Source organism: Lathamus discolor, chromosome 1 (genome assembly GCF_037157495.1).
Source record: "Lathamus discolor isolate bLatDis1 chromosome 1, bLatDis1.hap1, whole genome shotgun sequence".
In the NCBI taxonomy this organism is placed as follows: domain Eukaryota; kingdom Metazoa; phylum Chordata; class Aves; order Psittaciformes; family Psittacidae; genus Lathamus; species Lathamus discolor.
The window spans coordinates 92,682,793-92,754,881 of NC_088884.1; the positions used below are offsets into that span (position 1 = coordinate 92,682,793).

The window sequence follows — 72,089 nt, forward strand, 5'->3', positions numbered from 1 at the left end:
CTTTGCAGCCTGCACCATGCTCAAGGTGACTTTCACAGATACATTATATGCATAAATATTACACTAACCACCATGAGTCAAGATATTCATAACACATTTCTTAGGCAAAGCAGCAGCACAGGGCAATGCATTACACAAGTTACTAACATCGAAAGAGAGTCTTGGGGCTCTTACCTACAGTGAGAGTGCTTAGCTGGGGTGCACTCCTGACAGGGAGCATCACTCAGCTTCTCACAGAAGAGGGCTTAGGTTCTTGCTTCAGAAATTGGAATGTCTTTCTTCACAAAATACATCAGCGATAGACTTTCTCTATGTTCTTGTGGCATGACTCCAGTATTTGAACAGAAAGGCTTGATGCTGTTCACAGTGAGGCCAGTTGATATTCTGCTACTGGATTCAGAGAAGATAGAGTGCTGTTTGTTGTACTTTTCTCTAAAGAGTAAATAAAACCAATTTTTTTAAATGAAACACGTTTTTCACAAGTACTAGGGTGTGCTATTAGACACTCAGACACAGATCACTCCCTGTGTAAGTTAAGGTACCTGGCAGGGTCTACAGCTACTGCTGCTCTGTAGTTCTGTCTCCTGCTGTGCTCTCCAAAACTCTCAGCCGAAGTTTGCGCATGACTCAGTGCCCTTCCAGACTGCGCAGGCTTTGCAGTGTATGTCAGGCTGGGGATTTTAACTGTTCCTCTTGTTCCAGCTTTCTTGGGTCTTCCTGCTTGTCAGTTCTGTGTAGTGACAAGTGATCACCTAGTAACTGAAAAAAAAAAAAAATAAAAAAAATTTACTCTGTTGCTAAATGCAGCTTGACTCCACTCAGTGACCCTGTTAGAAAAGCTCAGTCTCTGAAAGTACGCTCCACAGTAACCTTGTAGACAACTGTAGCAAATATAAGCAGCTTTGAACTCTGAAGTCATCATAATCCACTGTCATAATTATGTGAAATGAATAAATGAAACTGAATTAAGTGATGGTCTTTGACCAGATGCCAAAGAAAACTTGCTGCACAAAGTTAGTGAAAGTATTCAAAAGTGAGCCAATCAGTTCTCCCTCCTCAACAAATTAATCAATTAAAATATTCCACAATCTTTATCTTTCCCAGAAAGTCCTTGATTTCTCATTTTCATCCACAATTTCCCCCTCTTCTTTTCTACCTTACATAGCTTGGATTCAAATTCTCTCCAGAAAATGTGAATGAACTAGTAACAGCTATTTGTTTCTTCTAGCACTGACTATCATGTCCCTTGGAAGTCTTCTTGATTTCTGCCCCACCCTGCACACAGTATGACCAACAGCTGCAGGATCACTTACAGGCCTTCCAAGGAGCGACCTTCATCTGTCCTCAACAACCAGTACCACACTCAACTGCTATAGTTCCACCACCTAGGTTTGAAAGACAGCATATCTGGAGACACACGAGAGCCCTCAGCTTTCCTTTTTGTCATTCCAAAGTACTTCTGCCATTCCCATAAGCAAAACTCAATCCCTACAGCAAATACGTATAAATGCATAACACACAAAGAAAATTCTGTCAGTATACTATTTTATGCCTCTTAGTAGTTGTTAACAGCTAGAAACAAAGAGGAGGAAACAAATACTGTTGGAATGCAAGAGACCATCAGGCCATGAGGAAAGAATTGCTGTATTTTGTCTATTTTAAGTGAAAAATAAATAAATTGTAAGAGGGCCTGTGTACATGGTGAACACAAATGCCTGCTGACCTGTCAAGAGAAGAAAAGGGTGCTTACACAGCAGGACACATCTTACCTTGTTTGTATGCATGGCCAAGGAGCAGAGGAATAATTCACCAAGGATGATATGCAGGATTCGTCACACTTGATGTCTTTTCTATTGTAAATACCAAAGATGCATCAATCTGGACTGCTTTTCACTCTTTATTTCCCAAGAAAGCACTTTCAAAAAAGAAGATGAAGCAACCGTGAAAAACATGCCACTTGTTTCTGTGAGAGAACACCCACCACTCACAGGTACAGCAAATGTCTGTGCTCTCATTCAGTGCTATACTGAGCCTGTATTTCTCCCAGTTTATAACACTGCATGTAATGCTAGACTAAAGAAACATCTTTCCCACTCCCCTCCCAGAAACAAATACCAGCTGGCATACATAGAAAAATACATAGCGATACCTCATGCTTCCCACTATCTAAATGACACATCTGTCTTTTAAAAACTAGAGCCTCACCATCCCCAAAACCTTGCAGCTAGACATGCTCTTATACTTTTAAACACAGCAAAACTACCTGCATTTTCTTCTGACAGGTGATCATGGCCATTACTGTTGAAAATTATTTTCTAATTTTCCAGATTTTATGTCTACAAGATTGTACTGGCGAAAGAGGGGTTATCTCTTTCTTAGCCTACCTTTCTGCATTGAGCACAAGGCTGCCTCACCTTTACAGCTAAGCTATTGGACTTGCAAATGTCATTGCTACTGCCTTATTGGTAGAGCTGGTGTTTTGGAACAAAAGCAGTTTAGGATTGCCTTTAATTAAAATGCAATAAAGTGTCTCAGATTTTGTAATAAGAAAGTTCTGTCACTCAGTTATGTACCTAAAATTTTTACATCAATGTCATATTTAGAAAATGCCATGAAAAAAGTGACTCTCCAGTTTTGCCAAGCATGTAGTTAGAAGCAATCACCATTTTGCATTTGAGAAACTCACAGGTTCTCTGCTGCTTTCCACCACTGTTTTGTTAAATGTCATTCCACTAGCTGTCAAGCACTTTGCTTTTTTCAAAAATGATGCAAATTATTAAGGAGCCTTAACAAGATCTTCAGGATAGGATCTTCTGTCAGTCTTCTGGTTTTTTTTAAATATCAGAAGCTGTTGTAATTCACTGCATTTTTAACGGAAGTGCTTGTTTTCTCAGCTATACTTGGAAAAATTCTAAACTTCCCTCAATCCCAGGGTAAAATGTGTTAAAAGTGTCTCAGCACCACATATTACAAATGTTTAGAACATAAGAAGGTGAGAGTGAGATTTGTTGAAAAACATTTATGAACTTGAAATTTGAAGCACAGCCGTATAACTAGAAACTCACAAATTTAGGAAAACATACCTGAATTTTCCAGTTAGCTTCCAAGTAATTAAATATCACTAAAATCAAATTCAAAGTTTCTGGTGCTAATCATCCCTAACCTAGGGAAAGTTTGCCAGCTGGACCAACCTTCAAGAAACTGCGAGCACAAGGGCAATATCTTTCCTTGTAATTCTGTTTGATTTTAATTAAAGACATTTCTCAGGTCACATCTTAAAGGAAGAAAAGGGCAGGAACACAGATAACGTCACAGCACAGGAAGGGCCAGTTTAACCACTGCTGTGTGGGCAGAGCTATGCTCCAGATGGCTGCTGCACTGACAGCATTTCTGAAGAAACTGCACTTAGTCTCCCTTGGAAGAAAGTTCTCCTAAACTATGTAATTAAACTATTAAAGGAAAGAATGCAGAACATCTAAAAGAATCATTTTCAGAAACTGCTTCTGTCTTTGCAACTCATACAATGTATTAATGAGCATATATGTATTAATGTATTTTTTGCTGCAAATCAGCAACACCTGGGTATAACCCATATAAGTCTGCAACTACCTTCCTATGAAGAACATTCAGCATATTAAGGGTACTTCTACACCTAATAAACTCCAGTAGTGTAATTATGCTCCTGATCTAGTAAGCATCCAAAAGCATAGTTAGGAAAACTGGTGAATATATACTCAAGGCCAGAAGAACCTGCAAAAACCCCTCAGCATTTGGATTGTATTGCAAAATGAATCACAGTAAAAATTATTTTCCTTCAAAGAAAGTAAATTATAAGTGATAGTGTAGAAGTATATTGTGCTCTGGCATGTACTTCCTTGCCCTATTAATATGCATGTATCACTAGAAGAACAGAACTCACAATCCTTGGAAATTTATATAAGGAAAATATTGATTTCACTAAAAATAGTAATGACAAACTACACCTATATTATTTTATTAATTGTTTTTTAATGTCCAACAGAATGTAGGTCTGAAACTGCAAGATTGCTGGATTGCTATCTCCCTTAATTACTTTTTAGTAGATTAAAAAACATAATTTTGCTATAGATATCATTATAGGTACAGGGAAGGCATTTGATTTATAATGTTTCTAAATAAATGGCCCTGTGATGAATTATCACTTCAGAAGATCAGTAGATTATTGGATTATGGGCTTTCTTTCCTGTTTATTCATTTTAAAGCTATGATTCCAAGAAAATCCTTGTCAACGTTGCTGATTTTAAAAGAAAGTTGACATGTGGCAATACAGAAAATCATGGTTATCTCTTTGTCAGCAGGGGTAAAAAGGCAATATATGGCTCAGACCCCACAGAAACCTTGTGAGGAAGCAATGTCTCTCATTACAAGGTTTCAACTCCCAATGGGTAGGTATATGAGGGCAGTCCCTAATCCCGGACAATAGGATGTATTTAGGGCAAGGGAGGAATAGTATTTTAAAACAAGGGTGATGCAAGGAAATGAGTAATAAGAGGTGATGCATGTTGTTAACATTAATTTTCAAAAAACCATTAAAGATCTTGAATGTATGTGCAGGAACGTATGGGCATGGTTTTATGTGCATAGGTCTGAGTAGGCACATTTTGAGGAGAAATAAGTGGAAAGGACTTCAACCAGCTTGAGAAATTTTTCTTTAGAAAACTCATCCAGTACTGAAGTTTCTGTATGTTCAAAAAAAAAAAAAAAAAAAAAAAAGATATTTCAAAGCTTTCTGAAGCAGGCATTCCTGTATTTGTGTGCAGAAGTATGTGCTAACACAGATGGAGATGTTATCTTCAACTTTGCCGGAAAAATTATTTTAAACAAATCTAGAACTTTGTTATTTAAAACCATTCTATTAAAAGGCTGATAAATCAAAAGACTGATTGCCACTTTTCAAGCTGGCAGTATTCTTTTGAAATGATTTTTTAATATCTATAATGGTATGTTTTCCTATGGATTAATAAAACCATAACTAAGGGAAACCATCACTATCAATATGAGTCTGGGCATCAGACAGCTAATTAATAGCAGCTCGCTCTTCTCTCGAATACAGGTTTTTTTAAAGATCTCCATAATTGAATGTCATGCAGAATATTATGCAAAACATCATGCTTTTTTACAAAATCAGCAGGAGCTGAGTGCCATTGGAAAGGATGTGACAGTACAGGGTTTGAGAAGCTATAATGCTTACCCATTGAAAGTCTACAAATGCAAATCACAGCAGGACTGAAAAGGAAGCCTTGGGGAATCCGAGAATAACTGAAGCCCAGCTGGACTGAAAAATCCTCTGGATCAACAAATTCAATGTGCCAGGAAAAAAAAAAAAAAAAAAATTAGACTGGAAAAAACTGAAGCCTTGCAAGCAGATTGGCAAACACAGTAGCAAAGATTATGTTCAGTGATGAAAACGAAAATAAAAATGTGTATATTGTGATGAGAATGGAGACCTGAATCAACATTCATCTGATTGCCTTCTCACAAATTAAAACTAGGAAACTGGAATCTTCAAAAATACATGTTAACAAAATTTCAGTCTCCTGTTGTCCATTTACAAGTAAGCTTTCTATGTGTCTTCTTAATGAAAATGTGTAATAACCACTTACCAATCAGTTTCCAATTAAAATACTATTTCCAAAAATGATCCTGCTACCTGAATTTCCACGTGAGGCCTTAGCATAAGACCATAAGTTCTTTAGCCATCTATCAGATATTTTACTGTCAGGTCTAGGGGTGTGCTAAGCAGATGGCTGTTGATGCTGTTTGAATTCAGGCTGCTGGTTGCCACCCAATCCAAGGTGGAGACTGGAATGAACATTTCCATACAGAGCACACTTAAAATTAACCCACAAGATGTCACTGTTGCTCCAGAGAAATTTATCAGCTGGGGGATTTTTCTGGGCATAAAATGAGACTGGGAGCCACGGGTTGACTCCCGCAGGGTTGCTCAGAAAAGGTCTGAGTATTTTCACCATCCTGTAGCTCCATTGTGTCAACCTGCTCTGGGCCTTTACCTCACTTCGAGGTCAGTTTGTGGTAACCAGCAGGCACCATCAGGGAACCTCCACGGAAGGCAATGGGAAAGCATCCCCACCCACATCTATAAGGACATTAGGCCTTTGGAGACATTGTGCAGGTGAGGCGCTTGTTTGTTTGGGGCCAAGATGGTCTTATGGTGCGGTCATGGGAATACGAGGTGCTCCAGAGCCCCAGTATTACCTGGACCATGCCCCCTACTTGAGGGCACACAGCCAAAGCCTTGACCCTAGTCACAACAGCAGGAGGTTTGACTACTGCTCCTCACTTTCCTGAACCCTATATCACCCCCATCTTTAAAGAAAACAAACAGCACGGAGAAACTGCAGGACTACTCACCTGAAGACCAGTGGTTTCTCCTTCCATTTCTTCCCTGCTTCCTATCCTGCTGCCTCATCTCTTATAAAACTCCATGTTGGACAGAATAAAGCCAATAATATTGCTCCAGCTGCAAAGCTGTGAAGTTAAGGCAGCTGGCCCCTGTGGCTTTCAGACCCCACTTTCAGCTGCCTCAGTGAACCAGGAAGCCAGGCTAACAGGAAACACAAGTCTGCTGCTGACACACAATAACCAAAACAGTAGTAACAAAAAAAAAAAATATTTTTTTTTTCAATTAAATATGGACAGCAGAAACCTTCCGGAACAGTATAATTTCAGAGCATGAATGGCTTTATTCAAACCTACATATACCAAATTATTGAAAAAAAAAAAGAAAAAAAAAGAGTTTAGAGCATTTACCCTGTATGGAAAGACATCTACTGCAAATATTCCAACATTTGTAGGGGCAAGGATTCAGATTAAGACAAAGCACATTCTTAGCATACCATACTGTTAGGCTTCCCTAAACAGTTATCTGTGGGTTAACTGCCAGTTTATTTTTCCCAAGCTGTAAATGAGGTTTCTCTAACACAAGATAAGCAGCTCATCTGTGTGTTTGGTGGCAAATTTCTCTGCACCACTACTGCAGGTAGGTGTCCCAGCTACCTCCATCAGTGCTGCATATGTGGACTGAAAGGAAAGATCAACTATGTTCTTGTCCTGTGTTCAGCTTAACAGTTATTTTCCTCCTTAGTAGCTGGTGCAGTGCTTTGTTTTGCCTTTAGTCTGAGAACAATGCTGATAACACACCAGTGTTTTTAGTTGTTGCTAAGTAATGCTTAGTCTGATTAAGGACTTTTCAGTCTCTCATGCTCTGCCAGAGAGAAGGGGCACAAGAATCTGGGAGGAAGCAGAGACAGGGCACCTGGCACAAACTGGCCAAAGGGGTATTCCATACCACAGCACATCATACCCAGTTTATAAACTGGGGAGACTTACCAGAAAGCTCAGATTGCTTCTCGGGTGGGGCTGGGTAGTGGTTGGTGGGTTGTGAGCAATTGTATTCTGCATCACTTACGTTTATTGTTTTCTTTTCCTTTTGCCCTTTCAGTTTTATATTCTCTCCCCTTGTTATTTCCCTTATTGTTATTATTATTTCTGGTAGTAGTAGTAGTTTTGAATTGTACCTTAGCTACTGGACAGTTCTTATCTCAACCTGTGGGATTTACGTTCATTCAATTCTCCTCCCCATCCCTCTGGGAGAAGGAGAATGGAAGGCGGGGATTGAGCGAGTGGCTGCGTGATCCTGAGTTACCAGATGGGCTTAAACAACAGTTCCTCAGAAGTACCAAGTTACCCTTCAGGTGAGGAAGATATTCTCAAAAGCAAGAATAGTTCATTTTCTTCTTAATCCCATCTCAGCAAATGAAACTACAGGTGCACTGATTTCCAGCATTCACCCTTCACTCGCCTTTAAGATAATGGGTTGGCTGGAAATAGAAATGCCAAGGTTTTGTGATGTCAAACACCCTCATAGGCCGGTTATACTATCTTTTGTTATGGAAATGATCCATTACTACTACACTGACAGGGATTTCTAAGAACTGGAAGTAAGACGAGCAGAAACCTGTTTTCTCTTATTAGGCACCTTGTAATGCTGGCTGCGTCTTTGCTGCAGCAGGATGAAGAATACGGCCTAAATATCTATACATTAGCAGGCCTCCATATAAAGGGGCATCACTATTGCCTGGCTGACAGTATCAGGTCTAGGTTTAATATGACTGAAAAGAAACCAAATTTCTAGCCTGTTGCTACCCCAGCTGGCATTTGTCTGGGTAAGATCTTCACAGAACTAATGCAAAGAGAATCACAAACTGCATAATAATCATTAGCTTTTAGTCCACGTGCTTCAGTGCCACTCCTGGGTTTGCTCCAAGTCAAAACTACCGAATAAATGGATGCCGCTATGTATACTAGAGCAGTTCTCAGTGTGCTCACTTAACATTAACTCTGTTTTCAGCTGAATGTATTAAAAAACTCTTTGGAACCTTCTCAGTGGTTTCAAAGGATACAGTGCCTGTACCCAGATATATGTGCATTACAGGGCATATGAGACTTCCACTAAATATATTATGTGATCTTTTCTGGGCTAAGGAGTCCCTGCAGCTTATTCACACAATGCCAATGAATAACCACTACATTGTGCAGGGAGCCATACAGCACAGATTATGAAGACCTCATTTACTTAGTGTAGACGTGACAATAAAGTTGTTCTGCTGACCATTGCCAAGCATCCCAGCCACACAACACGCCGGCTCGGGGCAAGATGGTGATTCTGTTTTCCTACAGCAGGTTACAGCCAACATTAATCATCCTCTGTGCCTGCGGAGGTGGCCTGAGGCTGCAAGGCTTGTGTCTGAGTCAGTACCTTGAGCATCTCTGCCATACTAAAGACAGGCAAGGGAAAGGAGGAGAAAGCTGCAAGTCAGGAACTGCAGGTGTGGACAGCACGCAGGTGCACAAATAGAGATGAAAGAGAGCTACTGCAGGAGTGATGTTTGAAGGGGAACAGTTTGTCTGAACAGATAGATGAGTGCTTGCACAATATTCATCTCCAGTTCCCTAAGCTGCTAATAGCTTTAGCCTCTCCCAGTGTTAGAAACAGAAGTACTGTTCAGAAAAAGGGACCATTTCCTTTTCTGAGCTAGAAAATACAGCCTATGTAGACTGGGAATACATTTTCTTCTGTGCAGTTACCTCTATGTTGTCCAACTGCTCACTGCAGAGTAGCCTCAGGGTGTGCAAAGCATGGCACTGAGCCTATCATCACCTTGGTCCTGGTACATGGCAATATACCTAACAAAAATTAATTTTACTTCAAAGACTATCTAACTTTTTGTTCTGTGTTTGTCAGCACTTCTTATAAACATTCCTAATTCTATATTACCACAGAAAATGTGGAAAAACTGGGTTACTCCATTTGAATATGTTAGGTTACCTTTTCTGTAGACAAAATACTCCCTAAATAGTGAGCTATCCTGGAAGATCAACCTGCTGTATTAAGAAACAAAAAAGCCACTCAACAGTTACCTCAAAGACACAGGCAATCTTATCTTCCACTTGTCTACAAGCAAGAATGACCCATGGATACTGCAGCATGACTTGCTTTTCTCTTGTTAATTTTCCAGGGGAGGTATTCACCCATCATGTTAGAGAATCATTGCACAGCATTTCAGAGTTCATTTTCCCCCAGGTGCTATCCACTGTGCTTGGTATTAATTCTGATGGTGAGACAAGAGGGGGCACAAAATTGCAAAATGGAATATATAAACCTTTAGAATCAGTTTTAAGTAATGTTAAGTTTGATGACTTTGTAACAGTAGCAGTGGAAAATTACTGAGGTGCATGATACACAGAAAAAAACCCAACAGAGTACAGCTAGAGAACATACTGAGAATTCTTGTATAAGATAAACCATTATAGCTGACGTAGTTTTAGGCCCTATAACCTTAGTACAAAATTAATATAAGAAAAACAGGCTAGAAGAACAGGACACAAGGATAAAGAGTATCTGGGAATGGCAGGTGTCTAGGATGGGCTGCAGTTAAACTAACTGATAAATAGAAGGACAGGAGGATTGTTATGTCTGTGGTGTTAACGAACCAATTGAGCTGGTATAAGCATCTACTGCGAGTGCTTCAAAGGCTGCCAGAAGTGATGAAGATTGTTGGAAGAAGTAAACGACCCTCAGAGACCACCACCGCAATTTTGTATGCATACTGGGAACTTTCTGGAAAATAATGGAATCCATACGTAGCCTCATGAATATGTATGAATGACCAGGTACTATATAAGGATGGCTTGTGTAGCAATACGGGGACACACATTAGGAGGAGCTGTTCCCTGTGTCACCCAGCGACGCAATAAAGAATACCTGCTTGTCAACTTGAAAACTTTGTTGGCAAGTTTGTTCCTGCAGCTTTCTCCGGATCAATGGTTAACATTTACTGAAAGGTATCGTAATAACCCTCCTAGTCATAAGGAAAGGAACTAATACCTTAGGTAAACAAAAATGGCTTTTCACTGTGGAAAATCAGCTACGCAATATATGAAACACTGATTTCTCCATAAGCTGACTGCTCCACATTAGCACTGACCCAGAGAGGGCTGCATGTGCATATCTGAAAGAGCACAAGCCATTATCTCCCTCACAAGTGGCTGAGATCTGACACAGGAAGACAGCACAAAGCAATCAGATGTCCATTCTGTGTAACCAGCTCCTTGTGTAATCCTCTAGATGTTAAACAGATCATAAATCTGAATAGAAATAGTTTTAGTATGTCCAACTTGGAGCAATACAGCTGAGTAACATCTCAGCATCTGGCTGTCCCTAGTCTCAGTGTCACTACTTTCATTCTATTGGTGGCAGTTAGGACAAATCAAACTTAATTCCAACGGTACAGGTTAAAAAAAGAAACAGACTACTGTTCAAAAGAAATCCATTCAGCTGAGATAGTAAAGGATTTGCTGATACCCCTTTTAAGGTTTATTACAATGTGATTTTTAAGTTGTTACTAATGACCTACAATGCCTTTGCATGAGTGTACATACTATTTATAGCACAGGCAGCATTTAATTGCAGGTATGAAATGGATAATTGATGAGTAAGTAAGCACTAAAGTATAAAGTCACCATTTATCCTGGATTAAGCATCATGAACTCACTGGGAACAGTACAGCAAGATGGGTCTTAAGTATATAAATCTCTTAGAATTTGGTTTAATGCACTTTTCTGGATTGAAAAACACACTACATTGTCATCTTGCCAATACTGACCAACATTTAAGTACCTGAAAAACAAGCTATATAAACCTAAGTAACTTTAACCTATTTACATACTTAACTAACTTACTTTCACAATGGACTGTGAAAGTGGGTTTGTTCTGTTGGCGACAGACAGCACAAGCCAAAATTCCTAATTTTCATGACACAGGGCAGAAAAAGCAATAGACTAGTGCTTATAAACAATAAATTACTGTGAAATGGGTAGCCTACTAGTGGCATCATACAACCAGTCCTGAAATTCCTATAGTTTTTTCCAATAGGTTTTGTCCAGCTTTGACTCTCTGAGAGGTGCAGAGGAAACACTTGATTTATGGCTTATGAAAATGTGTCTGGAGATTAACATAACAGGAGAATATTAAGCTCTTACAGTCTAATTTTAATTGACTTGCTAGCATTATTTTGACAGAAGTACAAACTAAAATTGGTATACAAGTCTTTTCACCATTAATAAAGCTTTACATTCTCCTCTAATACTCGTAACAAAATGAAGTAACTGAAAAGCAAACCAACGACGTCACATCAGCTGGCTGTTTCTGATTAACTGCTACTAGACTATGAAAAATTACTATCGTTCGTCTCCAATAGTCCTCTTTCTGGTGCATCCATTCAGAGGGACCAAGTACAACAGTTCAGACACTGGTCTGTGACTAAGGCCATTTTAGGCTCTTTGATGGATCACTATCCCTAAAACATGCAGCAAACCCCAATTCAAAGTGCTACAGTCTCCAAAACGCACTCTATACACAGTGCATTTGATACTACAGGGGCACTTATTGCAGACAACTAATTACCTTTTCCTTTTCTTTTCCTGAAAGTTTTACAAAATTTAGGTTTAGATTACAATTTACTGCAGCTTGTATTCCCAGCTTGGTATTAGAACTAGCTTTTATTCTGCTTCCTCAAAACCCACACTGATATTAGGTCACTACATTGCAAGTGAGACACTGAAGCCCTACCAACAGCTCATACTTGCATTCTGTGTTAGTAATACAGACTTTGCTCAGGACTTGGTTTATAAAACAAAAAATATGTAAAAAACCCCTGTCATTAGGACAGTGCTGAGTTGTCCCAGATGATTAGAAAAGTCAGGCCCAGTTGTTACATCAGTATCCAGGTTTTCTACTTGATACCATAATTGGCATAAAAGGTTCTTGAGGGAATTGGTGTTTTCCTCATGTCTACCATAGAGATATATTTGATCTTGCCCATTAGAGATCTTGCACATATATCTAACCTGGAACTGTGTTTAAATCTGGGCTTCTTGCATAAACCTGAACCCAGGCACTTGTCAGGAAAGTCAAAATTCAGCAGAATTTCAGCTTTAGTGTGAAACAGAAAAAGCAAGCACACTGCTTTCATCTAACTACTATTTTGAAGTTTCAGCACTTGCTAAGTATTTTACTTCAGATGCTCCTAAACAATCTGAAGCCTCAAATAACACTATTACTGGGGCAATAAAATGGAATTTTTGTAGATTGTTTAGGATCCCCAGGGAATACATGGCAGAGGGGAGGAGGGTGAGGCCTGGTGAATTGAAATATAAAGTGAAATTGGAATTGAGGCAGTTAGGGAACATTGCTGAGCTGAATGGCAGTTCAAAGAACTCTCTCACTAAATGATGTATCAGAACTTCAATACAGTTTTATTTTAGGCTTGGCTGCACAAGAAGTATGTGCTAATAAACTGAATCATCAAAAATAAATGGTTTCAATATCCCTTTCTTTTGAATTAATATCTGTAAGCTCAGTTTCATCACATTCATTTAAGCTTGTGTTCTGATGTTACACGACAACATATTTTGAGGAACTGTTTGCAGAATTGGGTTAGCTGTTTTGTTTCCCCAAACAGTCATTATCTACAATGACGGGTTTTAATTAGGGACCAGACTTTATGTACAAAAGAGCGTACAATGTTCAGTATTAAAGCTGCAGGGGGAAATTTCAAAAGGACACTGAGGAATCTAGACACATTAATTCCATTAGCTGGAATACTGATGAACACTGCTAACTCCCTTATAAGGAACTAAAATGTACGTACACTTTGGTGACTGGTAGAGGATGCAGCTAAGGCAAGCCCTGTTTAACTAGCTCTCTTACAGCACAAGAGAGGAACAGATGAACACCACAAACTGGAAGATATTTTAGCATCATCTATGTGTACAGTCTGGAGGCAAGAGATACCGCTCTCATTAGGTGAGACCGGGAGGACAGCATCTCATCCTTTTCTTTCACTGCACTGTGCAGTCAGCAAATTGGGAAACAGCTGTCACAAAAGATGCACAGGGTCTATTTTGAATCCCCCTGGACCTCTCTGCCAGCTGGGCCCACATAACACACCTTGCAAAGAAAACTGGAGGAGTCAGAAGTGGCATGCTGGCTTTATGGCTCCACCTGCTTCAGCTCACTAAACCCAAATTAACAGTTGCAGATCACCAACTTTATCAAAGCAATATGTATTTGTTGCTCAAAGACAGTTGTAAGCATCTTTCTGTTAGAATGTCATAGCAGGTTAAACAAGAAATAGCTATCACGAACGCTGTTTTAAAACTAAAACTGAAATAAAGAAACAAAAATCTGGTTTTTATAATAGCTTCACCAGAGAAGTAAAAACCTGAAATAATTTCATTTCTCACGTAAAGGAACTAAAATATTTAAACTCTATCTTCAGATAAAAGCCTCCTATTTCTGTTTCAGACTGGAAAAAAGGAACTAAAACATTTAAATTCTGTCTTCAAATATAAGCCTCCTATTTTTGTTTCAGACTGGAAACATATCAGTGATCCAAACAACACGACCGGGATTTTCCTGACTATGTATTTAAATCTAATAGAAGATATCATCTCTCTTCACAAGCCCTACCTCTTTACAGCCTCACACCATCACACGTACAACAGAATTCTCACTAATTCCTCTATACAAAGCATCCCCTAGAGCGAGAAGCAGGTTTTTGAAATTACCCCAGTTTCTGAAGTCAGGGGCAATAGATATTTTGGACAGCAATACTGCTTTCTAAACACAATTGGTGATTTTTCAGTTATGATAGATGATAGATAAATGCAGTTCCAGCATATTTCATGGAGACTGATTAGATGATAATGTTGTCTGTCCTAGCATACTAAATTCTACCAGCAATTTAAATTCCAGAAAGCCTCCACAATGCTATAATTAATTCTCTACCCAGGTCTGTACTGCACTTGGGAGCCCATCCCTTCTCATTTCCACTCTATGTGGTAATGTACATTTAATGAGCCCATTCAAGGTCTAATTCTGATTGCTTCTCTTGGGAATGACAGAGCTATCTACACAAAGTCTGTTGAAATTTCATGTAGTTAACAATGTCAAGAGACACTGTGGTAAATCCTGAAGACAGTAGTCTCAATGCTAGTGTGTTGCCCATCCAACCCCATCAGTGAGATACAAGCATTCCTGTGTCTGAGAGTGTTGATTAGAAAAATAAACTACACACAAACACATTAATAGTCCACTGTGGCAGAACAATATTAGACTTGGCTGCACTGGAACAAAGTGCCTTCATTACATTTCCATGATAAATATATCCCTTGCACTGCTGCAATTATCAACAGGCTTGATTAAGGGATTGATTTGAATGCAAACAGCATAATTGACCCAGGAGAAAAAATAAATGGATACGGCCAATGCAGCTTTTAAATAAGTCTGTTACAAATAGGTGGTAGCACAGGGAAATGTCACCAGTCACAATTTATTATTTTGCCATTCCCTTTCAAATGAAAAGAGATTTGCTTTTGTTGCATCCAGCACATAGACAATTTTCCAGCATGTGATGCCTTTTCACATAGTCTTAAAGAATTTTAAATGGGTCATTTTATTTAGGAAATCCATAAAGTCATGATATATAGTAGATGGGACATAAAAAAAAAAATCTAATGAACATTTAGCCAGAAGCCCTTTTTATAAACAACAACAAACAAGAAGATTATTGGAATAATACTTCAGCTTGCTGTCACCTTCTACAGAGGCAGGGTGGAAAATGAAACAAAGAGCTGGAACTTCTTTAACTACCAAGACCTGATTTCTGAAACATTCAAAGGGTATTAACTTTCCATGCAGTGTATCTATCAAGTATCTCGTACATCTATCCTTTATTTACTACAATTTAAATTCTGTATGGACTTAAATTATTAGCAATGAACATTTCTTTTGTTTTTCATGTTCAAATTACCCTATGCATAACATTGAACACCTCTTCTCAAATCTTTGTGAGACAGGTAAGTGAAGGGTTGTCATTATCCCCCATTTTAAAGATAGAGAAACTCAAAGTGAGGCAAACACTTAAGCAACTTGAGCTCAGTGTGTCAAAACAGTTTCAGACTTGGCTCTGGCTGGATCCTAAAGACAGATTAAAGTTGAGAAGACCTTGTCATCCAGACCTCTTCCCTGAAGCACCTCCCTCAGTTCTCACATTGACGGCTCCTGAGACTGGACTTTCCTAAGGTCCACTTTTCAGTTCAAGTTCATGATAATTCTCTACCTCAGTGTACCTGTGTTTTGGAATAAGGCCTCCAAGAGGCTGCCTTGAAATTTTCCAGAAAACTATTCTTCTAAGTAAATTAAATAATGGATTTGATTAATGTACACAACAATAATCAAGCTAATACAATTACCAAAATTACAACATCTATCTTGCATCCTAAAATTGCTGATGAAAGGTAAGTGACACTCTCTTAAAGGTAAGGAGATAATAGCATTGCCTTCATTTGTCATGGAGTGCCAGGGAAGTCTGCTCATCTCCCAGTACGCATTGATCTACTCTTCAAGATAATATTGCATAGATTTGCACTGTTCTCATAACTCAAATAACTCCTAAAACCATGAGGAAAACTTTTATTCCCCACAAAAGAAATGGGGATACACTTACATTAGCTTAAAGCTGATCAAGTGGCTTGGAAAATACACATCCTTCTCTCTTTGCTTCACAGCTGCTTGGCTTGTAATGGTACCATTCCCATTTCTGCTGCTAGAAGTCACTAAACCATCTAAAGTCATTCAATCCATTTCCCTTATGTCCTGAAAAATAAATCCACAAACCACCATCATTTTAGTCTGTATCAAACCAAAATAGAATCAGATTAAAAATAAGAAAAAAAAAATCACTTTGTGTTGAAAGCAAAAGCCCCCAGAACTAAGACCCATACTTGGCAAGTCCTTTTCCTTGCAGTCGCCTCAACTCTGCACACTTACTAGAAATGAGACAGTTATAAACTAAAGGCATCTTTAATCTAGTAAAAATTAATTCAGACAGACAGCAGGCTGTGCTGTGTTGTTTGGCACCTCACAAACACTTGTCAAGTTGAAGACTTGCTTATCCCTCCCATTAACCCTGAGTGAACACGTGCCGCCAGCCCAGCCAGTGAGTGAAGGATGTCCCCCAGCAACTCTACCAGCAAGAAAATGTGTGAGGTTAAATTTGAATATGACTGCTAGTTTGGAGGAAGCATTCATCCCTGTCCAGACTGGATGAGTGATTGTCAGGAAAGCTTGGATTTCATGTTTCAGAAAGACGGTCTTCTATATTTGACCCCTAAGCAAACCAAGCAAGACAGCTACATGAAAGCTGTAGCTTTATACAGGCTTTACAGACTAAATACTTTAGAAAGAAAACCAGCTCTATACACAAAATCTGCTGACAGAGTGCTCTAACCATAGAATGCTGGGTTCAAGAAATGCTATTATTACCTTGGCAAAGGTTTCCTTGATCTTTTGTAAGGAAAAACCCAAGCACATGAAGAAAAAACCTGGGTAGCATTTTGAGTTTTGTGAATACTCAATATAGTCACAGATTTAACCAAATTTCTAATTAAATCAGACATCAAGAATCTGAAGTCAGTGATTAGCTTCTAGCTTGCTGGTGTATTTCTTAGACAACACTCCTTTGTGAAGATCAGCTGGGTCCTAACATGGTAGGAGGGGACAGAAAAGAAAAAAAAATCAAACTCACCTCACTTGGATGCTGTATAGTGCCTGAAATCCTACCACCCACATAAGTAAAACAGCAAAATAAAAAGCACAGGAGCCCTTAATTGGATTAGTTAATGTCCTGGGTTCAGCAGTAGCAGTCAGTTTTCTCCTGTGGTACAGTGCTGTGGTTTTGATTTTCAGCCTGGGAACAGCACTGATAACACCGGGTTTTATTTGTTGCTCAATAATGTTTACTCCAACCAAGGACTTTCTGAGTCTCATGCTCTGCCAGGGAGAAGGGGAAACCAGGAGGAAGCAGAGACAGGACACCTGACCCAAACTAGCCGAAGAGGTATTCTATACCACAGCACGTCGTGCCCAGTATACAAACTGGGGGCAGTTACCTGGAAGGGATAGATCACTGATTGGATTGGGCTGGGTATTGGTTGACAGGTGGTAAGCAGTTGTATTCTCTTCCCTTATTATTTCCCTTATCATTATTATTATTGGTGGTAGCAGTAGTGGTTTGTGTTATACCTTAGTTACTGGACTGTTCTTATCTCAATTCGTGGGAGCTACATTCTTTCTATTCCCCTCCCCATCCTTTCGGGAGTGGGGGGGTGAAGGAGGAGGGGAGTGAGTGAGCGGCTGTGTGGTTCTGGGTTGCCGGATAGGCTTAAATCACTACAGTTAACCAGCCACTTAAAAAAGAATCCCAGTTTGAAGCACCTAATGTTGATTTTTAAAGCCCTTGATTGTTATGATTAACAGAACTCTAATCAAATTTCCCAGGCTATTTACTACCACATAATAGGGACAAAATTGAACAAGGATAATGCAAGCCATAGCTGTAAGAACACTTTACAGCATAAAGCTAGGCAGACAGAGGTCAAAATATCATCCTTTATGCAAAAAAGGATCATAGAATAGATAAGGTTGGAAAGAACCTTAAGATCATCTAGTTCTAACCCCCCTTGCCATAGGCAAGGACATCTCACACTAAATGATGTCACGCAAGACTCCAGCCAGCCTGGCCTTGAACACTGCCAGGGATGGAGCACTCACAACTTCCCTGAGCAACCCATTCCAGTGCTTCATCACCCTCACAGTAAAGAACTTCTTCCTTATATCCAATCTAAACTTCCCCTGTTTAAGTTTGAACCCATTACCCCTTGTCCTGTCACTATAGTCCCTGATGAAGAGTCCCTTCACAGCATCCCTACAGGCCCCCTTCAGATACTGGAAGGCTGCTATGAGGTCCCCACGCAGCCTTCTCTTCTCCAGGCTGAACAGCCCCAACTTTCTCAGCCTATCTTCATACGGGAGGTGCTCCAGTCCCTGATCAATCTCGTGGCCCTCCTCTGGACTTGTTCCAACAGCTCCATGTCCTTTTTATGTTGAGGACATCAGAACTGCACACAATACTCCAGGTGAGGTCTCACAAGAGCAGAGTAGAGGGGCAGGATCACCTCCTTTGCCCTGCTGGTCACGCTCCTTTGGATGCAGCCCAGGGTACGGTTGGCTTTCTGGGCTGCGAGGGCACACTGAAGCCGGCTCATGTTCAGTTTCTCGTCAACCAACACCCCCAAGTCCTTCTCCTCAGGGCTGCTCTGAATCTCTTCTCTGCCCAACCTGTAGCTGTGCCTGGGATTGCTCCGACCCAGGTGTAGGACCTTGCACTTGAATTGGCTTTGAATTTCATTTGAATTCACTTGAAATTCACTTTGAATTGCACTTGAATTTCATGAGGCTGGCACTGGCCCACCTCTCAAGTGTGTCAAGGTCCCTCTGGATGGCATTCCTTCCCTCCACCGTACCAACCGAACCACACAGCTTGGTGTCATCGGCAAACTTGCAATCCCACTGTCCATATCACTGACGAAGGTATTGAACAAGACCAGTCCCAACACCGATCCCTGAGGGACACCACTCATTACTGGTCTCCAGCGACATTGAGCCATTGACCATAACTCTTTGTGTGCGGCCATCCAGCCAGTTCTGTATAGACCGAGTGGTCCATACATCAAACTGACATCTCTCCAATTTAGAGACAAGGATGTCGTGTGGGACAGTGTCGCATGCTTTGCACAAGTCCAGGTAGATGACATCAACTGCTTTGCCCCTATCAGTTCCATAGCCCCACCATAGAAGGCCACCAAATTAGTCAGGCAGGATTTCCCCTTAGCCGTGTTGGATGTTATCAATCACCTTGTTTCTGATGTGCCTTAGCATGCCTTACAGCAGAATCTGCTCCAAGATTTTATCAGGCACAGAGGAGAGACTGACTGGTCTGTAGTTCCCCGAGTCATCCATTTTCCACTTCTTGAAAATGAGGGTTATAGTTCCTTTTTCCAGTCTTCAGGAACATCACCTGACTGACATGATTTTTCAAATACGATGGCCAGTGGCTTAGCAACTTTACTCGCCACCTCCTTCAGGACCTGCAGATGGATTTCATCAGGTCCCATGGACTTGTGTACGTTCAGGTTCTTAAGATGATCTCAAACTTGATCGTCTCCTATGTTGGGCCTAAGGTCTTCATCCTCACATCTCTGCGTCTGTCTTCCCAGACTTGGGTGGTGTGGTCAGAGCATTTGCCAGGGAAGACTGAGGCAAAGCAGTCATTAGGAACTTCAGCCTTCTTCAAATCCAGGATAGCCAGTTCTCCTGATAGCTTCCGGAGAGGGCTCACATTGTCTCTAGTCTGTTTCTTCTTTGCAATGTTACTATAGAATCTCTTCCTGTTACCTTTCACATCCCTAGCCAAGTTTAATTCTAACTGGGCCTTAGCTTTCCTGAACCGGTCCCTAGCTTCCCGGACAATATCTCTGTATTCCTCCCAGGCCACCTGTCCTTGCTTCCACCTTTTATAAGTTTTTTTCCCTCTAAGTTTTCTCAGCAGCTCTTTATCCATCCAAGGAGGTCTCCTGGCCCTCCTGCCACATTTCCTTCTTGTCAGGACGCAACACTCCTGAGCTTGGAGCAGATGATCCTTGAATATCAACCAAGAGTCTTGGGGCCCCCTGCCCTCTAGGGCTATATCCCACGGAACCTTACTAAGCAGGTTCCTGAAGAGGCCAAATTTTGGTCTCTTGAAGTCCAGGGCAGTGAGCTTGCTACATGCTCTTCTCACTGTTCTGAGGATCTCGAATTCAACCATCTCATGATCGCTCCAACCAAGGCTGCCCTGGAGCATCACATTTCCAATGAGCCCTTCCCTATTGGTGAGCACGAGATCAAGCATGGCACCTCTCTTTGTCGGCTCCTCTACCACTTGCAAGAGGAAGTTATCTTCCACACAATCAAGGATCCTCCTGGATTGCTTGTGCTGGGCTGTACCGTCCCTCCAACAGATGTCAGGGTGATTGAAGTCCCCCATGAGGACAAGGGCCTGCAAGTGTGAGGCTGCTCCTATCTGTCTACCGAGTGCTTCATCCACAGAGTCCTCCTGATCAGGTGGTCTGTAAGAGATCCCCACAGTAATGTCAGCCATCGTTGCTCTCCTGTTGACTCTGACCCACAATCTCTGTTGACTGATGTTCTGGGTTCAGCAGTATCAGTCATTTTTCTCCTTCTGGTGCAGTGCTGTGGTTTTGATTTTCAGCCTGGGAACAGCACTGATAACACCAACGTTTTTATTTTTTGCTCAGTAATGTTTACTCTGATCAAGGACTTTCTAAGTCTCATGATCTGCCAGGCAGGAGGGGAAGCTGGAAGGAAGCAGAGACAGGACACCTGACCCAAACTAACTAAAGAGGTACCCCATACCACAGCACGTCATGCCCAGTATACAAACTGGGGGCAGTTACCCGGAAGGGTTAGATCACTGCTTGGATCAGGCTGGTTATTTGTCGACAGGTGGTGAGCGGCTGTATTCTCTTCCCTTATTATTTCCCTTATCATTATTATTATTGGTGGTAGCAGTAGTGGTTTGTGTTATACCTCAGTTACTGGACTGTTCTTATCTCAACCCGTGGGAGCTACATTCTTTCGATTCTCCTCCCCATCCCTCGGGGAGTGGGGGGAGTGAGGGGAGGAAGGGGGGGAGAGTGAGGGGAGGAAGTGGGGGGGAGTGAGTGGGCGGCTGCGTCGCTGGGGGCTGTCAACTGGGCTTAAACCACGCCAGTTTGTTTGTTTTGTTACTAGCTCCCAACTTCTGGGATTAATGCCCTCCTTTTCTGGATGTGCTATGATGGATGCTTGCGGCCGCCCCACAGTTTGGGCCCAGGCCAAGCAGAGCAGCTCCCTCTCAGCTCCCCTGGCACAGCTCGGCCCCTGCTGCAGGCAGACCTCCGCCGAGTGCAGCCCTGCCCATTGTGCACCCCCGCCTCGACAGACCGGCGGAGGCCCTTCAGACGTCCCGAGCTCCGCTCCGCAGCCTCCCCTCTCCCCGGCTCTGCCTGGGGCCCGCGCTGCCGCCGCCGGGGCTCCCAGACCGGGACCGGGCCCTGAGGCGAGCGCCCCCCCGCTCCAGCTGCCGCGCCACGCGCCGCTCCCGCGCTCGCTGGGGCGGGTTTTACCGCGCAGGGCGGGGCCGTTCCTGCTGGCTCCGCCCCCTGAGAGCCCCCGCTCGCCTCAGCGGAGCTGCCGGATCCTGAGGGGGGCCGGGGGGGCCGGGGCTCCCTCTGCGGCTCTCTCGGCTCAGAGCTGAGGCTCCTGGGTGCGGCGTTTCCCCCCGCTCCGGGGCTGAAGGCTCCTCTCTGGAGCGGCCCACCTCGGCAAAAAAAATCTACTAGCAACAGCAATACACCAGCTCAACACCCGACAGCTGCTGAAAAATATGTATAACCCAAACAATTCTATTGCCTTGACCAAAGCTACATGAAATCAAATACAATTCAACCATGAAAAGCTGAAAAAGTTTTAAACAGTACTAGGTTTACTTTGTGATCTAGCTACGCATGAAAAGATACACAAGAATGCTTAACCACCGTCTGGCCTCAGTTATGCCTGTATCAGGACATACCTGCACAGCCTATACTCACCCACACTGTATCTTCCCACTGTCCTGAGTTTACCAATAGCAGTTTTTCTCCTTCTTAGTAGCTGGTGCAAGCTCTGTGTTTTGACTTCCAGCCTGGGAACAGAGCTGATAACACCGATTGTTTTTAATTGTTGTTAAGTAATGTTTATTCTGGCCAAGGACTTTGTGAGGCTCATGCTCTGCCAGGGATGAGGGGAGGCCAGGAGGAAGCAGACACAGGACACCTGACCCAAGCTAGCCAAAGAGGTATTCCATACCACAGCATGTCATGCCCAGGGAGGTAACTGGGAGTTACCTGGAAGGGCACGGTCTCTCTTCAGGGGGGGGTCGAACTCGTTCGGCAGTGGTATCTTCTCATGTTATTTTCTCTTATCAATATTATCGTTGGTGGTAGCAGTAGCGGTTTGTGTTATACCTTAGTTACTGGACTGTTCTTATCTCAACCCGTGGGAATTACATTCTCTCGATTCTCCTCCCCATCCCTCCGAGAGCAGGGAGGGTCGGGGAGGGGGGGGCGGGGGAGTGAGTGAACGAGCTTTTCTGTTTGAGTTTAAACCACGACAGTTCTTCTCTAGGGGGGAGGGTAAAAGAATGTCTCCTTCACAGGTTGACCACCCGAGAAGGAGAAAAAAGATGTGTAATTGCTAAGCACCTTTATTATATACCTCCCAAAGTATAAAGGTGGTGACCACACTGGGAACGTAAGACCGATCAGTTTCATGATCAATGATTCTATTGTATTACAAGTCATTATCATAAAGTACAATGAGACAAAAACCTTAGCCCAAGCCCCACACTTCAAAAAACACCAACACAGCAAATACCGGCTGTATGTAATGTACAGAGTTCTGAAACTGTGAGATCAAGAGGAACAGCTTTGAGAGCCAATAAATCAGCATTGTGACGAGTGACTATTAATCCGGTCAGATCTGTTGTTATCTCAACCCTTCGTGCCCCACGCTGGGCGCCAAAAAGGAACTGTCGTGGTTTAAACCCAACCACAAAAGCTCACTCACTCACACCACCCCCCTTTTCTCTTTCTCTCTCTTTCTTTCCTCCCCCCCCCCCCCCGCCTCAACCCTCCCCGCTTCCAGAAGGATGGGGAGGAGAATCGAGAGAATGTAACTCCCACAGGTTGAGATAAGAACAGCCCAGTAACTAAGGTATAACACAAATCACTACTGCTACCAACAATGATAATATCGATAAGAGAAAATAACCTGAGAAGAGAATACGATACCACCATCGAACAAGTTCGACCCCCCTGAAGAGAGACCGTGCCCTTCTGGGTAACTCCCAGTTACCTCCCTGGGCATGACGTGCTGTGGTATGGAATAACTCTTTGGCTAACTTGGGTCAGGTGTCCTGTGTCTGCTTCCTCCCGGCCTCCCCTCATCCCCGGCAGAGCATGAGCCTCACAAAGTCCTTGGCCAGAATAAACATTACTTAACAACAATTAAAAACAATTGGTGTTATCAGCTCTGTTCCCAGGCTGGAAGTCATCATTAGTCTGATACGCAGATAGAGGAGATCATCTGCATTCATCTCTTGTTCTGAGTGGCTTCAGGCTCCAACTGGGACAGGAGCTGGCCACCAGCTCTACATGGACACAAGCCCCCAAGGGTACCCAGGGCTTGTGTCCACAGCATGAGTCCATCATCCCCTGGCAGCAGCCTGCTGACGTACTGCAAAGGGTTTAGGAAATTAATCTAGCTCTCCCTCTTTTCCACACCATTGAAGCTACTGTGTAGCCTCTTTGTTACCACCTCACTAGTTGGGTGGGAGCTATTTCAGCCTTTGGAAAGCCAGTAAAGACATCTTATTCTGCTGTTTCCTCTTTTTTTATTCCCAATCTAAAGTCCATAGACATCACTGCAATGTTGTGAGGGTTTCGGGGGGGGTGGGGGGGTGGATTCTGAGACTAGTTATATTTTCCTCTAATGAAATGTTATTTGCCAGTGTCATTGTGAGTGAAGTAAATACCAAAATCAATCCCAAGTTCTTTAAGTTCCTAAAGGTTCTCCTTTTTGCTTCTATCATTAAGGTAGCTTTCATCTAACTACTGTAACATATTACTAAAGCTAATGCTTTCAAGCCTTCAAGGATAAATGGGATCTATAGGTAATAAGTCTTTAGAGTTAACTATCAGTAGACAGCTTTAGAAAGAATATAAAAATCTCACGCTACATATCTGGAGGCCCCAGGTTACAAGGATTTGAAAGCAATTAATCCTTTTCAAAAGTGAATCTATACTTGCCTACTGCAGAATTTCACAAATTATGTGAAATAAACTTCACAAACTATCTCATTCCAATCACCAGTGATCTTGAAACCTACCTCAGTGACTGAGCTCATTTTCTTGTTCCGACATACCTCTTTTTGCTATATTTACAGCCTGCGCACTTCCTTTTTCTGCTGACTTGCATTTTCACTTTTTTATTTTTCTTTCACAGTTCCCTGAAGAGCAGAATTACAGAGTTCATTATTTCTAATACTAGATCCAGCTGTAAGATTTAGGCCAGAGAAATACAAGTTAAAGGAATAATTTTCCCCATAATTTATTCATATCCTTCTCAAGGTGGGGGAAGATTAATTAACGAATGGGTAAGAATAAAGAAAAAATTACATTTGCTATGGATATAATATTTTAAAGCTATGAAGAATCAATTCTACTGTAATTACCAGGTTCACAGTATGTGAGTTCTGGTCCTTTTATACACACCAGCTGAACTCTGGAACATGCCATCATTTGCCCTTAATGTGTCGCTAAAGCTACAAACTTTATGGACAATGAGCTGGCAATAAAGCATTTTTAATTTTAATAGGTCTACCAGAAGGAACAAACTGGACAGGTTTCTAATACTCATTTTTAGTGGTTCAATGTGTTAGCCCTGCCAGTTTTACTTCTGACTTCATTTTTTTCTTTTCAATCTCAACATTTTTTAAATGTTTTATTATTTGCAGTTTAAGACTGTTTTATCTTGCTTCCCTCTAGCCATCTCTGTTGAAGTAGCCCACGCACACCATGGGTACCTATCAAGCAACAGCCTGCAGATGCCAAGGAGCTTGCAGCTGCTTTCTGGGCCTGAGTCAGTTTATTGATGCAACATTGCACTGGTGCATACAGAGGCACCCTATGAAATTCCACCCACCTATTCAGTGATGTTTTTGGATGAAGTTTCTTTTTGCTTTTGTTTGACATCTCTGAGTTTGACTTGTTTGATGCTGACTGGATCCAAGAGTCAAGTTTGACCACAATACAGCATTTGTTTTAGATTAAAACAGAGAACAGTACCTAATCTAACAACTTTTATGCCCTAAGATCACTAGTCTGAAGCCTGAAGAATCAAAGTCCCAGAATACGTCTACAGGGGTATGATATAATAGCATCACAGAAACATGGTGGGATGGCTCCTATGACTGGAGTGCTGGAATGGAAGGTTGCAGGCTCTTTAGAAAAGACAGGCCCGGCAAGAGGGGAGGGGGAGTTGCTATTTATGTTAGGGATAGGCTGGAGAGTATGGAACTCTGTCTGGGGACAGGTGAGCAGTCAATAGAGAGTTTGTGGGTCAGGGTTAAAGGACAGGCGGCCTGGGAAGAATGCAGGGATGTTGTCTGGGAAGCCAGGGACCAGGTTAGGCAAGCTAAGGCCCAGTTAGAATTAAACTTGGCTAGGGATGTTAAGGATAACAGGAAGGGATACTATAGTGAATAAAAACAGACTAGGGACAACGTAGGCCCCTTCTGGAAGCTATCGGGAGAAAAGACTACACTGGATTTGAAGAATGCTGAGGTTCTGAATGACTTCTTTGTCTCTGTCTTCACTGGCAAAGGCTCTGACCACATCACCCAAGTCTTGGAAGGCAGAGCTACATGTTGGGCAGAGGGTGCACTTGACATGGCAGTGTCACAGACATATCAGTTCCCTGCCTTTTGTGCAGAAAATCATTCAGCAGCTGTGAATATTTCTTAGTTACTATGAGGTTCCCTCCACAGTCTTTTTTTTTCACACAGACTCTCTAGTGACTATAACACAGATTGAACCATTTTAAAGACAAAACCAAAATCTGTAAACCTGGTGAGTTTTACCCATAGTTCAGTTAATTCTAGAAACACTGATCAACATTTGAAGTGGTCTTCAAAACAAAACTGCAGCCCTTTTCAAATTACATTAATATTGGACAGATTTGCAAGAATCTTTAGTGACACTTTTATGTGCCTTTGATTTTTACTATGTAGCTTGAAGACCAGAGCAACAGCCTGCCTGATGTCACTCTGTCACAGTAGTGTTAAAAGTGTTAGCTGCAGGACAACATATCCTAGACTCAGGGAAGGAAAGGTGGAATTTGTAGTAGCTTCACAGATCCCTGACAAAAGAGAAAATAGAAGGAAATGTTGGAGGAATGGGTAGGGAGGGATATCCACATTCTGACATGGGGAGGAAGGGGGGAAGGGCATGTCCATAGGGATCCTGAGTTGAGCAAAAACAAAAGCACAAACAGTGCTTTAAACATGGATGAGAGAAGATGACTCTACAAGAAAAACAGCAGCTCAGCCAGAGCCCCAGGCAGCCATGGCTTCAGAAACAGGAGGGTGTGCATTTGGGGAACAGGCAACTGTCCTGTCCCACAGTCTTAGTCTTACTAACACTGTGAACACTATCATTTACAGCACACAAAGTGGAGAAAGGCACATTTGCAGAGCTGTTCTTTGGTCACCTCATAACATCAAAGTTCTCTCACAGGTGAATATTAAAATTTTACCCACCACCAACAGTTTGCCTTATGAGGCTAGTATCTCATGAGGCTAGCAAGTCTAAGCTCCCTCTCCAAATTCAGCTTTCAGAAAGTTGAACATACTGTTACAAGTCAATGGAACCCAGTAAAAAAAAAAAAAAAAAAAAAAAAAAGAATAAAAATCATGACTAGCTAGCATGTCCCAGCTTGCTCCCCAGCCTTGGAGGTACTCTTGAAATATTTCTGCCCTGCCTACCACTGGCCACAGTGCTGAACTTAGTTGCAATTGATATTCATTATTTCATTATTTAGCCCGTGAAATAATTAGGTATCATATGTCCTTCTATGGACATATCCAGAATGGAGTCATAGTGTAATGCATAAATAAAACTGATAGTATTTCAGTAGTGTGGTAGCTTGACATTCCACAAATGAAGATAAAAGAATAAACAACTGAAAATGCTTGTTCGGGTTTTTTTTTTTTTTTTAAGTATAATTAATTATATGTGTAAATACATTAGCTACAACTCTGGACAAGCCAGGAGACAGCTAATCATAGAGAAAATGTAATTGAAGGCTCAGACAGATGACCACCCATCTTCTAGACATCCCAGGTGTTTATGTGCTCTCCAGGCTGTTTATCTAGGCTTATAAAAACACATCTGTTCACAGAACTGGGACACAACTACAAAATGCAATGCACAGAAATACAAAGAAACTCAGTCCTCCCACAAGGTTTTTTTCCCCTTTCTCCTGTCACTGGAGTCAGCCTAAGAAACAGTTCTTGTAGCCACCAAAACACACATGCTTCAACACACACGCTGAAATACTGCTCTTGTCAACTGGTCTTAAATACGTGATCAGTTGCTCCATTCACTATGTCCTAGACCAGGTTTGTGCTTAATTGTTTTTCCTAACAGGGGGGTTTATAACTTTTAGAACTTGGGAATTTTTTCATTCTTCAAGGCAGAATTATCAGCCAGAAATATGTTTTTTAAAAAAGACCCCTAAAACTGTATTTTTCACTATTCTTACTCTTCTGGAATCTTTAATGCCCAGAATTTCATTTTAATCAATCCGCACGTATGCAACACAGTGCTTATTGTCAGTAGGACACACCTGGGATTACATTGCTTAGAAAAACTGTAACGCAAAATTTGTGTCTTTGTCTGGTTTTTACGTGTCCTTTAGCCACCTTCGGAGGCAAGTCGATGTCCTACCATCTCCATGCTTAAATACGGATAATAAATGTCAGAAGCAGCCTCTTAAGAGTTCTACTCCTTTTCAGCCTGTAATGGAACTGCTTTCCTGCAGGAAATAATGGGATAATCCTTCACTTGAGAATGTGTCATTTCTCCTGGACTGCTGCAGTTCTTTTAAGATCTGCTGGTTTACCCCCTAAATACAATATTTGGAAATGGATTTTTTTCAATAATTTATTCCCTTGAGATAAGTTTACAACAACTAAACTAATCAGGCATGAATCTAAGTAAACCTGAAAATGCTAATATGCTTCCAAGCACCTGCTCCTAATGAATTAGGTTTTGGTTTCTGTTTTACTTTTAGACTGTACGAAAGTCACCCATGTGACAGAGGCGCTGAATTTCCTTTCCATGTTCAATGCCACCTCACCTCTTATAGGTCCTGTCTCAGGCAGGATGGGGAGGTTGCCCCAAGCTGTGCAGCAACACAGGTTGGACAGCCCAGTGGTAAGCCTGACAAAATGGAGCTAGGCTGAGAAAATTAAAAAAATAATGTAATTCAGAAAATATTCACCTTCATGTACCTGTTCATCATCAAAGACACAGGAATGATTATAACATACAGATATTTCACAGCTTTTGAACTTCATCTAACTGTAACTGCATCATTTCCTAGTGGCTGCCCAATTACAATTAATAGCTGTAAAAATAAAAGAATATTTTTAACAAATTCAGTACATACCTGTTAAGCTTCCATAATTACAGCTTCAACGGAAGAGAGAGGCAGTGGATGAGGAGCTCTGGTGTGGTACATATCCACGTGAGTATGGTGTTATCTGGCCTTCTTTGTACATTCACTCCTTGCGCTTATCCTAAGCGTCTTTATCAGTTTTCCAGTCATATGTTTCAGGCATAAATATAAAATCAACATGATTTCAGAAACTAGCCCTTTATCCAGCCAGACAGAGGGGCTCCTGCATGCTCATTCACACCTACTAAGCATGTTGTTTAAGCTTGATGAATATTTAGGCAGGAATAATTGAATCCATTTACATTTAATGACTGCTTCAAGGTTAGTTTTACCACTTTTCGAGCTACAAATGTAATTATAAATTTTCTCTCCACACTTCACAAGAAAAGATTTAATTCTGAAGCCAAGAGGATAACATTTACCACAACTGATAGAGGCTGTGGTGGCAATCCTGATGCAGGGTCAGATGTGATCACTTGTGACTTCAAGTCACAGCCAGGGTTTTCCTCAGAGGCAACCATGGGAGGAGAGCTGACAGAGAACTGCAGCTACAGCAAGCTGATCAAATTATCCTATCAGCACTACTTAGCAGTTTACACTTCAGGCACAAAAAGCTTCCACCCTGCCTGAGGTTACCTTTCTCCATCTATACTGCTCTCGCCACTTCATAATTCAAGCTTCCAGTAACCAGCATTGAAACTGGATAGTTTTTTTGAAACTTCCTCCATGAAATTATATGCTGCATCTCCAGCATATAATTATCTGTGCATATAAATGATGGACATTAACTGAAATTGACTGAAATGATCCAAAACTACTAGGATTATGTTTATAGAGAAAGATTTAAGCACATACATATTAGTGGTATTGTAACTATATTCTTGCAGAGTACAATGAAAAGCAGATACCCATATTTCCATCGCAGTGCTGGCAGAACTGTTATGCTACGCTTCCTCCTCAAAGAGCCCAAAGTAATCAATTAATTTATCATAGAAAAAAATATTTGAAATTTTACAATTTCCTTAGTATTGATTCCTGCTCACTGATGAACGTGATTTACATCATATTTAGTTAATATTATCTGTTCATTTATACTCTACACCCAGAGTAGCTTATGACTTCACCCAAGTCTAGGCACAGAAGCATGGAGAAACCTAGATATTTATGAAGCTCAGGTACTAGTTATTGGAGACTGGGTTGCCTGAATGATGTCTTTTACCTGCAAAGTACTGTAACTAGCCAAGTCTAACCTGTTAGGCTTCTAAACATAGGATCCAATCATAAACTAGCCCACTTCTCCCAAACAGTAAAAAAAAACAACCCCCAAAATACCCCGCAAGTCTTCAGATAGTAGCTGATTGACTGAGACCATCATGTTTCCTACTGTTGTTGCTCAGTGTCTTCACAATGTTGTGGAATCACTCATCCTCCTCACTTGCCAGCTCCTACCCTCAAATATGTACACAAAGGCATGCTGCTCCTGAGAAGTAAGAAGCATCTTTGGGTGCTGCAATATTTGATATCTTTAAGGGATGCCTCTTTCCTGCTTGCACGATTTTCACGCCAGCATCTAACTATTGTTGCTCCCCTAGCCAATGGGCAGCTGTTTAGGGCCTCTGGCTGACTTTTGACAAGAAACTGCTGATGAGGCAGTTCCTGTGATCAGAATCCCCAAGCTAATTCCAACAACTCCATTCTGTCATGTTTGTCATAAAATGAACATTCAATGCAGCCACGAACAGCTGTGCTAATTATACCAAAACAGCACCTTTATTTAATCACCCTTTTTATCATTATTAACTAAGTAGCAAATTGAGTATATTTACACAACACATTAAAAAATTGCAGAGTACACATATCTCAAAAAAATTCTGCACTTGCTTAGAAACCATTACCACTCCTGGTCTGTATAGTTGCTAAGAAAAATGCAGTTAAACTAGCCTGCTTATGTAAAGTGGCTAACAAGCAACTCTCAAGCAATATTTTTCTTTAATTTATGGATTAATTACAGTTGCTACTGGAGCAGTTCTAGTCACAGCTTCATTACTGCATAGTATTAATTTTAATTTTATAACAGTTTAGTACATTCTTTTTTCATATATTGCTTTACAATATTTTAATTCAGTACAAAAATTCTCCCCACATACCAGCTTACTTTAGTAATTCTCAGATCTAGAATGCTTTTCATAAATACATGATTTTCAATTATGCTTTTTCATTTTGTATATTTTGGTGACCTTCTGTGAGAACCAAAGGAACTAGATCTTGCGGAATACATCCTTTAGAGCAATTTTCATAATAGATATGCAATTAAACATGACTTTTCCCTGTAAAAATCACCAAAGACTTTCAATGCCTTTGACACAAACAGCTCCTGATATTTACGGTATTCACAAAAGAAATATCCAGACCTGGTTGCTATGGCAGGAAAATCTAAACTCCTGGGTAAAGGATTTGGCATGTCAAAGTGGTGGGAGTTAAATGGTAAAAGAAAGCACACTCAGCCAGTGAGAACTTGCAGGATTTAAAGGAGGAGTGGGTACTTATGTGATAAATGGCAGGACTATTTAATACTGTAGGGTATGAATGAAAGCTGTTCTCAAGCAAATACAAGCTTCACTAAGCTTGTTCAGTCACTAAGGTTTGGGAAAAAAAAATCTCTTTCAATATCTTAAACTATTAACTACAATCCTCCTGGACTTTTGGGGGGACATCTTCTTCTATAAGTCAATGAAGATAACTGTAGCTATTGCTGCACTGAAATATGTACCTCTACAGTCAGACTCACTACAGCATTTGCTATTCCTGCAATTCCTTAAAAGCATAGGAGAAATTCAATAGTAATAAAGGAAAAATTGTGCTTTTCACAAAATGGACAAGAATTATATGAAACCAAAGGGATTTGAACAGTATTTCTGACAGAGACTACTATCAGTTTGTAATCCGCCAAACCCAAAATACAAATGCTGCTGGTGGTAGAGAAACATGTGGCCACAAACATCTTTAATTGCATATTGCACCTATTTATACTAGAAAGCAATCCTCATTTTCATGCAGACAGACAGCACTATTAGTCTCATTAATGTGACGAAAATAAAAAAAAAAAAACATGCAAAAAGGTCCATTATATATCATTTTGATACTTTTAACTAATTTTCTTACCAACCAATTCCCTTGCATTAGTTATCCTCATCAAAAAGCCTGCAGTTTTCCAAAGGGTCTTGATCCATGGATAGTACCAGGAATTGAAGAATGGATCATTAAGAATCAGCCCAGATCAACAGCACCTTTAGAAAATGAAAAACAAAACAAGTCAGTCTCAAGAAAAAAGAACAACACATCTATTCCCTTTTTCCTTAAGTGTAATTGTTCTGACAGTCATGACGGAAAATCTATGGTCTGAACATATAAACCATCTGTGCAAAAAATTTTACTCCAAATAGATTAAACTGTTAACATGCTGTCCTGGATTCAGCAGTAGCAGTTATTTTTCTCCTTAGTAGCTAGTGGAGTGCTGTGTTTTGATTTTTTGGCCTGGGAACAGCGCTGATAACACCGATGTTTTTAGTTGCTGCTCAAATGTTTGGTCTGACCAAGGACTTTCTGAACCTCATGCTCTGACAGGGACGAGGGGAGGCTGGGAGGAAGCAGAGACAGGACACCTAACCCAAACTGACCAAAGAGGTATTCCATACCACAGCATGTCATGCCCAGGATGTAACTGGGAGTTACCCAGAAGGGCTAGGACTGCAGGGTTGGACGAGGTCGGTGTTCGGCTGTGGGGAGTGGAGCGAGTTATTGGTCGGCTGGTGTTGAGGTGTTATATTCTTTCCTCTTGTTATTTCCTTTATCAATATTATTATTGGTGGTAGCAGGAGTGATTTGTGTTACACCTTAGTTACTAAACTGTTCTTATCTCAACCCGTGGGAGTTGCATTCTTTTTGATTCTCCTCTCTGTCCCTCCGGGTGTAGGGGGAGGGCAAGAAGGGGGGGAGTGAGTGGACGGGCTGTGTGGTTTATGGCTGACTTTGTTTAAACCACAACACATGAACAAGATGTAAACCTCTGATTTTTACTGCTCACACTGCTCCTTTTCCTTCTCCTTTGTTTTGACACTCAATCAGCAAAATCAACTTCATTTTTTATATGAGAGGTAATGCTCTTTTTTTTTTTATCATGTTAACATCAGAAACAACAGAGTCTACCAACACAATGCTTGGATACATTCAAAATAGGTATTAGTTAAGAGAGTGGCATATTGTAATCTGGAAATACTGAATTCGTGTTGAATATCATATATTATCATAAAATCATGGATTCAAACAGGTTGGAAAAGACCTTTAAGATCAAGTCCAACCAATTGTATGACAGGCTTAACCAGAACATAGGTTTTAGGATAAATTTAGCTTATTATTATCAAAACATGCACACTACTAAAGAAATTCTTCTTCTGGTAATCCTACAATGCTACCTCATATCTCTTGTCCTGGGTTTACCAGGAGCCATTTTACTCCTTCTTAGTAACTGGTACAAGCTCTGTGTTTTGACTTCCAGCCTGGGAACAGAGCTGATAACACCAATTGCTTTTAATTGTTGTTAAGTAACGTTTATTCTGGCCAAGGACTCTGTGAGTCTCATGCTCTGCTGGGGACGAGGGGAGGCCGGGAGGAAGCAGAGACAGGACACCTGACCCAAACTAGCCAAAGAGGTATTCCATACCACAGCACGTCATGCCCAGGGAGGTAACTGGGAGTTACCCGGAAGGACACACGCTCCCTTCGGGGGGGTCGAACTCGTTCGGCGGTGGTATCGTATTCTCTTGTTATTTTCTCTTATCAATATTATCATTGGTGGTAGCAGTAGTGATTTGTGTTGTACCTTGGTTGCTGGGCTGTTCTTACCTCAACCCGTGGGAGTTAGTTACATTCTCTCGATTCTCCTCCCCATCCCTCCGGGAGTGGGGAGGGCTGGGGGGGTGAGTGGACAAGCTGTGTGGATCGGTTTAAACCACAGCAGCTCTGTAGCAGGCAAACACAGTGGAATTTTCTATGTATCAGTGAAACTATACTAACTCCATTGCCTGAATCAATGCTTAAAAATATTAAAACAATATTTACATTCTACGTAGTTACATTCCCTTCCCACATGTTTATTATCAGTTTTCTGAGGTCCTAATACAAGAATTTTGAGTAGTTAGTCACAGCTCTTTTATGTGTTTCATCAGTGCATGCATCCCAACAGAAAAATACTATAGTGCAGATGAACAGATTTCCAACCTCAAGAATGCCAAATTTCTTTCTGTAGAAACTCTTTGCTTACACCTGCTCAGTGCTGTAATACTGCTCAGCCTCAGGCAGCCTTCTGGTAAGTCCCTTTTGTCGGAGTCATAATGAAAAAGATTATGAATTAATTTTGCCTCTTACTCCCCAAGATTTCAGTTGTTCAATTACAACTATTAAATTTCAAAAAGGTCTTGCTCATATGAATTTTGTTTCTCTAACAAGAAAGATAAACCATTCCTTTCATAAGTGCATAAATGTATCTTGATAAAAAATAGTCACAAATTGAAAAATGCATTCGGTACATTTCCACCAAACAGAAATATCTTCAAAAACACTCTCACAACAAATTTAATATTGCTATCAGCTCTAGTTATAGATTTAAGTAAGTCATTCTAAAATTTGCTAGTAAGCATAGAGTCCAGGAAACAACATATTCACTTTTCCAGACAAAGCTGCCTGGTATTTTCATCTCTAGCTGCAAGACCCAGAGTAGCTGAGGAACTAGGACTTTGAGACACCGATTACTCCTAAAACAATATTTGCAGTTTCAGGTTGGTCCACTTCTGAAAGAAGCTGGAGTAGAAACCCCAGCTGATCATTGTCACAGCTGGAAAAACGGGTCACTGATCTCCAATACACTGACAGGTTGGAGCTGTCTGTAATGTTTTCAGATCCTGGTAACGTGTGGAAGGAAAGATAGAATTAGCTCAGAGAACTCTCTGAGTATTCTGGGAGGTCAAGAACTAATAAGTTTATAGTGTAAATGAATTTCAGCTGACCTAACTGTCACTGAAAGTCAAGATAATAAAATTCCTTAACACCAATGCAGCATTAAGAAGCAGATGTTATCTATTATGGTGCCAGATGCATGGAGGGTACCTCCGCATAATGCACATGCCGATTCTTATGGGTTTCTTGATTATAAGCATTCATCTCATACATATACATTATAATTCTCAGAAATCTCATACATATTATAATTTATTCCTAGAACTAATTAACTTAGGTTACCCACTGGAGCATGCTACAGTTTATTTTGAGTGAGGGTCCCAAGGGACTTTGGGATCCTTGGTGGTTGTATCTTTGTTGATCTTTGGTTGAACTTATCTTCTTTCATGGTCTTAGGTTGTCCTCTCTTCTGACTTTGTGAGGAATGGTTCCCAGTTCACTGAGCTGGAAAGGCATTTTGTAAAGAGTGGTTACTAGTTCAGTGAGCTGTCTTGTTCCTTCTTGAAATATATATGTTTTTGTTTAGCTAAAGTTTAACTTGGTTTATCTGAGCTAGTAAAATGAGTCATCTCCTACCATAACCAGAACTATTCCTTGTGCTAGACTTGAACTGACCTGTCTTTAGAGCCAACATGAACCTACTAGATGTTATTACTCCACCATTACACTCACTGAAATCTTAGCATACAGCATAACTCCAGATGTAATTTGAAGACCACCATCTTTCCTCAAGATTTTCCAAATTATGGCACAGTACACTGAAAATTAGAGACATGATAAACACCTTTACAACCAAGGAGGTCTTTACATTCCCCTCAGATTTATACTGAAAGTCTCCCTCTGCAGTTCTGTGATCCAGATGCTAACCTGGAACACAGAAATCTTGATTAGTATCTTCGCTCCAGTAGGAATTTAGGCTAATAACTTTGTATTGCCTTGTCTTAACTACCCCTTCTGTAGGTACCTTAGAGAAAGGGGTCAAAAATTCTTCCTGGGAACTGTTATACTGTCAGCTGGTTGGATACTTTCAGGAGCATTTACAGAAGTGGCTTCAATCATGTGATCTTAAATAATACGGGAAATCATGGATTATAAAACATTTCAATTCACTATCCTTAACAGTATTTAGTCCAGTTTAACAGATTTCTCTTCACCCTGTTATCTTAGCACTTCATAATACAGTACAAAGTGTGAATTTAATTAACAATTTGATTAATATTTCATCACAGGCTTGTTAGGAAAAATATAAAGGAAAGACTAAATCTTGCGGCTGATCTTAAGATACAAGAACAAGTCCACTTTGTAAAGCATTCATCATTGTCTTTTGTTTTTATTCTTTTGCTCATTTAATTAGTTTCATTCCCCCTTGTACATTTCAACTTATTCTAAAATCACTGTTATGCTTATGATATTTTCTACAGGAAAAATCCAGGGCCATGTAATTAATATTACCAAAACACAAGTGAGGATAAATTAAGTATGCCTTCAAACTCCTAATACCAGCTATTTCCTGACTTTTGAGACATTGACTGTTGATATGGGTTTAATTGAATCCATCTGGATAACATGTATTCCCTTGTACATAGAGATGCTATGTGCTATGCTAACTCTAACTATGTCTCCAGGGAAAATATATTACTAAAGTTATTTAATAATCAATCAGACTCTAATCACAATTTTTGTATTCCAGCCTCTTAAGAATTTATGCTTTTCAGTGTTTACCAAGTAGTTATATAATTTTTACATAGAAAGTCTCAGTTGAAAAAAAATGTATACAGAACCAAGCCCTTCATTTCTCACCATTCTAGTTAATAATTCTGTCTTCCTGCTTTATTTTTGCATTGCCCAAAATCTGTCAGTTTGGATGAAGGCTTTCAAGAGCACATATATGGTTTACAGTATACAACTCATTTTCAAAATCTGCCTAGATGTCTTTTAATTTCAGAGTACAATTTGCATTTGCGATTTAAAATGACAGCTCCTATTTTTAGATCTCCAGTGTGTTTTGAATCACTTTAACCTCACTATCTCAGAATATTATTTTTCCCTTGTTTTTTCTCTCTTCACCTTAAATCATAGAAGGCTGCTATTTCTTTGAATTCATTAGTCTAGCCTCTCCACATAGCCATGTGCACTCTTAACATTAAGTGCATACTTGATTATCCTGGTGCTATACCTCACTGAAAGTAGGCATAGATGGTGAAGTGGAACAGAAGATCAATAGAACATCTATCTGTGTTGTTAGTAAAGTACCTCATGTACTATGCATATCTGCTGTACGTCAAGCAGCACTGTAAAAGACAAAAAATAATCCTCCAGTTGTCTCAAATACACATTAATCACTTTGCTTTAAATAGTAATTTTCACTTGTCACAAAACCAGCCAATACTGATGCTAGGCATACAGCTTAGAAACAGAGAAAGATGGATGCATGTTATAAACACTAACACTTTTTCACACTATAAACTCACTCTGTTTCCTTTTCTTACTGAAAGATTCATTCTCCAACTTAATAACTATACATCGTATCCCATAATGGTTCTTCTTCCAGCTAGCTCTTTTATCTCCTCATCATATCTTCTCCCAGGTTTCTTCCTGTAAGGCAGCAAGCTGAATCTCATGCAGAATAATTTTGCCCATAACTGCAACAGTATTTCAGAACCATTTTGAAAGTCCCTTGAAACAGCCAAATAATCTTGTCTTTTTCCTAAAAAGAGCAGCATGCAAAGTTATTTGGTGAAATCAGGATCAGCGTGGAAAACAGATGCTGTGTCTGGAGTTGACCTTTTTGGTGAATAAATTACAAACAAGACAACCATTCTCCCAAGGCTTGTGCATTACTCTGCTGGAAGTATAAGTCCCTGGGTGTTGAGGTTTTGCACAGCAGAAATGAGAAGGCAACGTTATTCTCTGCCTCAAGGCAAAGTGATCATCTCCTCTGGGATGATTTTTACAGGCTGGCAGAGGGAAGACATCATGTGCTTAAATCAGGAAAGAACCAAGGAGGAAGGAACATTATTTTTAGTCTAAAAAGCTTCCAAATGTTTGGTAGAAGAAAGCATATGTGAGGTGACTACACTGGAGCTAAATGCCAGATGATTTCTAGACAAAACCCTTTTTATTCTTCATTAATTGTAAATGTACTTTTAGAGACAGAATTTAATAGAAACAAACTGTTCTTTGGGAAAGTTCAGTAAAACAACAGATACAATGGGCTTGATCTCAAACAGCAAAGAATACATATATTTTCTTTTTTTCTTAACTGCCAGCTTGGGTTTTCATTCTGCTTTGTACATGTCTGCTTACTTGTTTGGTTCTGCTTTTTGAATTCTCCTAGTTTAGCTTGTACCTGAATTCTCCAAAGGCACTCCAGAAGATCCTGAAAAAGTGGCTCCTAAAGTCTCTTACTCTAAATGACAAAAGGCTCTTCATGATTTCTCTTTCCAATCCATAGCACCATGTGAGCATGATTTCGATCTCAGACTATTTTCCCTTTCTTCCCAAAGATTTGAGATCATGGCAAGAATCAGCCTAAATTATATGTTACGTCTGCCTGTTTAGAATCATGCTGGTTGTACCTTTAACTTCATTGCTTTAAAGGACCTTGGGAAAATACAAAAAAAAATTCTAAATCTTGCAATTTGAGCATTTAATACATCTGCATACATGAATTATAAAGAAGTATGACACCTCGCATGTTTCGTATGATTTCTTTCTCTCTCCCATGAACCTCTGATACACAGGTGTGAACTCCAGAAATTCATAATGAAGAGAAAAGCAGGCTGGCTTTGCCATAAGAAAATACCATAGGCAGACTTAACATCTGCCTCAGCAAAATAGGCCTGGATGTGCTCTTTGTATCCTCCTCCAGAATTGTTCTCCCAGTTTAGCACCTTCCATAGTTCACTTCCTAGGTTTGCTATCTGTAGCCTCGTTGGCAGGTGTGCGCAGCATTTGACACTTCAGCTGATGTTGCAAAATGCTTCAAGGAGCTGATGCCATCTAAATTCACAAACATTGTAAGAATGTAAAAAGGTAACACTTTTCAAAACAAATCTTTTTGTACCTTGTTACGTACACCTGAAATCTCACAGGGCTTTACCTAACACATTAGATAGCATTTGCTAAGTTTAGAGGGCCAGTTGATTCTCAGTAAGAAATTTGATTTGGAGATTTTCAGCAGATCAAATACCTGTCTCTTTCATGTCCAGACTTCAAGCAGACAGATTTTCAGAAGCTCATTACAGATGGAAGCATTTATTCCGCTGAAAACAAATGAGGTTTAAGATCCAAAATCAGTTTGAAGGTCACTGCCCACGTTTATCACCTCTTAAAGGCCTTCCCAGAATCCATTAAAAGGCAGCTTTTCTAGATGTTTTCCGAGGCGAATACAATAAATGAACACTCAGTACAAGTTGGCACTTCCAGATGACTTATAATATTTAAATCATTTCAGCAAATTTCCCTTTTCCTGCCCAAGGCAAAACAGTAGAATGGAATTAGGATGAACAATGTAAGCATACATGGAAAAGATAGATAAAAATGTTTTTTGTGAGATTTTACTAAGAAACAAACATTTAACTTTACTTATAAGTGAGGAAATTACTGAAGACTGCTATTAATCATCTCCTCCTAGTAAGATTGCTTTCCTGAAGTACTGCCTCAGGAGCACAAAGCCCACGGACAAAACACTAGAAGTACGAAAGAACTGCTGTAAATAGAGTGTTCAAATGAATATCCAAACTGCACTTGATAACTCAATTTGAAAGATCACTTATATCCTGTAAATATATACGTTTTCAAGTGTAATGGAGATGTCTTTTCAAATAAGGGCTGTGCATATAAAACAATAATAGCAAAGCATAACACTCTAATATCCTATGCCAAGTCAAAGCTAACAAGTTATGAAGAGACTGAAACTTCTTACTCTCCATCCCACAAGCCCACAGGAATAAGACGCATTCAGTTTACTTTGTTAAGAAATGTTATTAACCTGATCAATCTTACTGCTGCCTGTTCTTTCCTTGGCTTTATCCATTTTTGTAAATGAATTATAATCTTCAGAGACAGCATGTTATAAAGGCATGTGAAAGTAGTACTGCTACAATAAATCTCTAAGAGAAATTTTGCTGTGAAAAAGCCCTTAGTAGGACATGAAAGACAGGCAGCTTCTCAGATGCTGCACCAAGCTTGAATTTTTAAACCAGATGAAATAGTCTAAAAAATGAATTAGATGAGAAGTAGCAAGGTCAGACATAAACAGATGCAGAAAGGTGGTTATTAAGTCTCCTTTAATAATTTGCAAAGAATAACTTGATTCTGTTATTCTGTTATTGACTTTTGAGGCACTTCACATTCATTAATTTAGCAATCTCGCAACTGTTACTGAAAGCAACAAATATGCCTCTATACATCCTATAGCATCAGCCAGACAATTTGTACTGAAGGTCTCACTAAGCTAGTTTGCCCTCAGTGGAAAGCTGGTTCTCTCCATAAGGGAACACAGCTGTGTTTTTATGAATATCCTTTTATCATCTCATGGGCTACAATTTAAGACATTAACAAGAAAAAGAAGACCCCTGAGCCAGATCCTGCTGTCTCTTGTGCTGCTGTTTGTCATATTTTGCACTTGGGTAGCTCAACAGCTGCAGCAGCTTTCACATCTCGTCCCTTCTCACCACAGAGTAAACAGCTTCAAGTCTCTTGCAAAAATTCTGCATAAAGGAATGAATGAAGCAGCTCCTGCAAAGGCAGTACTTCCCTCTTGAACAGGAAGGCTGAGAGAAACAATCTTCACTAGGTGACATATGATTGGGATATAACACTACTTAGACTCCAGGCACTTTTGTAAGGCGGTGCAATTATATATTGTCCCAGTCTGTAAGCCTTATGCTATTGCAATAGAGCAGTCTTGAGCCTATTGATTAGATACTTATTTATATTTTAAAAGTACTTTACTATAAAAAGTAATTTTAAAAATAATCCTATTTCTCTGTGGGGGAAAAATTCTATTTAATATATTTTAACTTAAGCGAAACAACGAATTTGAGCAAAATTAAGTAATATGCCTAATAAAATAATAAAATGCAATTTAAAGCTACTGTAAGCTGTATAAAATATGGAATAAGAGCTTGCATTTTTTATTGGACTTCATTAATCTTGTTAATGATGTCTTGAATATCACTAGGCATTATTAAAAGTTATCCTAGTGGCTTCATTATTATACGCTTTAGCAACCTCTTTCAACAGCTATGTTCAACTGACAGTATTTCTCCAGTCCATTCTCTGCAACATTGAAGGGAATACTGCAGCAGATGTGATTTGTGGCTGGAAATTATTTAAACGGTTTAACATTGTTCTGAACTGAACATGAATATTTACCTCCCCCCCCATATGGATAAGGGAATATATGAATACTCCCCTTATCCATACAGGGATAGAATAAGTTACCTATGTATATTAGCTGTCAACTTTGGTTTTTGTATCTTGCTGTCATGAGTTTGGCTGCAATTTCAGTTTAGATGTAAAACATCACAGTGATTCATACATATATAACAAGAGAATTTCTGTCCCAAGTCAAGTTTAAACACACACCATATTTCCCTAAGGGTTTCCAGCAATGCAGAAGGACTCTTCAATTAGCTCCTTTCCAAAGAGTTTTGATTTCATGCTCTGCCTTGGCCTGACTGTGGCTTTGTGCCTTCCCTACTGAAACTACCTTACAGCCTTCAAAATGGATCTGCATGTGTACCTTCAACACAAAGCCAAAGGATGCCACTTGGGATAAATTAATATCCCTTCTGTGATAAAGCTTTCTGACATTCTAACCCACACCAGCTTACACTACTCCAAAGAAAGTATGCCCATTTTCCACAAAACTACACTGAAATAGATGCCTATCTACTGTGTTTGTGCATTTTGTGCAGAGAGTGCTAAAGTACGTGATGTGCTGTAACATAAAAAGAAGGAGCACATTATAATCCACATTCTCCTGTATTATCAACACATTGAATATAATCCAACACAATAAATACAAGCTTGAAAGAAACAATGTTTACAATACAAACACAAATCCTAGATGGAGGGCTGTATAATGTAGTCAGCATTCCAGATTAATGTAAACTGCTCCAAAAACAAGACAGGCAAAATAAATTTAATTTTAAATGGAGAAAAAGCTGACATAGGATTACTGGCGTTTAATGTTTTTGTTATCCAACATGTCATACACATATTTGTTTCTTTTGAATAAAGTTTAGTGGCTGAATAGTGGAAGTGAACGTACCTGTACGTTTATAATTCCTTGTTTAAATGAAACATGGATATATTTAGGGACAACCTGAATACACTTAAACATGAATTAGGGTTCATTAGTACACATTAAAATTAATTATTTCAAGCCTTATTTCTAAATGAAATAGAAGTAGTAGGCAGTATCATTAAATACTATTACCAACTCACAATTTTAGGAGAAGCAAAAACGAATGGGAGAACAGTTTTCCCCTAAAAAAAGGCAGAATTTGTAATAAAGACAACCACAAACTCCTTCAGATAAAATGTCATTGCAGGAAATACACTGTTAACTGTATCATAATGTATTTAACTCCAGCAATAGTTGGATAAATAGCTCTGCTAGTTTACATAAAAATAAATTAAAAAAACCACCCTCACAAAAATGAAAAAACAAACAAAAAAACCCCAATAACACCACCCCCCCAAAAAAAAAAAAAACAACAAACCCCCAAGAAACAGTGTATTTATTACAACTGTAAGTTATATACCATAAAATGTGATTATTTTATTAAGCAAGGCATTGGTCTCTATAGCTTTGTCATACCAAATATGAAGTACCATTTTATGTAAAGTCTTTTGATTTCTCTAATTTCTCCAAGCTGTTCCTGTTCCCTTAATTGGGCAAAATCTTCACTTGCCCCAGGTGTTTCTAACCAAAAATGAAACAAGAAAACAGCTCAATCTAATTTATCTCACAAACCATTTATCGTTCATACTCTCATTTATCATGTTCATAGGGCAGCCAAGAATTAAATAACTAAAGATGGAAATTAATAATTAAAACATCAAAGTAGATTTCATAGCAAATCAGATTCTATTTTACCTCAGATCTTTCTAACTCACTACTGCATTTTAAGTGGGGCTTTTTCTCATTGTTGTTTTTTCTTATAAAAGTCAAGAATCCTGACAAAAGTTGTAGTCAGTGATATACTTGCTCAAGGTATTCAGTGGAAAGTATGCCATGACAATTTATCTGTAGGTGACTCAACCAGTGGAAATAAACAACACTCATTTATTTTAGAAATACAGGAATAAATCAAATGTTTGCAAGAGTAGCCTAAATATGCTGGAAACAAGAAAAAGCTGCACACTTGTTGTAATTGTTTGCAAGGAAGGATTCACATTTCATTAAAATACTAAATTTCATGTGCTTGAGATTAATCCTATTACTCTTTGGCTGGAATCTTGATGCTGCTCCCATTTAGTGTACAGCACATTAAATAATATTTTTATATGGTTCATAAAGCAGATGAAATATCTTCTATATATGTTGCATAGTCTCTTGTATGTTTGTCACAGTATAGGACAGGGAAGCTGCTGGCTTTGAAGTAAAAGCATTTTCCAGCTGGTAAGTAGCTGCAGGCTGCAGTGTGTGCAAGCTTTCCCCTTCACATGGGACCACTAGTAGGAATAATCACAGTGTTCTAACAGATTAACTCATTTGGTTTACATTATTACACTTAATGAGCACTGTATAAAAAAAAAAAAAAAAAAAAAAGTTTATTGATTTAAACTTTGGTACTTCAGGTGTCATGATTAATGTCCTTCAGAGAACACAAAAATGATAGCAGTTCTGCTCCCTTCGTTGCTTGCTTGTACAAGCCAGGCTGCATTATGGTTTAGCAATACTGTGTCATGGTTTAAGCCCAGCCAGTAGGTGAGCACCATGTAGCTGCTCACTCACTCCCTCACGCCCCTTTTTCCCCCTGCTCCTGGTGGGATGGGGAGGATAATTGGAAGAATGTAAACTCCATGGGTTGATGTGAGAACAGTCCAATAACTAAAATTTAATACAAAAGTAGTAATACTACCACTAATATTAATAATGAGAAGGGAAATCACAAGGGGAGAGAAAATAAAACTAAAAAGGGAAAAGGAAAAGAAAGCAATAAACACAAATGATGCACAATACAATTGCTCACCACCTACTGTGTGTCTGGAGGGTCCAGCAGATCTCATCATCTCACCTGAGAGTCTTCAAGTAACCACAGTCTTCCCCTCTATACCATATTAAATAACACCACTAAGAAAAAAAGCTCCTAAAAGTATTTTGCTACTCCTGAAAAACAGGTTTCCTGGAATTTTATCTTCCTTACAGATTAAAGGAAATCACTGAAGCTTATCATATAAAGTTCTGTCATTTCCATTTGGAAAATGGAAATGCTGTGAGATAGATACAGAGATACATTATTTGCTAGATTTGGTATTAACTCCCTCGTACCTTGTATCATACACGATACACTGTTATTTATTATTACTATAACGAATACATTTGGAATACTTACTGTGTTAAGAAAGGATGACAAAAAGAAGTTCCCCAGACTGAATGCCTTCTTGTAGTTCTTCTGACTGGCAGACCAACTGATCTTTGGGGAATACAACACATGTGATAAGGTCCTGGGTTTGTCAGGGGAACACCTGTGAGACAGCAGCAGTAAGAATTCACATGCACGTAATATGTGATGTGATAACAATGCATAAAGATCTCATAGGGCATGCTTCTCAAGCAAAAATTGAAAAAAAAAAAAAAAGAATCTAGAATACATTCATGTAGTCCTACTTAGATAGGTGACAAATGAGAAATCCCTAGATCTAGTTACCATGAAAACATTAAGGATAAAACCTTAACTACGCTTTGTGGGTTTTAAGTGAGGGTATTCTTCTGTGCTGGTGACTTGGTCGGACTTTGACCCAGGCCTGTACAGCTGAACATGATGTGGACATCATCACAGAAGAGCACAGAGCCATGGCATGCCCCATGTCAGCTTGAATGCCATGATCCTGAAATATAGATCCTGCGCAGAACTCTACCAATGCTTGTTTTTCTGCAGTTTTTGTTCAACACTTACTGACGCAGCATTTTGGCCACAGAGAGCTGTAAGTGGTATTGGTTCCAAATCAGAACTTTACATCATCTGAAATGTCAAAATTTGAGATTGTTTCTTTAGGAAAATGTAATTTCTCTTTTACATTACTCAGTAGCATGTTGGTAATAGTACAAAACCAGACCACAGCTTGCTTGTTTCAACAGGACATGGTATTATATTTAAAGTATTATTTTTGTTTCCTATATTATTAAGGAAAGTGCTGCTGTTATAAAACATCAATGAAGAAGAGCTCTGACACACAAACAATCACACCTATGTAGAAGAAAATGGCATCACTCCCTATGAAATATTTTCCAGTTTTCAAATACTTTATGCAGAATTTCCACTGAAGCAGATTTTAATGCCACAAATTAAGAAAACAAGGAAACATCCACATAAACCAACAAAATATTCCTAACCAAAAAAATAATTGGCAAGAAACTCTGCCCAGCTGTGAAACAAACACTGAGGGTAAGGCCAGCCTTCCCCTCCAATTCTAATTACAGACTCAGAAGACATCCCTTTCTTCTCTGCTGTGTTTGTGCTAATGCTCAGGAGTATTCCACAGAGAGATGCATTGTTCCCAAATGCTCATTTGCAAAGGCCAAGTAAGGACTGGAAAGTGATAAAAACTATGCTGCCACTAGAATCATGAAAATTGTGGCATTATTTCAGATTACAATAATAGGTGTCGTGGTTTTTAACAGAATACAACACCTCAACACCAGCCGACCAATAACTCACCCCACTCCCCCCAGCCAAGCACCGACCGATCCCTCCTCCAACCCTGCAGTCCCAACTCTTCCGGGTCCCTCCAAGTTACATCCTGGGCATGACGTGCTGTGGTATGGAATACCTCTTTGGCTAGTTTGGGTCAGGTGTCCTGTCTGCTTCCTCCCAGCTTCCCCTCCTCCCTGGCAGAGCATGAGGCTCAGAAAGTCCTTGGCCAGACCAAACATTCGAGCAGCAACTGAAAACATCGGCGTTATCAGCACTGTTCCAAGGCCAAAAGATCAAAAACACAGCACTGTACTAGCTCCTAAGAAGGAGAAAAATGACTGCTGCTGCTCAACCCAGGACATTATCCACCCCTTATTCCATACCATTCACGTCATGCTCAGATCCTACATCTTCAATATGCCATCACTCTTACATATATATATACATCTACATATACACAGAGAAAAACATCATTTCTTAGTGCATGGACCTATAAAGCTGCTGAGTCCATTCGGTCCATGATGTCAGGCTCCATCTCTTGTTACAGTCTCTCAGAGCAGGAGTGGCTGTGTGCAGTGTACACACTCATGAATAACCTGGGCAATAGTGTCCATTGCTAAGTCGACCCCTCGATCATGAGTCCATCTCTATGTTGCATCTCTGCCCTGATGGCCTGAAGTGTCATGGGCCCACCAGGCTCAAAATAATTCACTGTCCCCTTCAGCAGTTTCTGCAGCTTGTTGCTGGGGACTCCATAGAGCTGCCTTCCATCTCCGATGCTTCCAAAGCACTGGAGGGGTCCAGTGGACTAGATACTGGCTCATACTGTCCCACACACCCTGCCACTCATGACTGTCCAGCCTTAGGGAAGATCTTTTGGTCCTCCCATATTGTTGTCTAACCCCAGACAAGACCCAAACCTGACTCTGCTTAACTTCTGAGATCAGACAAAATGGCGGTGGGTAGAACACACTCTGTGTGTGTGCCATCATGCTGATCCCCATCACAATCAGCAGGCAGGTCCCAAGGGTACCCAGAGGCCATTCAAACCCTTCAGAACTCTCCAATGATGCTGCTGTGCTTGTCCCCGGGGCTGGTGCAGCTGCTGTGCTTGCCGGCTCTCCCACCACCAGCTTCTCTCTTCCCGGGTGAAGCTCTTCCTCCTCTGCCGTGCTGCGAAATGCTGTGTGCACTCCTGCATCCTCCTGGGGCTCGGCGGGCGGCTGCCGGGGGATGCTCTCGGCCGCCGCGGGGCTGGGCTCGGCCGCGGGGCTCGGCTCCTCCGCGGGGCTCGGCTCCTCGGCCGCCTCCTCCCGCTGCTCAGCAGCCGCCTCCTTCCCGGCCTCCGGTCCCGCTCCCGCCGCCGCCTGGTCCCCGGGGCCGCTCTCCCCGGCCGCTTCGGCCGCCGCTGGCTCCCGGGGCCGCTCCCCCTCGGCTCCCCGCGGCCTCACAAAGACGGAGGCGAGGACAAGGGCCAGGGCGGTGAAGAGCAGCGGGACGGCCAGGAACAAGTCCACGGGCACATCCATCTCTCCCTGCTGCCGGAGCCCGTCCGTATTACAAGCCACTGCCATAAAGTACAGTGAAACAAAAACCTTAGCCCAAGCCCCACACTTGATAAACACTAACACAGGGAATACCGGCTCTAAGTAATGTACTACATTCTGAAGCTCTGAGAGCAAGAGAAACAACTTTGAGAGCCAATAAATCAGCACTGTGCCGACTATTAATCTGATCATCTCCGTCATTATCTCAACCCTTCAAGCCCCACGTTGGGCGCCAAAAAAAAACTGTCGTGGTTTTTAACAGAATACAACACCTCAACACCAGCCGACCAATAACTCACCCCACTCCCCCCAGCCAAGCACCGACCGATCCCTCCTCCAACCCTGCAGTCCCAACTCTTCCGGGTCCCTCCAAGTTACATCCTGGGCATGACGTGCTGTGGTATGGAATACCTCTTTGGCTAGTTTGGGTCAGGTGTCCTGTCTGCTTCCTCCCAGCTTCCCCTCCTCCCTGGCAGAGCATGAGGCTCAGAAAGTCCTTGGCCAGACCAAACATTCGAGCAGCAACTGAAAACATCGGCGTTATCAGCACTGTTCCAAGGCCAAAAGATCAAAAACACAGCACTGTACTAGCTCCTAAGAAGGAGAAAAATGACTGCTGCTGCTCAACCCAGGACATAGGGAAAAATGCTGCAGGAGTTGAAAATAGTAATAAATGATTATTGAAAGAATCAGATGCACATATGACAGTATCAGCCAAAAAAAAAGTCACTTAAATCAAGGAGTATTTCTAGTACTGTCATACTCTGAGGTTTAAGTACCAAGCTAATTTGGGAAACATATCTGGAGCTCTGAAAATTAAAATTTATATCCATTCTGAGAACCAAAGCAGACATTTTTATTAGGAGTTTATTGCGCTGACGATCTCATGTTGGTGACAGTGGTGACTTGTTTTCTTACAGCTCTGTATACTAAGCAACAACAGCAACAACAATGTAATTTATTTCTATAAATAATATAATTCTTGAGCTCATGAAGTTTAAATCAGAGGAGTTTATAGTCTCAAGTACCTTTTCCCGCAGTCTTGACAGATGCCAAATGGGACACAACTTTCAGGTCATACATCTGGACTGGAAGTCTAATATTAGTCACTGAAGGTCCAGCTCAACTGATTCACAGTACACAAGCACAAGAGGTCTCCTTGCAAAGAACAGAAAGAGCTAGTCAGACACTGACTGGTTTGGTGTTCAGGAAGGAAATAAGTATGAACTGCATGCTACGGACAGATCATATCCTTCTGGTAACGTAAATCAGGATGGAATGTTTATAACAAGCCTATTACATCAGCTGAGCATTAAAAAAATAAATAACAAAAAAATTTTGAGAAAGATTATTGACAATGGTGTCAATGAAGGGAAAGGAAATGAAATCTGCATTTTGTAGTCATTTCCACAGAATTTACTGTTTTCAAATGGTTCTTCCACATACTAGCCCAGAAATTATTCCATACAAGTGCTATTTCTCTAGCATTTTAGCATTAGGCAAGATGACACAAGTCACATTAAATTTTCTTCAAGGTGCTTTTACAATCAAACTTTCATTTTGACCATATCCATACAGATCTGTGAATTACAGAATATCCCCAAAAGCTTAGCTTCTGATAGCCACCTAATAAATAACTTGCAAAGAAAAAATAAAAAATAAAAAAGAAGTGAGAGCACTTTTGCAGTATGAAGTGCTTTTGCACAGATTGTGATTGTTGAAATACTTAACTTGGGTAATGTGGCCAGTAACACAAGTGTGAATGGGAAGGATGTCTACTAAACAGGAATATTAATCATGCACTACAATCCCAGTTTTTGCCAGGTAAACAATTCCTGTTACTAAGATGTGCAAAACATTCTTGCATTCACAATATAGCTGCTTTAATTTTCTTTCCAGCATCTGGAAGCTGAACCCACTTTCATTCACAGAGTATTTTTATTGTTACATATTCATTAAAGTCAAGGGACTTATTCTTCTTTTAACTAGTAAAAAGGAGAGCAGCTGGTTCACTTGTGTTCTAGAAAGTAGTTCTCAATAACTAAAATAGCATCCCTGAGCATGAATTCTTTATTATTCCTTTAATATCTTTAGCAATTACATAAAAATGTTAGCATTTGCAATCAAAATACAAGGATTGTCTTCATACTGTTGTACCTATGTAAAGAGAATAGGTTCAGTCTTTCACTCTGTCCAGTCTTTTTTTCTGTTCTGTATAAATTTTGTTCTATTGATGGAGTAAATAGGGTAAGAAAACTCCCTCATATATACTATTCTGTTTTATCAGGATCAGCACCAAGGTGCATGATAAAAAGAGAACCAGGCTTCAGGATTCTCTGCAGCTACAGGTAAAAATACTTTACCACTTCCTGCCTCAAATAAATTCAAACAAATGCTAGATTCTTTACTAGACAATTTAACTTACGGTTTTTCACACCGTAGGGACAGCTAAGGCCCACCTGGAATGATGTGCCCTTTCCCCAAATGAACTCTTTTCTTATCAACTGTAGGAAAAAGAAAAATCATATATAAAAAGGAACCAGGCAGAAATCTGCACTGCAATCCCCAGATGTGATCTTATTTCACTGAAGGGAAAGCCATGGAAGTTTATCAGCTGTTTTGAACCATCAATCACTCTGAGATTATTCTACTCATGTTCTGTAATCTCTTCTTACTAATGCTCACATCCTATTTATTGCCTTAATAAAAAAAGTATTAACTTCACTTCAGAGCATATATTACTGCAATTCCATGAAAACTGCAAATGTGAAGGAAAAAAATACTCCTTTGATCCAACACACAGATTTTGGAGCATCTCATCACATACATGAATTTTTTGTGAAAACTGCAGTATTGCTCTGAAATAAATAACATTGTAACCACACTGCAATATGAACTATATGAAAACTGAAAGACTCACTGTATCTAATTCTGTGTTGAGGATCATCTGCTCCACCAGTGACGGCTCATTGTCATGTTTCAGTTACAAACTCCTACCACCTTCTACCTAGGTAGGACCAGAAAAACACTTGGCTTTCCCAGCCAAACCACCACATTGTCATTCACCTTAAATCCTCAGAGGGGATGGCAGCTGCAGCCTCACTGAAAGCAAATGACTGTAGTTCACCTCTGCACTCAATATAATGCTCGCCTCAATATAATGCTAAGGCAGTGCAATGGCATTCAGCAGAAAGTCGTGGCTGTTAGGCATACAGCTCTTTAAGCTTTTGCACAGTAACCCCCTCTGTTCTAACACGATTAAGACATTGCCGTTTTTTGCAAGCACCGCCCAGCAAGTTAACTTCTACTTCAGTTTCACCTTCTGAAATATTCCCTCCAATTCAGGAGAATGTCTTTGGAAAGGCCTGTTGTTCTACATGACTCTCAACTGGAACAGATTTAGATAGCTCACTGCTGAAATTAAAATTCAGTGGTCCAACAGAAAACCACAATGTCTCTGAGGCAGCAGAGAAAACTGAAAAAATTGGTTTATATAACCATTTTTAGGCATCTTTTCACATATATGGAGGCTTCATAACAGCCTGTGTTGTTCCTTCAGAAATGCTGGTTTATTTACCAAGATAAAGGTTTCCTAGATGAAGAGTAAACAGAAACACAGGCATAATCCCTAATACTGAGAGTACTGAGATACTTTATACAAGTTAATACTTCTTGTAAATCTCATTTAAAAGACTCTTTTTTGAATCATTTACTTGTGATACCAAAAAATAAATAAATAGTAGATATTCCATGCATGCTGCTGAAGCAAGATCATGGCCCGAATCTGTTTTTGTAAGAGTATCCACAGTGGTTCTTTCATCAAGAACCATTTGAAAACAACACCCCAAACTAAACTGCCTACAAGTTTTCCAGAAGCCTCATTTTTTCACCTTTACTAAACATTCATCTAGAAATAATTCAATACTTTCCATATCATATAAAAGATGCCTTTTTTTGATAAATACATGAATCAATAAAAAATAGAAAAAGATAAGTCTTTGAATTGCAACTTAGATAGCCTATAAAAATATAGACAAGATTTGCACTGCTACATTACAATCAAACCATGCTGATCCATAAATTTTATAATCAATATACATCTACCAGAGCTTTTTTCCCCTAGCTTATTCTATTAGTGATCCAATATATGAAGTAATTTACATTAATAACCATAATATTATATAGATTATTTATTTTATAGTGAAAGCAGAGAAATAGAAAAACCTTGATAGAAACGGACATAAAAGTGTTTCTAAAGAATCAGATTTAAATAGCTGTAACACAGTTTAATTGTACGTATTTGTTAATACAAATCTAATGACTTCAGTAGAACCAGTAGGGAAACGATAAAGGAAACAAAGGACAAGATTTTTAAAAAAGTAAAACCAGAATTATCTAACAGTCTAAGGTTTAATTTAGCCAAAGAACATCTGTTTTCACATGTCCGTCTGATGAGATCTAATGTGAAGGCTTGTATCAGTTAGCTCTGAAGTTGTATTTCAGTAGATAAGAAGACCTGTATACAGATTTTGATAGGGATAATAGATATCCTAGTGATAGAGGGTCCCTTGGGCCCCTTGTATCCACTATTCTTAACTTGTTTCTTTCCACTTGACTTCTATTTAGCCGTACTGTGTTGTCTATTCTTTGTTGAATAACTCACCACACTTTTCCTTTATATTCTATTTTCAGAACACTAAATGTTCCATCTTTCATCTGCTTTCTCCACAACACAGACAGGACATTTAATTCTTTCCTGTATATTGTGATACACAGCACAACAAATCTGAGGATTTTACAAGGAATCTCAATCGTTATTTATTGTTTTGCTCAGTCAAAGATGATGCATCCAGAAATTAACCTAAAGGCAATCAGATCACTTTTGGCTATTAAATACATTTTTACTGCTACACTCTTAGTATATCTGAAACTTACCATGAATGTGGCTACACAAACAAGTTACTTCAAGTTGGACTAAAATGACAGACTTTTAATGCAGAAGCTGTTCACCACGATACAGCCATTCCCGTTCTCCACAGCATGTGAAAAACAGTTTTGTTATCTACAGACTGTGCTACCTTACTAGACGCAACAGTGTTACCACAGGCAGCCACAAAAAGGCTAACTAGTCTGTTCTATATCCATAGCCAGCCAAAATAACTTCTCTGAACAGCCCTATAACAAGAAGCAAGTCCTTTGGCAGAGTATCAGATTATTTCACAAAGTACATCTTTCAGGATTCCCAACGCAGAAAACCTGTTATGGATGTGTACTACAGATTTTTATGGGCATATAATGTCATATGTAACTGACCATCTTTGTGCAGCAAGTATGATTGATCATAAAGTTGAGATGCGTTGGCAAATTTGTACTGACTATTCATTAGAGAAGGCATGATCACAGCTGGATCTTGGCATTCAGGAGTACGGCAAACAGAGCAGGCAAACAGAGCGGGACGAGGCAGTTGCGTGGGCAGGCGAGCCGGATGGGGAGCACCCGTCGTATGACCAGGGCCCGCCCTGGGAGCTCTGCTCTGGCTGCCCCGGCGGTGGCCAGCGTAGGCACCCAGACAGAGCTGATGACAGGGGAGGCGGCAGTGCAGAGCTCGGAGTGTAGAGGGTGCCTGCACTGGTCTTGTGAGGGAAAGGAGCACGACGGGCAGGGCTGCGCTCGGTGCTCCCTGGTGGAGGTCCTCCTGCAGCAGGTGGTTGAGCTGCGGAATGCTATTAGCGGGCTGCAAGATGTCAGGGTAGCTGAGAGGAGGCGGGGCTACTAGCTCCAGACACATACTGTGCAGGGGCCTCAAGCTTCCCCTCCAGCTTATGAAGGAAAGAAGGAGGCCACCAACCCGGGAAATTGGGAATTGGTGACAAAGAAAAATAACAAAAGAAGGAGAAAAAGGACAATTAAAAGCAAGGAGCTTCCTCCTAAATCTGTTGTCCCCACACAGAACCGCTTTGCTGTCCTGCAGGAGACTAACGAGGAAACGCACTTGCACCACAAACAGCCGGATTATGCACGGGTAAAGATCGCTACTGGCGCTACAAAGAAAAAGCGGCGGGTTGTAGTAATAGGGGACTCTACTTTGAAAGGGACGGAAGCACTCGTCTGTCGGCCTGACCCTGTCTCGAGGGAGGTGTGCTGCCTACCAGGGGCACAGATCAGGGATGTTACAGAGAGGCTACCTGCTCTAGTAAGTTCCACGGACTATTACCCGCTCCTGGTGATCCATGTGGGTGCTAGGGATATAGGTAGTAGTAGACTGGGGACCATAAAGAAAGACTACAGAGCCCTGGGAGAGGTGGTTAGGGGCTCCGGTGCTCAGATAGTCTTTTCGTCAATTCTCCAGGACACAGGGGAGGACCAAGAAAAAGCTAGGAGGATTGGCCAGGTCAATAGATGGTTAAAAGGGTGGTGTCATAGTCAGGGGTTTGGGTGTCTTGAACATAAGACTGAAGTTAGTAGGCCAGATCTACTGGGGGCTGGTGGAGCTGCTCTGGTAAAGAAGGGGAAGAACAGTTTTGGTAGGAGGCTAGCCAGACTGGTCAAGGAGGCTTTAAACTAAATGTGTTGCGGGGGGGGGGGGGGGGGGGGCATCATTCCATCTCATCACACCGAGCCAGTTGCCAGCACCTATAATAAATGCTCAGAACAATGTAGAGATATTCCAGCTGCTCCAGCCAATGAGCTGGCTTCATTTGGAGCTCGGCTTAGATGCCTCTATACAAATGCCTGCAGCATGGGGAACAAACAAGAGGAATTAGAGATGTGTGCACATCTGCGGGGCTATGATATAATAGGCTCACAGAAACATGGTGGGATGGCTCCTATGACTGGAGGGCTGGAATTGAAGGTTACAGGCACTTTAGAAAGGACAGGCCTGGCAGGCGGGGAGGGGGAGTTGCCCTTTATGTTAGGGATAGGCTGGAGAGTATGGAACTCTGTCTGGGGGCAGGTGAGCAATTTACAGAGAGTTTGTGGGTGAGGGTTAAAAGGAAAACAGCTGTGGGAGACATTACTGTGGGGATCTGTTACAGGCCGCCTGATCAAGGAGAACCTGTGGATGAAGCACTCTACAGACAGATAGGAAAAGCCTCACGCTCTCAGGCCCTTGTTCTCATGGGGGATTTCAACCACCCTGACATCTGTTGGAACGATGGCACTGCACGGCACAAGCAATCCAGGAAGTTCCTCAATTGTGTGGAAGACAACTTCCTTCTGCAAGTAATAGAGGAGCCGACAAGGAGAGGTGCCATGCTTGACCTTGTGCTCACCAACAGGGAAGGGCTTGTTGAGAATGTGGTACTCCAGGGCAGCCTTGGATGCAGCAATCACGAGATGGTCGAATTTGAGATCCCCAGGACAGTGAGAAGAGCGTGTAGCAAGCTCACTGCCCTGGACTCCAAGAGAGCAGACTTTGACCTCTTCAGGAGCCTGCTTAGATCCATGGGATATAGCCCTGGAGGGCAGGGGGAGCCAAGACTCTTGGTTGATATTCAAGGATCACCAGCTACAAGCTCAGGAGTGTTGCATCCCAACTAGAAGGAAGTGCAGCAGGAGGGCCAGGAGACCTCCTTGGATGGATAAGGAGCTGCTGAAGAAAATTCAAAGGAAAAAAGAGGCTTATAAAAAATGGAAGCAAGGACAGGCGGCCTGGGAAGAAATACAGGGATGTTGTCCGGGAAGCTAGGGACCAGGTTAGGAAGGCTAAGGCCCAGTTAGAATTAAACCTAGCCAGGGATGTTATGGATAACAGGAAGGGATTCTACAGGTACGTAGCAAACAAAAAACAGAGTAGGGACAAAATAGGCCCCCTGAGGAAGCTCTCGGGAGAGCTGGCTACACAGGATTTGGAGAAGGCTGAGGTTCTGAATGACTTCTTCGCCTCGGTCTTCACTGGCAAAGGCTCTGACTGCACCACCCAGTTCTTAGAATGTAGATGCAGGGGCTGTGAGAATGAAGACCTTGGGCCCACTGTAGGAGAGGATCTGGTTTGAGACCATCTTCAAAATCTGAACGCACACAAGTCCGTGGGACCTGATGGAATCCATCCGTGGGTCCTGAAGGAGCTGGCAAATGAAGTTGCTAAGCCACTGGCCATCATATTTGAAAAATCATGGCAGTCAGGTGAAGTTCCCGACGACTGGGAAAAGGGAAATATAACCCCCATTTTCAAGAAAGGGAAAATGGAAGACCTGGGGAATTACAGACCAGTCAGGATCACCTCTGTGCCTGATAAAATCTTGGAGCACATTCTCCTGGATGCCATGCTAAGGCACCTGAAAAAAAAACAAGGTGATTGGTGACAGCCAGCATGGCTTCACTAAGGGGAAATCCTGCCTGACTAATTTGGTGGCCTTCTTTACAAGGGTAAAGCAGTTGACATCATCTACCTGGACCTGTGCAAAGCGTTTGACACTGTCCCACACGACATCCTTCTCTCTAAATTGGAGAGATATCAATTTGATGGATGGACCACTCGGTGGATAAAGAACTGGCTGGACGGCCGCACACAAAGAGTTGTGGTCAATGGCTCGATGTCCGGCTGGAGACCGGTAATGAGTGGTGTCCCTCAGGGATCGGTATTGGGACCAGTCTTGTTTAACATCTTCATCGCTGACATGGACAGTGGGATTGAGTGTGCCCTCAGCAAGTTTGCTGATGACACCAAGCTGTGTGGTCCGGTTGATATGCTGGAGGGAAGGGATGCCATCCAGAGGGACCTTGACACGCTTGTGAGGTGGGCTGATACCAGCCTTATGAAGTTCAACCATGCCGAGTGCAAGGTCCTACACCTGGGTCGGAGCAATCCCAGGCACAGCTACAGACTGGGCAAAGAAGAGATTCAGGGCGGCCCTGCAGAGAAGGACTTGGGGGTGCTGGTCGATGAGAAAATGAACATGGGCAGGCAGTATGCGCTCGCAGCCCAGAAAGCCAACTGTATCCTGGGCTGCATCCAAAGGAGTGTGACCAACAGGCCGAAGGAGGTGATCCTGCCCCTCTACTCTGCTCTTGTGAGACCTCACCCGGAGTATTGTGTGCAGTTCTGGTGTCCTCAACATAAAAAGGACATCAACTGCTGGAACAAGTCCAGAGGAGGGCCACGAGGATGATCAGGGGACTGGAGCACCTCCCATATAAAGACAGGCTGAGGAAGTTGGGTCTGTTCAGCCTGGAGAAGAGAAGGCTGCATGGGGACCTAATAGCAGCCTTCCAGTACCTGAAGGGGGCCTGTAGGGATGCTGGGGAGGGACTCTTCGTCAGGGACTGTAGTGACAGGACAAGGGGTAACGGGTTCAAACTTAGACAGGGGAAGTTTAAATTCGATATAAGGAGGAAATTCTTTCCTGTTAGGGTGGTGAGACACTGGAATGGGTTGCCCAGGGAGGTTGTGAGTGCTCCATCCCTGTCGGTGTTCAAGGCCAGGTTGGATGAAGCCTTGTGTGGGATGGTTTAGTGTGAGGTGTCCCTATCCATGGCAGGGGGGTTGGAACTAGATGATCTTGAGGTTCTTTCCAACCCTAACTATTCTATGATTCCTGCTGACCACAGTAATAAAAACATTCAGACTCACTGATCAGCAAAAACAATCCATTCACATGAGTACATACACACACAAATGTCTTTGTTAGGAATCAGACAAACTGGTGGGTTCTTGGCAATGTGGCATTGACATTTATTTAATTGCACCCATTATATGTCTAACATTTCTCAGACCTTCAACTCTGGCCTACCCAGAACTCTTCATGAATAATGAATTATTTCCACTAGTGAACTTCAAAAAAACCAAACCCAAGCCAACACAACACAAATAATGAGTATGTTCCTTTACTACATACCATAATACAAATTTGCAGGTCAATAACCCTGCCTCCCACTACAGCATATAATGCCATTGAGACACACAAGGGTGCTAATGCAGAAGCACACAAGAATGCCATCATTCTATGCTACTTCACTAAGCAGGACAGATAAAAAATAAAGCATTGAATTCATAGCAAAATAATTTCAATTCACCTACCTGCAGCTACACATTAATCGGTCTCTAACTTAGTTATCATACCAAAATAATTTCCTGGAACAAACTCTAAGCTTTTTGACTGCTGAACAAATTGATCAAGGAAATAACTTTCGGTATTTTTAAACATCTAATTGATCCTGTGGCTCTGTGGTTTATATGCAATACAACAGTATTTAGAATCATCATGACCAGTGTGCAGATCCTTTTACATGCCTTTCCTATCTGCATAAACATCTCATCTGCCTTTTCACCCGCTCCAGCTTTTTACAACATTTTTCCTACTTTTCCCCAAATTAGCCCAGAGCTAGACAGGCTCCACAGACAGTGTGTTTCCACAAATGCAGTATTCTTCTTCAGTTATTCCTCTGCCACGACTATTACTGTACTGACAGTTTTTCACCACAATGCATCTAAGTAGCTATGGTTAGTTATTGCCCTTTCCAGCTTTACACATAGAATGAAGCATCACTTTATGGAAACATAATGCTGCTTATTATTATTAATTACAATAATTGGTTGTTCAGATACATACACAATTTTTCTTAGAGGAAAAAATCATGTTTATGCTATTCTAACTTGCTATTAAAATATCATTTTGAATATGTCTGTCTGATTACATGGGCCCTCAGTCAAAAAAACCTTCACCTTGTGTTTATTTTGTATTTCTTTATATATTTTATATAAAATTTGCCATTTTTATATGGAAAAGCAACATATCTAAAATACTTTCCACCAGCTTAGCAGAAGATATGTGTTGGTTCTCTCAGGGAGCCAGCCCTTCACTACTTTGGATTTCTGGCCTCTCTCTGCTCACTTTCAGAAAATGTGAAAATAAAGTCTAGTGTAAACTGTTCATGTCAGAAGAGACATTATCCCACCCAGTCATCAATCATGTGTTTCTCATGTATCTTCTAGTACACTCATACTTATTAGTGGCCAAATAAATTGTTCCTCAAGGACTTTTATACATTATTTTATCCTTAATATGTACCTGCAAAGCAGCTGTGATTATAGTTTTGTCACTGCTAAATATGCCATTAATTACTCTAGCAAGCCATTATACCATACTCAGAACAGACTGTAAACATTTTATGTCATTAGATAATGCACTGAGCCTTTTTTCATATGGTAACATAACTCTATTTATATAATATGTTCTGCATAATTAGCTACTAATGAGGCTCTAACTTTCACTGCTGTAAGGCCTAGATATCTGTTCCTCTTTCACTGTATTCCTTTTTGCTGTCTCATTAACACACTAAAAAACCTGAAAATTGTACTTTAATTAAAAGCTAAACTACCTCTTTCTGGAGGCACTAATGAAAAGATACAGTCCAAGGGAAACACAAGAACTTTGTCTGTCAAGAGGACAACACAGATGTACTGCAGAAAGAGTAAAACAAAAAGACAGCACAGCTCTTATTTTGAAGGACAAGGTCTTCTATGCTTTCTTTTTTCCTCTCATAACTTCCTCCTTTTCTTTTTTTCTGCCTTGTTACCAACTAATCTTTAAAACATAACCATGAGAGGAGTTCGTTTTCCAAAAATTTTAAAACCGTAACCTTTCTTGATTCATAGGACCCTAAAAAGGCTAGGAGGACAGGCCAGGTTAATAAATGTTTACAAGGGTTGTGCCATAGTCAAGGGTTTGGGTGGCTTGAACACAGAACCCAAGTTAGTAGGCCAGGTCTACTGGGGGCTGGTGGAGCTGGTCTGACGAGCAGTTTTGGGAGGAGGCTTGCTAGACTGGTCAAGGATGCTTTAAACTAGATATATTGGGGGAAGGGAGCATCATTCCATCCCAACACATCCAGTCAGTTCCCAACACCTATAAGAAATGCTCAGAGCAATGTAGAGATATACCAGCCGCTCCAGCCAATGAGCCGGCTCAGATGCCCCTATACAAATGCCGGTAGCATGTGCAACAAACAAGAGGAATTAGAGATGTGTGCACGTCTACGGGGGTATGATATAATAGGCTCACAGAAACATGGTGGGATGGCTCCTGTGACTGGAGTGTTGGAATGGAAGGTTACAGGCGCTTTAGAAAAGACAGGCCGGGCAGGCGGGGAGGGGGAGTTGCCCTTTAAGTTAGGGATAGGCTGGAGAGTATGGAACTCTGCCTGGGGACAGGTGAGCAGTCAACAGAGAGTTTGTGAGTAAGGGTTAAAGGAAGAATAGCTATGGGGGACGTTATTGTGGGGATCTGTTACAGACCGCCTGATCAAGAGGAATCTGTGGATGAAGCACTCTACAGACAGATAGGAGAAGTCTCACGCTCGCAGGCTCTTATTCTCATGGGGGACTTCAACCACCCTGATATCTGTTGGAACGATGGTACTGCCCGGCACAAGCAATCCAGGAGGTTCCTCGATTGTGTGGAAGATAACTTGCTTCTGCAAGTAACAGAGGAGCCGACAAGGAGAGGTGCCATGCTTGACCTTGTGCTCACCAACAGGGAAGGGCTTGTTGAGAATGTGGTGCTCCAGGACAGCCTTGGATGCAGCGATCATGAGATGGTCAAATTCAAGATCCTCAGGACAGTAAGGAAAGCGTGCAGCAAGCTTGCTGCTCTGGACTTCAGCAGAGCAGACTTTGGCCTCTTCAGGAACCTGCTTAGTAAGGTTCCATGGGATACAGCCCTAGAGGGCAGGGGGCCCCAAGAATGTTGGCTGATATTCAAGGATCACCTGCTGCAAGCTCAGGAGTGTTGCATCACAACTAGAAGGAAGTGCAGCAGGAGGACCAGGAGACCTCCGTGGATAGATAAGGAGCTGCTGAGGAAAATTCAAAGGAAAAAAGAGGCTTATAAAAGGTGGAAGCAAGGACAGGTGGCCTGGGAAGAAATACAGGGATGTTGTCCGGGAAGCCGGGGACCAGGTTAGGAAAGCTAAGGCCGAGTTGGAATGAAACTTGACTAGGGATGTTAAGGATAAAAGGAAGGGATTCTATAGTCATGTAACGAATAAAAGACAGAGTAGGGACAATGTAGGCCCCTTCCGGAAGCTTTCGGGAGAACTGGCTACACAGGATTTGGAGAAGGCTGAGGTTCTTAATGACTTCTTTGTCTCAATTAGTATTGTGTACAGCTCTGTTGTTCTTAATATATAAAGGACATGGAACTGTTGGATCAAGTCCAGAGAAGGGCCACGGGGATGATCAGTGAGGGGCGGAGCACCGCCCATATGAAGACAGGCTGAGGCAGTTAGGGCTGTTCAGCCTGGACAAGAGAAGGCTGCGTGGAGACCTCATAGTGTCTGAAGGCGGCCTATAGGGATGATAAGGATGGACTAGTCATTAGGGACTGTAGGGATAGGACAAAGGGTAACAGGTTGAAACTTAATCAGGGAAAGTTTAGATTGGATATAAGGAAGACATTCTCAACTGTGAGGGTTGTGAGTCACGGGAATGGGCTGCCCTGGGAATTTTGGAATGCTCCATCCCTGGCAGTGTTCAAGGCCAGGTTGGACAGAGCCTTGGGTGACATCATTTAGTGTGAGGTGTCCCTGCTCATTGCAGGAGTTTGGAACTAGATGATCTTAAGGTCCTTTCCAACCCTAAATATTCTATGATTTTATGATTTAATCCACTATCACTCTGTTATAGTAACACTAGCCCTACTACGTGTAAAGAATAAAACCACCTCCTGTGTCAGACTTGGCATTTTATCTTTGGCAACTCTGCTTACCCTCAGACTGACAAATTACAATCTAGAACCTAAGAAATAATAAGACTGTCCTAATATCATGAGATGGGTATGTGTATTTTTAGTCTTCCTGATTCCTTCTATTCCTGCCAATCCTCTGAATCACATTTTCTGCCTTCTCTCGTAGTTGTAAGCTAAAAAGCTAATGGCAGAATTTCATCTAATAACGTGATTTCACAACCATTGCTATAGAATCATGAGTGCTGACCATGATACTTCATTATCTGATTTCTGCCAACACTTTAAGCAATTCATCAAGTAACATTTTAAAATACATCAGCAGGCTATTCTCACTAAAGATGAAAATCCAAATTAAACCAACTTAATTAAGAATTAATTCTCTTTAAATCAGAGCCTGAATTGTTCATTTCTGCTTTAGTCTCTCATCAATTATTTGTGGCATGAAATAATTTACAAGACACAGGGGCAAATTAATTTAGGTGACACAACTGATTCCATCTCTAGTCAGATATATTCCATCCTGATTTAGAAAACCTCATGTATTAATAAAATGTTTTGGCCTGCTTACAAAGATCTATGTTATGACTTTCATATTTCTTCACACAGACCCACAATGCCATTTTCATTCTATTACAACCACCCTTCTTTTCCTGCTTGAAGGAATAATTGTCAAAGCTGTGCTTTAAAATTATACATTAACTCCTTAGGGATTCTCTGAAAGTCTTGAGACTTCAGCTGCTGATAAAGTGATGGCTTCTTTCAAACAATTCACTTCAAGACTGTGAATATAAATAAACTTCCAATTAATTAACTGTCTTTCAATGAAACAACTCAATCCAAATATTTTTTTTTTACAATGAATGAAAGATTGTACTATTTAAGCAGCTCGATACACAAAGAAAGCTACAAAATTATGCTAAAACAATTTAATTTCTGATTACTACTTTTAAACCTCTTCATATGAACGGCTGGATCCAGCAGTCAGTGGTTATAACAGCTGCCAATACTTTACCTTAGTTTTAAACCTTGTTATGAATAAAAGGCTAGTGAGCACTAAGAAGAGAGTCCTTTTGACCAAAGAAAACAGATGATAAAAACAAAACAATTGTTTTTCATGATCAGCTGCGAAGACTAGGCAAATAGGATCAGTCAGCAATTTAAAAAAAATAATGAAATATATTTAAATATATTCTGGATATTAGTATAGAACGACAGTCTTCAATCCAGATTTATGAAGAAGAAACAGTCCTTTAAGAGGGTCTATGACTTTACTTCCCAAATATTCTTTTGGATTATATACTATATTGCTCAAATATGACCTATTACAAAGGCAACAAGTTTGCTTTAGGAAATGTTTCCATCTCTCTTGTTGGTGAGTATTATTTGTTTATAAATTACTGAATGAGTTGCTGACATATTTTAAAGAGTGCTTCATGTAAGCCCCAAGGAATCCTTTTATATAATAATAGTGGATGATGATTTGCAAATGCTTAAGAGAATTTTCAATTATATGTATCTTTTAATAAGTCACAGAAAACGGTGACAGAATTAGTATACTATGCATGATGAAGACAGGTTCAAAGAACAGCAGTTGCAAGAAAGCATGGCTGGAAAAAGTGGAAAACATTAGAGGTATGTAATAAATCCATGGCTCTGTATCCATATTTACATCATCAAAATGTTGCCACATGATTCAGGAATACTAGTTGTACTGAAATTAACTGGTGTGGTGCATCAATTGAACCAGTATTTTTGTCTGTGGTCCCCAGATCCTTTGATGTCCATGGACTGGTTTTGGAGTCCCATGAAAGACTGCTTATAGAAAGGAAGCGTATTTCTCAGGAGACTAAAACTTGTTGTACAGAACTCTGTAAGCAAACTAGGTATGTTTAGGGATTTGCAATGAAAATTGGTTGCAAGTTACAAAATCAGACAACTGCTTAGAGTTCTCTCAGGTATTGGTTGTCTGCGTTTCTCCAGAACATCACAAAAGCACGTAGATCACAAAGCTGAACTTTAGGCTAACCATTTAGACAGACATGTACTCTCTGAGTTTCTACAGTTGTCCTGAGCTGAGGCCGTAAAAAGCACATACAAACACATACGATTCAGAAAGGATAATATTACCAGAAAGTAAGCAGGAAAAAATAATATAAAAGTTTCATATTCTTGATCATGTTTTGTCCTGATCACTGAATTAATTTTCTTCACTTCAGCATGGGCATGTTTGTTACATTTTCCTCTCCTAAGACAAAAAACCAAAACAAAAAACTGTTGAAGACCATTTCCTAAGAATAACACTTTAATGAAGTGCAGAGTGAAAAAGCTAATCTATTTGAGTACATTGCAATCTTTCCGCTGCCTGGGGGAGCTCAGGGGGAGCGATCCTCATGATCAGCGCCTATGGCGATCTTAAAAATTATTGTAAAACATTCCTATGGCCCCAAGAAAAGTATTAAGGGATGTCTCCAAATAATCCCCAAAATGAAACTCTACCTTAATGGCCAAGGCTGTTCGTGAGAGGATGCACCTATCTCTGGTGTTGTGCAGCACTGAAAAAACAGAGTAAGTCTCAACAGTTTTGCTGATAATTTCCTCAAAACTAGCCACTTTACTAAGTTCAAATACCTCAAAAAACAAGTATCCATAAGAGAGTAGGAGAAGGCCTTTTACTGGTCAGGACTCAAAAATATACCTGACGCATGCTCTTAAAAGGACTATGTTGATTTTTCTAGGTAAAAAATAACTGTGTCCTTGTTCTACCACCACCACTCTTTCATGCTGTCTCTCTACGGCATTCTGTTTAATTCCTCCAATGTGTCAGGAAAGAAACCAATCATTCACTGCGATCGCGAATTTCCCTCTGCTGCACAGTAAGCGAAATAGCTAGTTTCCTTAAAAGGACTTTATCAGCAATATTTTAATAAAGAGTGTTGGGGTTGGTATTTTTCACAAGTAATTCTTATGCTTGTCCCATTGTCAACTGATTATGCCTGAGAAATGCCATTAGTCAGTGGGACTTCTTGTGTGAGTAAGGATTATACTCAAGAGAAGTAATTCCTGAATAGTTAATTTTAATACACAATGTGAGCATTTCAAATGGCATATTTACACAATTTTAATCTGAATAAAATAGAAAATGTCACTTCAATGCTAATAAAACATTCCTGTAAATTATGTACATTTTTAAAGCTAATGAAGCTGTCATTATCTATTAAATTTTGGCATAGCAGTTATTTTTACATTATCATTCTTACTTTCAAAATATTTTGCAAATAAATTACTTTAATTCATTTGTATTCCATGTAGGTTGCATTAAATCTAATTTTTTTTGTTATGCCTATGAAGATGAATGATGGTATTACATTTTATTACACATGTTCGGTCACATTCAAAAAATTTGGCTACTTTCATTTCCCACAGAAGTATGGATTGTTTTAGTCCTGGTCTGAACAAAATCAGAAGCAAAGTTTCAGTTGATTTCACTTTAGTGAGAGGTGTCCCTGTCCATGGCAGGGGGGTTGGAACTAGATGATCTTGAGGTCCTTTCCAACCCTAACCATTCTATGATTCTATGATTCTAAATAATGAATTCATGCTCCTGATAGTAAGTATAAAGAATTATATTTAACACTATTTATTTCAATAATTTACTAGTTTGTATGGAACAAAATAATCACAAAGAAAGGATCAAAAAACTTAGTAGTGCCAGTAGTCAATACCAAACCCCATGTCTAACCTTGGGAAGTTGTGTCAGCAATTACTCATTACCTTAAGGTATGTCTCTGCCACAGCCTTCCCAAGGTCTGTATTTAGACCTTCCCACTCCAGAGCATGTTGAGGCAGCTCAACAGCCACAGAGGTTTCTTGACTCAAGCAAATCCTCAGGACTGAAGTCTGATTACTCACCAGGTTCCCTTCCCAGTACTCCTAGCAGTGCCAGCCCTTCATAGTACTGCTGGCAGTGGCAGGACCTGTTGTTCCTCGTCTGTCAGGATGACCCCCCACTGCCTTCATCCCTCCATATTGGTGCCAGGCACAGCACAGGACAGCTCAGAAAGAGAGAGAGCAAGTGTCCAAGAAATTTGGGCTCAACTTCTCTGTGCCTCAGGAGGTGCAGAGCTTCACCCACACCAGGCATGCTGCAGAGGATGTGTCAGTGTTTAAACAGGCCATTTACAGCTTCCTAAGGCCATCTCTGCCTAGATGCATGTTCCCATGGTTTGAGCTGTTATCCTTGTAACCAGCAGATGCCCAAGAAGCTGAAAGGCCACCTTGCAATACTTTCCAAAATGGAAGCCCCCAGATGCACTACAGTATTCTGCCCCTTCCCCACCAGCTCCTATTCAGGGCAGTGCTATTTTCTCCTCCAGGCCGAACTGAAAGGTAGCATTTTATTTCTGACTTTGTACAGGACAAATACTACAAATACCATGAAGAAAGAGGAGAGCATGTGGCAGCTATAGCAACTGTGTGGCTTATTAATCCATTTCTGCCTGGAGCCTGTTAAAAAGATTCGAGCAATAGGAATGATTCATTCTCATCATAGTTTGCAACAAAGCTTCTCACCCTGCTTCAACAATTACAAGGCACACACTGGTGGGGAAACACCAACCCTGTCATATGGCAGCTGACCCATACTGGGGGGCATGTTGGGTTGTCTCCACCCCCTTCCTTTTTCGTACCTTCAGACTTCTTGCTCTCTTTCTGTATATGTATGTGTCTCAGGCAAAGACAGTTGGCTTATTCAAATTATACCAGTCTAAGTCCTGAGAGTACAGAAAAGCACTAAACAAAAAGAGAGACAAACCTAGCCTGCCTTTCTACAAAGCAAAGCTTATAAAGAGTTGAACATGTATCATATTTTTATAATTCCATGCTTGTTGTAGGGTAGCTACATAGGAAAAAAACCCACAGTTTAATATAAATATATATTTTTTTATAAATATATATAAAGTGGGGAAAGAGGAAGAGAGTTTCTTTTACGTGATCACCATTTAATCTATGGTTAAGGGTAACAGAGAAGGCTCTGCTATATCAAGACACACTAAATCATATTCCCATCCTATTTACAAAAGGGTAAATCAGCAGTAACTATAAAGTTGAGTTCTAACAGTATTGTGAGTTATAACTATATTTTTCCCACTAGGATTTTACACACAAATTCATTTTGCTGGAAACAAGTTTGGGAAAATATTGTATTCCTCTCACAGTCAGGTGATGGATTAGACAGCCCCAAAGGATGTTCTGGCTCTGTCATGGTGCTGCTGCACTGTTTGATTTCAGATTTAGGCAGCTTCTTAGCAGAGACCTATGAGTATCATTTGCTGGTACCAACACAGACATCTGGAAATGTCCCCTGAATAATGGAGAGCTTTCAGTCACCAGAAAGAGGGAAGCAGCAATTCAAGATTAATGTGCAGTAAAAGGCTTGCAATTAATCAGATGCTTCAGTAATTCCTGAACACTTTTTTGTTCTTTCCTCAAGAATATGCTAATGTAACTTGAAAAGACACCTAGGGTTTTTCCTTGTAATGAAGATAAGAATTCTGCTGCTAAAATGGGAGACAGACTTTTAAGGAAAATTAAAAAGCAGCTTTAAAGTATGGTAATATTAGCTGTCTGCTGTTTCACCATCTATTTAGTAGCACAGTAGCTGCCACTGATTAAACTGAAGAAATCAGAGTAAAAAGTGTGTGTTGATTTCATCAGTCATTTAATATTTTGATAAGAACTCATCTAAATCTTATCCAGTAACTGTGTCTACAGTAGGACTATATAGAATCTCATGGGAATACCACTAGGTAAGAAAACTGGCAGAAGAAGGATTCAGCAAGGTTAAACAAGCTGGAAGCTAGCCTGCTGCAAACACAACATATTATTTCAAAAGAAGAGGCTTAAGAATTGGAAATTGTCTACCAGATAGTAGAAAAACTTAACTGAAAATATTACATTGCAAAATTCTTACGTGGAACTGAAGACAATTCAAACATCCACATGGATGTCAATAAAAATTGTGTTGCTTATCACACTAACTTTGCAAAGCAACGGAACTGAGAAAATCCCTGAGACAAAAACCAGAAAATGACAACTGCCAATGGCTTTATTGCCTTTGAGAATTTCGATTCGACCTGCCATAGCATCTAACAACATGCATGGTTTTCTTGTTATTGCCCCCAGAACAACAATGAAACTTCCAAATTCTGGAACAGGATGGGCAAGGGAGACTTACCTGTAGTATCTGGCTCCCAACTAAATGAAGTTTTGGTGCGGAAGACCATTTTAGTCATCAACAAAATTAATCTTGATTGCAGAACAAAGTATTGGATTCTCTGACAGGTTTATTTTGCTATCCAAACACTGTTGCCTGCAGCCAAGCAGAGAAGCTTCCCCATTTTTCTAGATGGACAAAATTGTTCTGTCAAGAAGCAGCCATTTGTGCTACCAATATTTTAGACACCTGCTATGCACTTGCAGCGGTGCACCTGGTGAACACACGTTTTCATTTAACTACCCAGACTGGACACTAATCAGCTTTCATGAAGTGGAAGTCCCTTCTCTAAATCCTTAAGAAGCTGATTAAATGCCTACTCCCCATCGAGCAATTTCTTGTTTGAAGAAAGATCTAGGATAAGAAATGTATTTCCCAATTATCTTCAAAGAACATGGGACAAACTATTCCTGTTTGTCAGGGGTGGGGTGTCTGAATTCTCCTCCCCCAAAAAATCCCTACCACTCTGTGTGGTGTGAAATATCTTTATTCTCTTGGTGAGACATATAAAATGTAAACATTTCTGTAGATAAAAATGTAGAAGAGCTTCATGGGTTAAGGAAAAAAAAAGAACTGATTTCTGCAGATGATAATTACTCTTTAAAGTGAGAAAGACAATTACTTTTTACTGACTTCATCTCTGTGGCTTCAGAAGTAGAACAGAAGGAATTTTCCATTTGGGTATGTGGATGCTCTTTCTTCTTATATCATTATCTCAAGCCTATTTCCTCATTCAGGAAAGTGACTTTTCCACTACAGACTCTTGGAAAATGGAATTATGATGAAAAAGTATGTATTATGAAATCAATTATAGTCTTAATGAGATTTTTCAATGGCAGGCTAGAAAATAACATTTTCTTAGCTTGTCTTATCTTACTCCTAACTTATGTGAACACATAAAATACACTGCAAGAAATAAAAGAAATACAATAAAAATATAATGCTTAAGTTCTACATTTGATGTAAACTGATATGGCTTTAATAAGGGAAATGGAACTACAACAATTCTATGAGCTGAAGCTCTATCAAGGCTTGATGTGAGTTCTGGCAGGAGTTTTATACAGCCATCTATAATCAGGATATCTTCAGTCTTTTTAAGGAAAAACTACTTACGAGAAAGGCATTCCATTGTACTCCACTGAACATACAGCTAGAATTAATGTGGTGATGCAGCATTTCAGAGATACTTGTTATCGATAGCATATGCAATGTGAAACACTAAGTGGCAACCACATCTGGATGGGTAAAGACACCATGACCTCACATGGCTTCAAGTCTCCAATTTGCAGTTCTCTGAAGATGCCATGCTGTATGTTCTGAACAAAAGAAAACACAAATGGCTTTTTTATTTAGGACAGTTCAAATTCACTTAAAGCCATTGCCAAGAAAGCCTGTTTGAATTTCTGTTTTTCTTCATTTTAAGATCATTCTGTGCAGAATTTATCATCTATTTTAAAAGGGAATGGGGCAATGGCATGGTCAATTTTGATACTGACAATTCTGAAAATCAAAAATCAGTTTAACTGTATGATATGTATAAGGGTCAACTACAGATTCCAGATATCACTCTTAAGGCCTTTAGTCAATCAATTCAGTAAAAAATTTCAATTATGGAGGTTTTGGTTGTATGTAGGAACTACAGAATTGATTGTCAACAATCTTGTCCAGTTCTGAACTGGAGACATGGGTCTGTCATGTGCAGATAGATGTATGTGGTATCTTGTTTGGCTTCCTACAGATTATGCTACTGTAAGAGATTTTTTTTTTTTTTTATGAGGAAATCACTGATATTTTGAGTTAGTTTAGTAATATATTTCAAGCTCTTGTTGGACATACAGAATGTTTATTCTGTAGATGATGATATGTTGATATGTTAGATGGTTTATCTTTTTCTAATTTCAAAGGCAAGGAATAGCAGCCACCCCACCAACACCATTTATTTGGAAATTGGGAAGAAGATGCTTATATAGTCAAGAGGCTTAATAAAATAATCCTGGAAGCTAAGTCAATCTCAATGGAAAAAATAAATCCTATCTTGCTCTCAATCTTCCAGGTAGACAGATCCAAATTTAACCAAAACTGTTTTTTTGTTTAGAGCTGGCTGTCAAAAGCTGCTTCAGTGACACAAGTAGGCTATTCTATTAAACTTTGTAAAAATTACAGGCTTTTTTTGGTCTGCCGAGGATTGCAGGGTTTCTGGTTTACCTGTTTAACCATGGTAAGAAGTTCACATATCAGAGAGAAAGAGATTCCTGCTCACACAGTGCAGCAGGTATGACCACATACTTACCACACATAATCCTGAATGGAAAAAAATAGAAAGCAACATATTTCCACACACATGCAGACTGTGCAGATATAGTGCAACAGAAAGGAAACCCCGCACATTTGTAGCAAGAACCTACCTACCCTTGGTAAGATTAAAACCTTAACATTCAAAATTTCATATATCTGAGCTATAGGAAAAGATTAATAAGTACTCATTGTTTAAACATATAGTATATGAGGCTATCCACCTCGTGTACTTACCTTAACATGTTCTACTGCACTTCTCAGAGGTGAAGAACCTGGAAGCATGCCAGAGCTCTTCCCTTCTGCAAAGACAGAGGCTTTGCTTTAGGATGCAACAGAACTCAGGACTAGATTCTGTGAAAGGAAGTGGGCATGACTTCCACAGCCTCCTGGGAATCTGTTGCTTGAACTTGTACTGTTGTTCATTTGCTGAATCCAAAAACCTGTTCAGAAGGAAATGGCTGATTTTAATGTTGAGCTTTGGTTTTTCTCATTCAGACAGAAAAGAAGTTTTGCAGTTGTCGCACATCCCATGACATTTTCTAAATGGCAGGTTCCAAATTTTGGCTTGAGACTACTTTTTGCTAAGAGATGTAAATCAATAATAATATTTTTAGAATAGTATTTTCAGAAAGGTCAGCATCAAAATGAAATTTCGCAGTTGATGTAAGATCAAAATCTGTCTCAATTATTAGCTTACAAACACTTCCAAGATTTTGTCAGTTCAACCCAACTTGAGCCATGAAAAGTTAAAAAAAAAAAAAAAAAAGAAAACCCCAAACCACTCTGAGTACATATAGTGTGATACATAAACATGGGCAGTGAGCAAACAGAAGTACTAGACTCCCTCAACTGTCTAAAAATATTCAGCTGCAATAGAAATGCTGGAGCTTATAGAAGTGGAGAATGTACATGAATGTCTGAGTGTGGAAGCATCAACAGGCAGGGCAAAAGAAGGGCTTGAGTTACGGCATATGCTGATGACTTCTACAGTAGCAGGTTATCAAAATTCCAGCATATCTCTGTGCAGCTTCTCCCAACACAGACATTCAGAGAAAAAGAACAATGAGTAAATACTAAAGATTTACAGAAATGCTACAGAGTGAAGACAGTGATTACTGTCAGCTCTTCTATGGCTTAAAAGGAGCTAATTGGAAATCTGAGAAGCAGGCCATGAGATGTGATGAGGACAAGACAGTGTCCCCATCCTCTACAGCACTGCAAAGAATTTTCACCAGGCTGCGTGCATATGTGGATCTTGGTGCCTGAATGCAGGAAACACCACTGGGCACACATATTTTGGTGCCTGAGAGTGTGTGGGGATGAGAATATGACTACAGATAAATTAAATTTTAAAATTATTATCCCCTTATCCTCATATGCAGTCTCTCAGTAAGCTCTGATTCCCACTTCTAAAATGTTTCATGACTTTTTCCTGCATTAGGTGATGAAAAATGCAAAGAGAACAGGTGTTTCTTTGGCCACTCCAAGTAACTATAAAACAAAATCTGGCAACTTTCTGGGGTCATTCAGGACAAATTTCCCAGCTGTTTTATGAGAGATTCACAAAGTTATACTCTTATTCTTCTTATTCTTGGCTCAGGCAATCTTTAATGATCTTTGAATGATCTATTTGAATGACACAGATTCAAAGGGTGAAATAAGGGTTTTTTAATAGTCCAAGATAACCTGCAGCAATACAGATAGGGCACTTTTTTCGCATGATTTTAGCTGTGAATTAGATGCAAGTTTTGGAAACTTGCATTGATAAAGGACTGTAGCCTTAGACTCCCCAGAGCATGCAAGTATTATATGATGAAGCTACAGAAGAATAAAGGGAAGGACCTTTCTATCCCCCTTAGTTTGTTACTGAGTAAAATAAAACAATGATTTGTATGGAATGCACTGGTTTAGATGGCAGAAAGCCACATGTATTCTAGCCTAAAAGTCCATCGAAGTCACACTGTAGATAATATAAATCAGTTATTACATAAATACCGTCAAAAGTCATCTAGTCCAACTCCTGCAACGAGCAGATTATACCCAGTTACAAATCTGGTCTCTTTATAAAGCGGTTCTTACCATTTCTGTGCTTCCAATTCGTTAGGCATGTTCAAAGTCTCTAAAGAACTTGCATCGTATCTCAATGGAGTGCTGTCAGCCCTGCTGATTATTGTGGGGCTGCTCCTATGACAGCTGCTGAGGTTAGCTCATTTCACGTGGAGCCCCCTAACCAAACAGTGTTCTGGGTGAACTTATGCACATATGAGGGGATCTTATGCATGTTCTCCCTCCTCTGGAGAAAGTGTAATCCCCTCATGTATACCTCTGATTTTTCTCTCACAGGACATAAATGAAATTAATGTACTTAAGTAGTTTCCCACCCTACTATATTGGACTGTCCTACATAATTACTCTGAATAACCTCTATTTTAAATGCAGCAGGTAATTTATGAAAAACTCTCTTGTCTATCCTTAAAGGTGCTGCTGAGAGGGGCTTCATTTCTTAAATGATGGGAACATAAATCTATTTTTTTCTGTCTTCTCAGAGGATCCTTC

General features: G+C 40.4%; 1 protein-coding gene across 19 annotated transcripts; it reads right to left on the bottom strand.

Moving 5' to 3' along the window:
* Positions 1-542: 542 nt before the first annotated feature.
* LOC136017796 (uncharacterized) lies at positions 543-47,908 on the bottom strand. 19 transcript variants are annotated; one of them, XM_065686439.1, is made up of 10 exons: positions 45,757-47,908; positions 44,431-44,563; positions 32,006-32,130; positions 28,835-28,972; positions 22,156-22,247; positions 16,131-16,279; positions 5,231-5,326; positions 1,770-1,915; positions 1,314-1,488; positions 543-759 (listed from the first exon to the last, which is right to left on the bottom strand). In XM_065686439.1, the coding sequence occupies exon 1, from the start codon at positions 47,478-47,480 to the stop codon at positions 46,431-46,433; it is 1,050 nt and encodes a 349-aa protein (XP_065542511.1). In that variant the 5' UTR covers positions 47,481-47,908; the 3' UTR covers positions 543-759; positions 1,314-1,488; positions 1,770-1,915; positions 5,231-5,326; positions 16,131-16,279; positions 22,156-22,247; positions 28,835-28,972; positions 32,006-32,130; positions 44,431-44,563; positions 45,757-46,430. The 19 variants fall into 19 exon arrangements, with proteins under 19 accessions (XP_065542511.1, XP_065542528.1, XP_065542575.1 ...); XM_065686456.1 differs by lacking the exon at positions 22,156-22,247 and adding an exon at positions 24,528-24,611; XM_065686503.1 differs by lacking the exon at positions 22,156-22,247 and adding an exon at positions 35,640-35,722.
* Positions 47,909-72,089: the final 24,181 nt, after the last annotated feature.

Coding starts and splice junctions, on each gene's coding strand:
- LOC136017796 (XM_065686525.1), bottom strand. CDS start 47,480: ATGACGGAGATGATCAGATTAATAGTCGGCACAGTGCTGATTTATTGG.